The sequence below is a fragment of the Papaver somniferum genome, unplaced genomic scaffold, assembly GCF_003573695.1.
Source record: "Papaver somniferum cultivar HN1 unplaced genomic scaffold, ASM357369v1 unplaced-scaffold_133, whole genome shotgun sequence".
NCBI classification, from domain to species: Eukaryota; Viridiplantae; Streptophyta; class Magnoliopsida; order Ranunculales; family Papaveraceae; genus Papaver; species Papaver somniferum.
In genome coordinates, this window is record NW_020622492.1 from 9,988,629 (window position 1) to 10,060,717 (window position 72,089).

Genomic DNA, 72,089 nt, shown 5'->3' on the forward strand with positions numbered 1-72,089 from the left:
TAGGCATCGTGAAGTCTAATCTCAACTACACAAACTATGTCCTAGTCCGAGACATCTATAAATAGGCTATCAAGACTTAGTTTTGATCACTTACATTGACAAACATGCTTGAGATAGCAACGCATGTGAGTTCGACCGAGCAGCACTCTAACAATTTGGAAATGGCTTGGTGGAATATTTTATTTTTGACATCCAAGATCTTTAGAGGAGGTTGTCATTGGCAAAGCACAGAAGTCCTGCAATCAAAGAAATGTGGAAAATTGCATCTTTTATAACAATGAAAGAGATTTGGTTCCAAATAAACAAATGTGTATATGATGAAGAGAAAGTTAATGTAAAGGTCATCCAAGATAGAATTGTGAATCTTACTGCAGAATGTGAAATCAGAATGAAGGCACACATGTGGAATACGGCATATGATTTACAAGTTTTAAATTTTTTTGGATTGAAGTGCAGACATATTAGAACATCCAAAATACAGGCAATCTTCTTCAATATCCCACAAATGGGACAAATTCTGCTCTGCTGTGATGGTGCTTCTCAAGGAAATCCAGGTGCAACTGGATATGGATTTATTTCCAGAAACAGTGAAGGAGAATGCATAGTAGCAATTGCAGGTGGATTGGGGGTAGCTACAAACTATTATGCTGAAGTTCTAGCCATTTTATGTGCTGGAGAATGGGCCATACACAGAGGATATACTAATCTGATTTTTAGATCAGATTCACAAGCAGTTATTGAAGCTTTTAAATCTCATAGAATCCCTTGGTTTGCTATTAATAGATGGAGGAGAATCTGTAGAAGTGTTGAAGATATGAAACTCTGTCACAGCTACAGAGAAATCAATTTCTCAGCTGACACTTTAGCTAAGAAAGGCTCAAGACTGGGACAATGAGAGCAAGTTTTATACAATTCAAGACCACCTTTTTTACTTCAAATAGAAAATAAGAACCAAGCCTACTACAGATTCATTTAGGACGTGAAAACATAAAAAGGGGTGTAATAGTTTTAACTCTGTTTTTTGTTTTTGTCATTTTTGGTTCCCTTTTTTGTAATTTTGAAAATATTTTGTTATTAATAAAAATTATTATTGAGAAAAAAAAAAATACCAGCGATCCCCATGAGGAACTAGCCAAGGGAGCCGAAGCGGGGGGATGATTATATCGTAGGGGGTGCAAGCTAACTCTACATTCCATGTCAATATTACGCCATCGGGGACTCGAACCTGGGACCTCCTGGAGCACGTCAAACCTTTGAGAAAATTCAGATTCTTAACTCACACGGTTATTTGGGAAAAAATACATCAGGTAGACAATTCCTTTAATGATATTACGACTATTAAGATGTTGCTAAAAATACCTGGTTTATTAAGTAGATATTTACATTTAATATTATTCATTCCATTTATGGGAAACAAAATATGGTATTTATATAGAATCACTTTCATGAATAATTTTCTTAATATGGTTTCCACTAAAGAAAAAAAAATGGTTTCTATTCTTATACTTGTGGGAAATGGTGTTAGAGCATTGCTCGGTCGAACTCACAAGTGCTGCTATCTCAAGCTTGTTGTCAAAACCATATCTTGATTTCTAGTCTACATTTAGTCAATCTCGTATTAGGATATCACTGCGTTCTACCGTTTGAAGGCGAAGATCAACAGGAGCATTGTAGAACTTCAACATCAAAAGGTAAGTGAAGACTGAACCACCTATATATCATGTTTTCACCTTTCTATCTATGAGACATTGTCTCATGACTAAATTAGACAGTACATGCATAACGTAAATTTCGAGTGAACTTTATCTTGAATATTATTCTCGAAATACGACTATTTATGCTTAAGAACATTTGTTCATACTTGATGAATTTAGTTAAGAACAATTTATTGTTCGTGACATAAATCATGATTCGGGATTTAATCATTTGAAAATAGTCTAGAACAATCACTGATGTTATTCGGGAATGTTTCGTATTGATTATTAGAGAGATACAACACTACTGTTAATCTGGATGCATGACAGTATGCATACCAGTTCACATATGGGAGAACTGTTACAAGTCCGGAGCCGCAGTACATATACCCAGTACACGTACCGATGTATCTATAGTTCGACAGCAACTTTGTGGTACGCATACCCGATATCTATACTACAAAAAGTATGTGACTCGTAAACCAGGAACGATGCGCATACCCATTATGCAAACTGTAAAAGATCTATTGGTTTTAATACCGAAAACGGTACGCATACCCGGTATGCAAACCATAAAAGATCTGTGAGTTCCTGAACTTGTTATTTGTGTTAGAGCATAGCTCGGTTGAACCCTCCAAGCGTTGGTTGTCATATTTTAGTGAGTCAAAACTCATCTAAGAGTCGTGTGATTATTTACTAGAGACAACTTCGTTTAGGTTAGACTAGAGTCTAGGAATGTTGAGACATACAAGTATTACTTGAAGACCTGAAGAATGTGAATAAGCAACGAGCTACAACGACGACATCATCCTTCCTCTTGAGGTTAGTAATATTGACTTGAACTGTTTCATTCCAAAGTATCTTTGGAGTCGTGCTATATTGAAAGCATAACTGCGAAGATGTGTATAGGTATATTTCTCTAGTAGTGAGACATGATCACATGATCATAGTATTAGGGAATTAGACTACAAAGTATAACACTTATCTTTTGAACTTCGTAGATATGACATCGACATAATCTTATGAATGATGTTATGATTATGTGTATGGGTAAAGGTGAAGATTTCATCCTAGGAAACAATGTTTTACATTTGTTTAAAGGAAGTATATACATGAACCTGTTTTATGAATGGAAAGGGAAATCACTAGGCTTATTGGTACGGCTATTGATTGCAAATCTTTGGATTACCAATATGTGTGAGATGATAGAATCGACCGTAACTTTGTTATGTATCTTGGTACAACTAATCACAATGATTGACTTATGATTTGGTATGACTAGTTTTGATTAATTAGTGTAACCAATCCTAAATAATCACCTGAGATGGTATAATTGATATTTGTAATCGGTGTGACCGATCCTAGTAATTGGTGTGACCGATCACAGAGAAGTTACGTAATCGATCCTTGTAACTGGTGTAACCGGTCCTAGTAATTGGTGTAACGGTCCTAGTAATTGGTGTAACTGATCCTGGTAATTGGTGTAACCGATCCTAGTGACTGGTGTCACCGATCACAAGCAATACCATGTGTATATGGTATCCGGTCCTGGTAATTGATGTAACCGATCCTGGTAACTGATGTAACCGGTCCTAGTAACTTGTGTGACCGATCACAAGTGTTCCATATTAGGGTATAACTGATCCCAGTGATTGGTAGAACCCATTGAACCCATGGATGTGATTTGATACTCGATCAATCACATAGTTGTCTTAGAATACAAATGAACCAATTGTAAACTTGTTTGGAAGTGTGGTATAATCGATTCCAAGATTGTAAATATGAAAGAGGATTTACAAAGAAGAGATGTTAACATTCTTTGAACACGTATAGTAACTCTTATGTTTTATTTTTCAAAGATATTCCTTAGTACTCGAGGAGATCTTGTTCCGAAATAAATTAAGAATCTTTTAATTAAGGTTATTAGTTTTATATGCTTTAACTACCAGCAATGAAATGCATATCTCTAGAGAATAAAAATTAGTAATGTGCATTTACTAATTGGAGATTTTCTATTGAGAGATTTCGGGAAATATTGGACAAAGCATTTACTGGGATTATGAAAACCGAATGGGCATTTATTGCATATCTTGAGATACTTTCGGTTTGGAAATTCCTTGGTGTCCATACATCCTTAGTATATAAACATCTAAGTTTAATTTCTACCAAAATATCCTAAGAGCCAGGCAAAATTCATCTTTTTGTTGTTTCTGGTGGAGCCGTCTAATCGGAGAGGAAAGTACCCTAATTAGGTGAAATCTCTTACGACTGCTCGTTTAAAGACTTCCGCGGGATCAAGAAGCTCTACGAGTACCGTTGGTGGGAAACTAGATAATTGCAGTGTTATTAGTTTTCGATTGATTTGATTGACTAACGGTTGTTGAAACTTTGATCGCACCTAGTTTGTTTCTTCTTGAGAATCTTCTCTCTTCTAATATAAGATTCACTATAACTAGATCGAAGTATCGACGAGATCTTTAAAACTGTTTGTAGATCTAAAGACATCTTGTGATAATCCATTGTTAACAGACTCCGTTCTGTGCGTGATTGATCACAAGAGATTCAAGTGGTGTTGTGCAGGTTTAATTGAAGATTAAAGAAGATTTAAAGACGAAGAAGATTTCTTATTGGTTTCTCATATCTCTGTGTTGCACAAACCTTGATCATCTGGGATCCAACTAGAATCGGATTTATTCGATTGATTGGTTTTGTGATATCGACGTTTATAATATATCTCTTTGAGATTTATTTGGATTGAGTGCGAACCTAAACTCTGCTACTTTGGTAGTTGCTGGATAAATTGATCTAACCATGCAAAAGAGTTTATTAGATTAAACATAAGAGCCTTTGCATATTACTTGAGATATCTTATCTTAAAGAATCAATAGAGTTGGTACCAAACAGATTTGTTGTTCCTTTATTGTTTGGAATACGATCCAAAGAAATTGTTCTAGTGCATGCACTCATCGAAGTCGGGAGCGCATGGATACTGAGGAAACTAAGTGAACTAGGGTTAGTTGCTTGGTCTCAACTATACGAAGTTGGTTTAGATTTTGTATATCGGATTAATTATGAGGGTATTCAATTCTAGACTAGGTCCCGGGGTTTTTCTGTATTTGCGGTTTCCTCGTTAACAAAATCTTGATGTGTCTTTTACTTTTCTATTTCCGCATTTATAATTGTTTATTATAATTATAGGTAAAATACACAAACATTAACTCCGCTTTACTTGATAATGATCATATAGAGTTTGGTTAAGTCCGAACTTATCATCAAGCAATCACACTTTGGTAGTCGTATTGTCTCGATCTCGTATCGACAGACAATCACACAATGTGTGAATACGGATTTGTAGTATTGTCTAGACTTTGTCCATAGACAATCACTTTCGGTAAGAGGACTTATAGGTGGATATTTTGAAGATTGTGGTGTATTTGGGTACCCTCGTCTTTTCAATTGGTGTCAGAGCAGGCAAACACGAAAAGATCTAACAATCTGTGTTTGGTGCGATCCAACCTATAAGACTGAAATCTAAAAATGGTTTTTATAGAACCTGTGAATGATTCAGTTAACATAAAGAAAGACATCAAGAGTTTTGAATTAACACTTGATGATTACATCTACGAATCAATATCTGAAGACCTTCATGAAATCATCTCAAGAGAATCTACTAGACAAGTTAATCTTTTTAATGATGTAGAAACCGATGACAACTGGAAAGTATGTGTACAAAAGGGGTTGGATGAAATTTCTGATGATGATGATTCAGATTTTGAACGAGATGTAGAAAAGCATATCTCAGAATACTCTAAACTATTGGATCCTTTGAAAAACAAAAAAACTGAGAACTTCGGATATTCTTGGTGTTATGACTCCTCTTTGTCGTGAGAACAATAAACTGAAGAAGGTTTTTAAAGGATATTATATTGGTTACCACACTAATGATTCTCTTCTTAAAGATCGTACATACGAGCTACATTATAATAAATTAGAATGTGAAAATCTTCGAAGAGATATCTTTTGATCGGAAAAGAAACTTGTTGAATCTGAAGTAAGGGTTAATTCTCAACAAAAGAGTTTAGAAGAAAAAGAAGGTGAATATCTCTCACGAGAAAAACGCCTTTAGGCTGATCTAACTAGTGCTCTTGACAAAATCAATACGTTGGAAGAAGAAAATTTGTACTTGAAAAAGTCCAATGATAGCACAAACAATTTATCCTCATTGTTAGAAGCGGGAAGATTTCATGGAGATACACGAGGATTGGGATATTGTAAGGAATCAAGTGTCTCATGTTAATACCGGAATTCTCGTTGGGTTATACCCGTCCTAATATACCAAGATGACCTCACTTTTCTTAGAATAGTATGAGAGAGAGTTCTCTTTCCATTGTACCTTGTCCTTTATTATATAGACTTTCCAAAATCCCCTTCTTTTTATGACATCTTTCCATGTGTCCTAGACCTCCTTAATTACTACTAATGCCATCCCTTCTCTAATATAACCTCTTTCTTCCAAGTTAATTCCTTCATTGTCCCTTCCACCTCATGGATATTTCTTTGGTGGACTTGGGCCTTAGTCCCCTATATTCCATGTGTGGCCTTTCCCCTCTTTGGGGCACTCTACCCTGGCTAAGGGGAATTATTTTTCATGTATCAACATTAGTACCCTGACTATAAGGTTATTCGTAAGATAATCTTATAGTCATTATCCATCTTTCCACCATTTTCATGTTAGTGGGCGACGTTATAACTTCCCCTTACATGGCCATTCTTAATTTTTGTTGATTATCGTGCTTACTGGTATAACTGCCACTTTGCGACTCCGAACTCCCTATAAATATGGGTTCTATTTTACTTCTCTCCCTTCACTTATTTTACTTCTTGCCTCTTTCTTCAGACTTCATTCGCGTCTACGTCATGTCTAACAGTTCTTCCGACGATAACTCTTCGAGCGAGTCCGACGAATCCGATGAGACAATGAGTAATGGACCGGGAGAGAATGAGTACTCAGGAGAACAAGAGATTCACCTATCTCCTCCCTCTGACGGCAAAGCTTACACATTAGAGGAATTTGCGGGGACTCCTCAACTGAAACGTGCGTTGAAGCTAAAGGAATATCGTGGGAATAGATGCGTGATACCCTTGAATGATAACCTCATCCCCCAACTCCTGAATCCTCCGGGATGGCTCATGTATCCGTATTCGGAAGATACAGCTACCTTTCTGTTAAAAAGAGTTCCTCGCATGGCTATCCATCACGGTGACTACGAGCTTCCAGACATCGACACCCTTTATGTATCAAAGACTCCTTCAATTTGGCCATATTGTGCGCTTATATCCTCTCTAATCCCGATCACGCGGACAAACTTCGCTAAGCTAAAATCAATGAGGCCATAGATTCTTCTCTTCAGCGGGAAGTGGAGAAATGTAGGCGCGACACAACGCGACTCTTCTGTCGCTGGGCTCCTCCAGTTCATACTTTCCTCACTGCCTGGGGGGAGGCCACTGTGGTTTTGGAGGACATCGTCGCGCTTACCGGCTTACCTCTTCACGGATCCCATTCTTACGATGAGCGGCCGTTTATGAAGCGCTGACTCCGGCCGACTGAAGTTTATAGGGTTATTTGTTAGATTGCAAGGACGCTTCTCGAGTCGAATTGGTGCGGAAGGGCAAAGCACAGATCCAAAAAAGGCAGGCGAAGAAAGTTGTTTCCGCAGGAGGTAGGACTATCAGTACCAGTAAAGCAGGCTCGACGACTGTTGCGGGAAAGCTGTTGAGAGCAAGAAAAGAAATACTCCCTCGGTTCCTCCCTCAGGGGAGCGTCTACTTAGCAGTTCGTTCTGTGCTTACAAGTCAATTCATGGCCCCAACACTTTAGCCGTTGCCTCTGACTCCGAGTGGATCACCAAGGATCACAAACGCGCGACCTTTCCCATCTGGCTTCGGTTCTGGGACCCCAATTAGTGTACGGAAAGGTGTTGCCCCCGGAGCGTAAAGAATCCAATCCTCGAGCGGAACTGGCCGCCTTCATTCTCCTTTGGATTTGTCGCGATGTGTTCGAATATAGCCCCCAGGATACCATAAAGAATGAATTGATCCCGATGGCGGTGTTGTTGTCCCGCTGGGTTTCCTTCCCTCTCGCTCCCATGTTCCTAGGGGGTTTGTATCGGCACTTAGAATTATTTTCCAGGATCTCCAAATGGTTGGCTCAGCGCACAAGATTGAGACTTTCATCCCTGCCAGTTTCATGCTCGCGTGGTCTTGGGAACATGTTTCTCCATATGCTCCCGATCCTCACGAGTTAGAGGTCCACCGCGAAGAAGATTTCTAGCGCGATGACGGTTCGGTGGAAAGGGTTCCGATCGTATATAGCTATCCTCATATGGATCTTTGGCGCAAGAAGGGGAAGGTACCCAAAGGTGACATAGCGTAGTTCATGGACGTGGCTAAAGAATTTAAGTCACTTCCTTACCATGATGTCCGGTCTGGTCCAGCTCACTATGATTTTACTTAACCTTTTGACGCGGACCTGAATTCGACTCAGCTTCTGTCCGAATCGGATTTTGATTCGGTGATGGCGGTGTTGCGCGACTATCTTCCTGGTTTTCATGCTGGTAAATTCATAGCCATGTCTTACAATCCCGATCGTACAGCTCGTCAAGTTGGTTTTGGTCAGAGGGTTCCTTGTAGGTTCCCACCTCCGGAGAGTACTGATACTTCAAATATCATAGCTATTTTCAACGGCTATGTCTTCAACGAGCCAGTGCGTCTGGCTGGTAGGGGGATTAACTTCTCGTTCAAAACATCCCCTTCAAGATCGACCCTCAGGAGTTACAGAGGGTGCTCATGATTTTCAACTTTTGATGCGGTGTCGGGCTTTGAACTTTCCGCTACGAGAGCCAGTTCCCTCCAAAGAGTTGTCTTACGAGGATCTTAAAGCATTGCATGCATCAGGAAGGATTAAACTTGATGATGTTGTGGCAATGGCGCATCGTCTTTCTTTAGGTACCAAGGGCCGCTCCTTGGAACCTGTCCTGACTTCTTGGGATCCTCCGGAGGGCTGTGATCCTATTCGGCCGAAGAAAGAGACGAAATTTTCGAGCCGGAAGCCTCCTCGTCTGAATGTACCCAAGCCATCTTCGAGTCCTCTGGAAACTCAGGTATTGATGGGTCGTTCCTCTCTTACTTAGCGTGTAGTTCTCTTTTTTTTTTTTTGAAACCGACTTAGACGCTGATGGGCCATCGGCTCGACCATGTTCCCAGGATGCGTCACTTTCTACTCGCGTGGGGTGGAAGGCCCCTTCATATATGATAGAAGAGTACTTGAACATGCCTGAGCATGAATGGACCGAGAAGAGTCTTGCAAAGAAGGCCAAGCTTGAAGCGGCAAATTTTTAGATCCTCCTTTGCGCCCTTGTTCTTCTGCTAACGTTTACTATGTACAATATGGGAAGCCTTTTCACAGGAGCGCGTCACAACCTCCTCAGGACATCGTTAGAAATCCCGCCCCTTCTTTTGCTAATCAATTGCAGAATTTGGGAATCAGCTTGTCCGAGGGTGGTGGATGGGTTTCGTCACGTCTTAAAGTCTTATCTGTCTACCCTCCTCGAGCGCAGACTGTTCGTGCTCGAGGTGCGATCCATGTGTCTCCTAATGATGTTTTGGAGTAAAATGAGCCCATATGGATCTAACCGGTCAGTGGTTGGTGGGTCCTCATCCCACGTGGCATTTCCTATTGGTGGTCCCCAAGGTAACCCAATTGCTCTATCCTGCGTCCATGCATGTTTCTCCCTCTTTCCTTTCTTTATTTTGCTATGAATCCTCGAGTCTTACTCATTGTGTCTCTCACTTTTGGATTTTCAGGCACATCTAGCGGTTCAAGCTCGTCATCTGGCTCTTCAGCTTCTCACGACAAAGATATTGATATTTCCCAACGTCGAGTCGCGTCCAAGGTTAGAGGAAAGGGCCAAAAAAAATTTACTTTGTTTTCCTTTTTTTTTTTTTTTATGAACCCATATGTTTATTAATAGCTGGCTTTATTATCATACTATGGGTAGTAATCGGAAAGGAGGGAGAAAACTCGAGGTCCCTGGAATTGATGTCGGCCGACGCGTAGTCGTCAGCGGTGATATTGGCTCCAAGCGCCCTCGTAAAGATGGCAGTGGATTTCAAGAAAATGTGCAGCCACCCGATTTCCAAGCGGAAGTCCCTCACGCCGATACAGGTGTGGAGCTTCAATTCCCCGAGATGGTGGAGACCGTTGCGGCTAGGGTCGACCCTACCACCCATACTCTGGTTTATGGGTTCTGGGTTCCATCCACTTTCACCGCTACGTACAAAGATATTGTCAAGCGCACTAGTGGACATATGGTCAGGGTCGGGCTATTGGATATGAGAACGTTGTGCTACATGACCAGGAATCTGTTGGAGGTTACCGACGAGCTTACTAAGATAGGGGATGGTCCCATTCCTGCCGCAACGATTAGTGGATGGGAAGCGTCCGTACGTGCATCCACCAACTTGAAGTTTCCGATAGGTTGGCTAGAGGCGTTGCTAATGCAGGTGAAGAATCGTAAAGACCCCCGTGTTCAACTTACCACTCGAGTAACCAAGCTTGAGAGAGAATTGGAGAAGTGCTCTGGGATGACTAAGCAGAGAAAGAGGCGCTGGACCAACTTCTTATCCAGGTGGGAGCGAGCGACGAGGTACTCCGTGCGGAGGATGCAGAGAAGTTACCCGCAATGCTCTTGAGCAGGCACGGCAGGAGATATCCTCCCTTCAATCAATATGATGAACTTCCTCTTCCCCTCTTTTTTTTATACACAGTTTCATATTTTCCGCCAACCCAGTTTGAGCCGAGTTGTTGTTGTATTATCCTCTCTCTTTTCTCTCTCCTTCTCTTTTTTATTGACTTATGATGTTTGTTTAAATTGATAGTGGTTGAATCATTTGATTGTGCATGCTTCCTTTCCGTTATGTTGTTTATTGTTTGGAGAATTTCGAGCCATAACTGGTTGTCTTCTGTCTATTTCTGAGTGGGTTTTTACTCGCTTGCATGGGTGTGCTTTAGCTCCTGCAGCGGTTTCCGCGTTATCCACTCTTTTGATATTCCTGGTGAATTAACGTGATTGGTTCTTCTATGTGTGTTAAACGCGCCTATTCCCTCCTATTTTTTCTTTTGGGAGAGCGAGGTTTATGTGTTGAACGCGCCTACTCCCCCCCTTTTTAACAGGGCGCTGGGAGGGCGGTGCGTGTGTATTAGGAGCGCCTATTCCCCCTTGGTTTTTCCTCAAAACAGGGGACAGGGAGGGAGAGGTGTATGTGTATTGAACGCGCATATTCCCCCTTGGTTTTTCTCCAAAAGGGACTTGGAGGACTAGGTGTATTTCTTTAACGCGCCTACTCCCCCCTTGATTTTATGGATCAGCTTGCGATGTGAGTGGGCATGGCACGATATAAATGTGCTTACTCTTTTTCCTCCTTTGTCCACTGGTCGTGTCGTTATTTTTCAGTTGAACAGGCGTGATTGGTGTCCCTACTATCTTTCATCAATCAATTGGACGCCGTTGGTGTTCCTGCAAGTTTTCAGTCAATTGGGCGCTCTTTGCCTCATGTTTTAGTAAATTTTCCAGTCGATCGGGTGCCGTTGGTGTTCCCACGACTTTGATAAATCGATCGAGCGTCATTGACGCTCTGAAATCTTTTGTTAATCACTCGGGTGCCATTGGCTTTCCCGTAACCTTTTGTCGATCGATCGGGCGTCATTAACGTTCCGCAACCTTTTGTCAGTCGATCGGGCGCCATTGGTTTTCCCGCAAACTTTTTTTAGTCGATCGGACGTCATTAACGTTCCGCGACCTTTTGTCAGTCGATCGGATGTCATTAACGTTCCGCAATCTTTTATCAGTCGATAGGACGTCATTAACGTTCTGCGACCTTTTGTCAGTCGATCGGGTGCCATTGGCTTTCCCGCAACCTTTTGTCAGTCGGTCGGGCACCATTGTCTTTCCCGCAACTTTTTTCAGTCGGTCGGACGTCGTTAACGTTCCACGACCTTTCTTTTTGTCAGCTTAGAGAGATCTCTTTTTTTTGCAATTGTTTATAAGGGAAAGACATTAAAAATTATTATATATATATTTATATTTTTACCCCTTTTTTTGCTATCGTGCTTTTACATTTAGCTCATTGGTTTCCTACATTCTTAGCGACGCGGGAAAGGGTCTTGCTCGATCGTTTGTCTTGCGGCCTCGAGCCCTCCAGATTCGCGTTTTCTTTCAAATATGCTTCTTATCGCGAGACATTCCACTGTTGGATGTCCCATCCTCCTATTATAGTGGCAATACCTTGCAGCGTCCTTGTTCATTTTATTGACATCCACCACCATCGGCGGCAACTGAACCTCACCCTCTGCTACCCATTGGTTGAGGATCCGAACAGTCTGTTCTCTTCCAAATGGTAATAGAGGAGGGGATGATCTTGAATCCCTTCTAATCCATCTGTTTTTCCTTTGGGTGAGGTCCCCTCATTGTTGTCGGTTTCCCCTTCCCTCTTTTTTATTATACTTGTATGGGATTACGGATGTGGTGCTTAAAGTGTGAGACCAGCTAACATCTGTGGGTGACTCTCTTACGCAGTCAGCGATTCTTTCAGCATCTTCCTCTAGTTCGACGAAGGTTTGAAATCTAAAGTTGATCAGACTCCCTTTGAAGGACTGACTCATTCCTCGTACACATATTTCCACAAGTGCTTCTTCACTAATGTCTTCATGACAGTCTAGTGCCATCCGTCGGAACCTTGCTATATATATCCCTATTTCTTCACATGTCCTTTGTCTGCTTTTTCTCAGGTCTATGGAAGTAACTTTCCGCTTGGATGAATAGAATTTGCCCATAAGCATCGAGTACATAATGGGCCAAGAATATACGCTTTCTTCCTTTAAGTTATCGTACCAAGTAAAGGCTGTTCCTGCCAGTGATTTGGTAAGTTCCCTCAGACACGGTTTCTCGTTGGAAGTTCTATCGTTCATGGCCGAGAGGAAGCGGCTGATATGTTCTCGCGCATTTCCTCTTCCATCGTAAGTCGTAAACTTGGGAGAAATATAGGCCTCGGGGTACTGATATTCACGGATACTTACAGGATATGGATTGTTTGTTTGCTGGTGGTTATTATGTTTCGTGATATGACACCTATGCTCCAGGTACTCCGCCATTTCCTATTGTGTGATTACTGCAGCCTTGGTATTCTGATGTTTTTCTGCTTCGGCTGCTTCCTTAGGGGCGATTTGGCCTGCAATCACATCTTGTGCTATCCATTCTTCCAATGCCTGCCTATTTTGAAATCGCTCTTCTAATTCTTTTTGAATACTTTGCATTCCCGGGGTCACAGGTTTTGATTATCGAATCATTTGTACATCTTCCTTGCGTGTATTGTGTTGGTGAACATCTTCAGATTGCTTTTCTATGCTCTGATGTGGTGTTTCCTCCTCGTTATCCTCTTCCTATATGATGACTTCGTCGAGATCGAAAGGGCGGTTAGCTGATTGATTTCCTGACGTGTCAGGATTAATGTTGTTTGGTTGCATCATGGTGGACTAGGCACGAGCCTCCGGGTGTGGTCGCCAAATGTTAATACCAGAATTCTCGTTGGGTTCTACCCGTCCTAGTATACCAAGATGACCTCACTTTTCTTAGAATGGTATGAGAGAGAGTTCTCTTTCTATTATACCTTGTCCTTTCTTATATAGACTTTCCAAAAGCCCCTTCTTTTTATGACATCTTGCCATGTATCCTAGACCTCCTTAATCTACTAATGCCATCCCTTATCTAATATAACCTCATTCTTCCTTGTTAATTCCTTCATTGTCCCTTCCACCTCATGGATACTTATTTGGTGGACTTGGTCCTTAGTCCCCAAGTCCCCATATTCCATGTGTGGCCTTTCCCATCTTTGGGGCACTCTACCCTGGCTAAGGGTAATTATTTTTCATGTATCAACATTTCCAACGATAAGAATGAGATAAAATTTGTTAAGGCTACAAATTATTCCACACCGGAGGCTTCCACTGATGCCAAATGTGCTCCTATTTCTTGTAAAGAAGAAAAGCCTGTCAAGCCTAAGAATTGTGTTCAACCGAAAGCAACAACGTTGAACAAAGATAAGAAGAAGAAGAAGAAGAATCGTCGAGCTCCAAGGCAAGAGGATCCACAAAAAGGTAACATTAAAACTCAGTATTCATATGTTACTAAGCATTTTTATTATTATGGTAATAAAGGACACTTGCAATGGGGATGCAAAGTTCGTAAGATACACTTTCTTTTGTATCAAACAAATTGGCTAAGTTTACTCCCCAAAAGAAATCAGATATTTATTGTCCTAAGTTTAGGAAAAATAATTATTACAATGATAATTCAAATTTTACCTATCGCTCGACAAGGTCATCTCATAAAAGACCCGAATATAGAAAGAGAGATGACTTTGTAAATGCGAAGACAAAAGGGCAATGACACTTTACACTCTTATCACATGTCTTTTTTTTGTTATCAGTGCTAGGATTGTGCCTTTGATAGCTAGATTGACATCTCCATTTTGCTGTGAGCTTAAACTGACTTGCACATGTCACATTTGATGGAATCTGAGCTTATATTTTGACCTAGAACTTTGTAGGTACGTTCTAAGCAAACCTTCACGAGACTTCAACTTGTCCACTAGGGACACTTAGTGGTTTAAAAGGCTTAGTGCATACGCTAAATGCATTCGAGAGACCAGCGACAGTGGTATAGGTAGGATTTCCTTAGTTTTGTTTTACTTGAGGACAAGTAAAATTCAGGTTTGGGGGTATTTGATGAGTGCCAAATATTGTATAATGGTATGAAGGAGAATGCCGCTCCTGCGAAAAACCATCTCTAAATTGGTCCCGGAGTCCTCCATAGCCAAAGAGGGACCAAAGGTTAGTCACAAGAATGACACTCAATTGATTAATATTGAGAGACTTCTTGAAAGACTAAAGAAATACATCATGTTGTCTAAAGTCTCTTGTAATAGTGAACATTGTGATAATGACACTCTTCATCACAAGTCAAAAAGGAAAAACAAGAGATGGAACAAGAGAAAACAAATCAAGGAAGAGGTCAAGAGTGGTTTTGTCTTAGTCCCTTGTGACAAAGATGATAAGGCTCAAATGAACACAACCAAGTTGTGTTGGAATGTGCATGCTCACCTTTGTGCTCAATTTTATGAAGGGTGGGGAAGCACATGAAACTGAGAACATGACTTCTCGGTTAGTATATGACTAATTAACATCTTCAGGAAGATGTTTCTCTTATATACTCATACCTTCTTTATCTATTTTTAAGCTTTTGATAGAAACGGTAATTTTGAGTTTATTATGTTGATATATACTGATCATATATGTGTAGCTCTTGTTTTTACGGTTAAAACCAACCAAAAATCACTGAATTCGGACATTGTATGCAAAAGTTATGTCTAAAACAGTTTCGTGTTGGATTCATGTTGTAACCAGTCCTGGTAACTGGTGTGACCGGTCACAAGTAATCACCATAACCGGTCCTAGTGATTGGTGTGGTTGGTCCATACGAAGGAGTGTAAAACTGTTTTTCCCATAACTTCTTCGTCTGAACTCGGAATGACCTCATTATTTTTGCGTTGGTTTCGTAATTCAATTTCCTACAAGATTGAGGTAATTGCAATACTTGATTTTTTGTTGAATATTTATGGTGTATTGCATTTGAGTTTATCAAATAAACCATTGTGTTCTAGTCTCATATATTGGCTCACTTCCTTATGGTTAGTGACTTTTGAGTATAGACGATCTTTAGATCATATCTTCGTGATTGTTATATCAAAATCATAAGAAAGCTATGATGTTGTAGCTCATATGTAAGTCACATATACTAGTGTTTTTTTATGTTCTATAAACCAAATATTTGGTATACATATGAGAACTCTGGGTTTATGGGATGTCTGATTTCGGTTTTTATTAACCTTAATATTCGATCTCATATGGTGTAACCCTTATGGTTTGTGTGACTTTTTGATTTAGCGGGATTAAGTTCTAGCCCATGTTGGTAGACTTTATCAAAGGATCATAAGGTGTTCCGATTGAAACTCATATGTGAAAAGTCACAATATCTTGAATCAATTTGTGTTTAGCATAAACATATGTGCTTCGGGTTTTCAACTTTTGCTATTGGCACACATTAGTTAAAAACCAATTTAAACTTTCTCTAGTAGAGGTTACTCTCGATGTTTTTCTTTTGTTGCGAGAGGATGACAACATACTAGGGGAGAGTTCTTATGTGAACTTGCGCTTAATGATATATCTTTCTGGGGAGAAGAAGATGTGGAACCTGAGGTAACAAATTTGTTAGTTAATTGTTTTCCTGTTTAAGAAAAGCCTGTTTATGTTGCATATATTTTGCTTTTGCTTAACAAAATTTCGGTACAATTGACATATTCCATTATGATGTGTATGGATGTGTGCGTGTGATTCAATTGTTTCTGGTTAAGAAAAACTGTGTCAATTTATTTGGCATTTTGTTTTGTATCTTCTTTATTGTTGGGTATCAAGTGTTTTTGCTTAACGAAATTTCGGTGCAATTGCGGTGCTATAATGTATATGTTTGTTTCATTTGCTTCAAGTTAAGAAAATAATTGTGCAAGTAATTTATTTTGTTTGTATGTATTGTTTATGGATTAACAAAATACAGGATCATTTCGATTCCAAATAAGAGAAACTAAGTTAGTTCTGATCTTAGTTAGACTTATCAAATTGAAGGATTCAGTTATTCAAGTCTAATTGAATGCCTTGACAAGAACAACCAGTTAACTAACCTAGTGTTTGTCTTTTCTAAAGAGAAAGCTCTAAGTTATTTTCTGAATAATTAGAACCTGATAAGAGAAATAAAGTTAATCTTGATCTTTATTTTGGTCTTATCGAAATGAGCGGTATGTGTACAATTGGTTTAACAAGGGAATTAAGTTTCTTAATCAATTTGTTAAACTGTTGGGGAAAATTGTTTCGGACAATAGTTTTCCTTCATAACATATTAAAACTAAATTACTTGTAGTTTCGGTTTTAATATTGGTTGTCTAAAATGGTATGTGAAACCTTCGTGCTTAACTCTTATAGGTTGTTTACAAGTCTTTTGGATTTGTAAGACCTTTCGGTTTGACCTGTATTTGCTCGAACCTTTGTCATTTTGTGAAAAAAAGGGGGAGAAATATATGGAGTAAACAAGTGATTTGAAATCACTAAGGAAATGACAATTTTGCTTAGACGTTATATTTCACGAAAGAGTAAAGCATTGACTAAGAGGGGGAAACGTATCATATTGTTGTGTAGTCATTCTGTACTACAAAAGTGGAATAAAAAAGATGTTCGGATTGAATATCTACTTATCTTACCTTTAGGGGGAGTACAAGATTTGTTATTCAAATGTCAACATCGGCATTTATTAATTGAATATATGCAGGTTATTGTGCAGATGAAACTTGGAATCAAGCGTATGTATAATGAATTTTTGTAATTTGTTTATCCACATGTATTAAGAGTTTTGTCACTAAAATTGACAGAGGGGAAGATTGTTAGAGCATATCTCGGTTGAACCCACCAAGCGTTGGTATGTCAAGTTTGGTTGTCATATTTTAGTGAGTCAAAACTCATCTAAGAGTCGCGTGATTATGTATTAGAGACAACTTCGTTAGGTTAGACTAGAAAGTCTAGGAATATTGAGACATACAAGTATTACTCGAAGACCTGAAGAATGTGAAGAAGCAACGAGCTACAACGACGACATCATCCTTCCTCTTGAGGTTAGTAATATTGACTTGAACTGTTTCGTTCCTAACGTATGTTTCAAGTCGTGTTATATTGAAGACATAATTGCGAAGTTGTGTATGGATATACTACTCTAGTAGTGAGACATGATCATAATATTAGAGAATTAGACTACGAAGTATAACACTTATCTTTTGAACTTCGTAGATATGACATCGACATAATCTTATGTATGTTGTTAGGATTATGTGTATGGGTAAAAGTGAAGACTTCATCATAGGAAACAATTTTTACATTTGTTTAAAGAAGTACATTCATGAACATATTTTATGAATCGAAAGGAAATCGCTAGGCTTATTGGTACGGCTATTCATTGCAAATCTTTGGATTACCCATATGTGTGAGACTTATATGGCCAGTTGCCACAATGGAAGATGCCCAGTTGCCAACTCCAATAATATACGCCCAGTTGCCAGTTCTAACAATTTATATGGCCAACTGCCAAGGTTAAAGGATGGCCAGTTTCCAGCCCACTATCTGCCAGTTGCCGATGATAAAGGACGGCCATTTGCCAACGATAAAAATTGGCCAGCTGCCGATGATAAAGGATGGCCAGTTGCCAACCCACTATCGGCCAGTTGCCAATGTCAGTGTTGCAATCATCTCGGAATATATGGTATGAACTGCAAAGCAGCAACCAACCCTTTTCAGACGATATGAACAACCTTGTGGAGTTGTGCTGAACCGCGTAACGGCTGCCTACGTACCCACCCTCTCCATTGCTCGAAGGGATCAAGCACGACCGTAGTTCGTCAATATTTGATTAGATAGTATGAATTGCGTGGCAACAACTATCTCTAACTCATGACACCTCATCAAGTCACCAACAGTATCGCAAGGAACTGAAGAATCTACAAAATGCATGCATGTATTTAAACAGCAAGAAAGTAGCTAAATCTAACTCAAAGCTCAATCAACCCACAAGAGTAATTAAGGTCCTTTTCTATCTTGTTACCAAATTCTAAACATAGTATTGAAAGTAATCATGCTGAGCCATACATCTTATGTCCATGCGCAATTGTGTTTCATTAGCACTGAATCTCAGTAGTCTAAAACGAGATACTATAAGTACGATCTGCACAATATGCATAAAAGTCTATCAAAATTGAGAAGTTCTAGTGAACAAAAACTGCAAGGAGACCCTAGAGGCAAATGGGTACCCAAAGAGAGACGGAACATAAAATGAGAATATAAAGTTGGTGGATATACAATAGCCTGCAAGACAACATGGATCACCAAAATTACAATGAATGAAACCAATGAATCCCCCAAATTTACCATTAACTATATTAATCTTGCCCAAATATCAAAATATTTACTAATTTAGGGAAAATGGTCGAGTATGTTAGGCCACTATCAAAATGGGCATCCTATTACTTTACCTAATTAATCACAGTGAGGTACAAAATAAAAGCAACTCTACAAATACTTAGCATAGCTAAAAGACTTGCTCATAATTAAAAATGAAAATGACTAGGTGCATAAGAGGGGTTCATTTTCGTGCCAAGAAATAAGACATACAACCAAGTTCACATGGTAAGTATACATTTTCAAACTAGACGAAGTTGGTCAATTCCAATAGCTTAAATGTAAAACAAGCATTCAACGACGCTCATTTTACTCCGCTCATTTTACTCTTTCAACGGCTGAAGTACAACCAAAATACAAATGGAAATTTAGATGGCCAACATACTGTAAAAGAAAAGATTAAGAATATTAATTCATACAGCTGAGGGCAATATATCAATAGAACATACTCACCCACAAATGATAGCATGATATACTTATATGCTAAGAAGGACAGATGTTAAAAAAGAAATAAAAAGAAAACAAGTCAGTAACCCAACTAGCCCTCCAAACTTCTGATTTTGGAAGTGGCAACACAAGTTACAGTCTATATTAATTTACCAACGTACAAGTCCTTATCGATAGTATGACAGTACCAATTGTTGATGAGCAAAATCATATTCTATCAAGAACATGGCACCAGTACTTGCGAGTCGCAACAACATTTCCAGTAAACGATTTCACTAAAAAAATTCTCTGGATTAGAAACACCTCCATTGGCCAATTGATCATTTCCTTATTAACTACACAAATTAGCATCCATTTATCCCAACTGAACTTGCAACTATCATCTTGTGTTAAACAAGAATATATTTTTGGTAATTCTCTAGAGTATACTAAGAAATTCAATGATTAATAATTAACTTCTCAATAATAAGTTAGGAAAGGTATGTGATCTACATGACCATACTTAGCTGACAAATGAACAACATGGAGATCTAAGTACCCTTCCCAATTTCTTAATGTTTATAAGATTCTATAATTACGATTATATGCTTTTTGTACCCACAGAGTGGTTACTGAACCATTAAACTATTCCTAACAAGTGCTAAGTCAAGGTATAAGGATTCCAAGTCAACCAGACATGAAAAAGAACTGAGACCTAAATCTCTAATATACAAATCCATCTCAATAATAAAAACTAACTCGGACAATAAACTACCATTAACAGTAAAATACGAATATCATGTGAACAAGAGCTTTGGCGTCCAAAATGAACACTAAAATCCTATTGTTATTCATAAAAGGTAAAGTGATACCAATATCTAAATTCCCATTATACATATATAAAGCTCTCTTTCTCTTCATAAAAATCTCAAGACTTGTATTGGCAGAGCGATTGGAGAAATATCAATTTGTATATATCAAAATTCTCAAAACTATCTTTCATTTTGACATTTCGTAAACCACATAGCTAACACATACCATAATGATGAAAGAATCAAAACTCACCAACATATCATCCCTACCATTACTGAAAAGAGGGAGGAAGTGATATAAACGTTTACCCGTTTTCTTTTCTTACGAGCATTTTAGCGAATAAGTTGCAGGAGCCTTGCTGTTGCTAGAGGGATAACCCTTTATTGTTGTCTCTAAGCCCTCTTATAATTTCTAGCTTCCTGCAAAGTCATATTAGGAACGTACACAAGTTTCCTATTCAATCATGAACCTTAAAGAATCAAAATTCATAGACATTTATCACATAATCTGAACAGCAACAGACCACTTCTCTTAACTAGATTCCAAGCTGATTTTTCAATTTAAATCCAAATTATCCAAATTCATACCAAATTCTAACCCAAATTCTGTGATACTGAAGTAAAACGACTAAGGACCCATGCTTTACAATCTGGTTACTCAAACATTATAAATAGATTTGAGGAAAAAGCCCCAAATTATATATGAACCCTAATTTTGTTGCATACACAACAACTTCAATTAAAAGAAAATTTTACAAGCATATCCCACAAAAACTCGCCAATCTATAAGAATCCCTCTTTAAATTGAGTAAAGATAATGATGAGTACAAAATAGTTCATAACCTAAAAATTGGGAGAAGAACCTTACTCCGCTTATGGAATCAACCAACATCCACAACATCAGCATCAGCAAGTGCACTTGTTCCTTTCTCCATAGAATTCGTTCACCGATTTCCATTTTTTTCTTTCAATTTTTCTCCTATATCCAGAGAAGAGAAAGATGAGACCTTAAAAGTTCCCTGGAGAAAAGAACGAGGTCTCTCCTCTTTTTTTGTTGTGTTCCACTTCACTAAAACACCCCCTTTTACATGTTGGACATGTGTCTAGCATTCACAAAAAAGTTATTAAAGCACCTAGAGTTTCAGTTTAAGGCAGACTTTTCTATTTAAGCATTAACATTTATTTTTGAGGCAACCTAAAAGTGTCAAAGGCACTTGAGTATTAGAGTTTTAGGCATTCTAGGTCCAGAATTTGACTAATGAGTGTCATTAAACCCGAAAAAAAAGGATATTGACTACCACACAGATTGGTTTAAAGTCTCCAATTGAGTTGAAGCAACTCTTATGCTATAAAGGAAGGGAATTATTTGCGCACAGTCCCGCTGGGATTCAAGGGGCGTAAGGAGCACGACTGTAACCGAATTATTGTGACGGTTTAATTCTGTCTCAACTATATTCCATTTCGAAGTTCTGATGGTAGGCTAGTGTCTGTAGCGGTTTAATACAGTTTGGTGTTCAAGTCTGGACTAGGTCCCGAGGTTTTTCTGCATTTGCGGTTTCCTTGTTAACAAAATTTCTGGTATTTGTGTTATTTCTTTTTTCGCATTATATTGTTTATCTTTATAATTAAAACATCACAGGTTGTAAGTAAATCAATCAAAGTAGATATATCCACCCTCGTTTATTGGATACGACTTGATTGATTCTTTGATATTGATTTTTGAGATCGTCCAAGTATTCTCACACATAATCAGGTTCATGGATTTGGTTCTGTAAAATTTCTGATTGTGAGAGAAAGAGATATAAGCTCTTTCGTATAATTCCTTGATTGAGATTCATTAAGTTGAACTCTCGAAATTGTATTTGACTTTAGTCCATACATGTTGCCTAAGAAAAAATTGGTGGTGTATTTTGGTACCCCCACGTTTTCAAGTGGGATATACTAGATATTTTGGATAATCTATTGTTAGAGCATTACTTGGTTGAACCCATAAGTTTTGCTATATCAAGCTTGTTGTCAATGTTAGGCGATCTAAACTATATATTGATTTATAGTCTACTAAGTCAAGTTTCGGATATATTAGAATTGTAGTTGAGTATCATAGATCACTCTTGAAGACTGAAGATCGACGAAGAAATTTGGAGAACTTCTGTATCAAGTATCTGAAGACTAAACCATTCTAATTTACTCACTATACCATCATTCTATCTATTGAGACTATGTCGTATGACTTATAGTATAATTACAAAGAAGAAGTTTCGAGTGAAACTTGTCTTGTGAAAAATCTCGAAATATGATTTAGCGATTGAATGTTCAAAGGTCCTTAACAATATTATTAACTATGAATTAATTTGTGAATCAACTGAAAATTTACCATGCAAATGATTATATGACTTAGGAATGTTTCAAACATCATAATGGAGAAATATGAACTTACAAATATTTCTAGTCAGGGTAGGTTGGAGAACCAGTTCGCAAACCATAAATATCTGAGATACAGAAATACATGAAGGTTGGCGAACCAGTTCGCAAACCGCAAGTTCAATTGGAAACACTTCACGAACCCGGTTGGTGAATCATGGTGAACTGAGTTTTATTAGTTGGATAAATAGGATGGCAGTTGGTGAACCCGGTTCATGAACCGTAGTCAACTGAGTTCGGTAGTCTAGTAGGGTTGGCGAACCCGGTTCACGAACCATAGCACGTTGACTCGTGAACAAGCCCTACGGTTGGAAAAGCGTTGTACCAACTTTTATGACAATGTTTAACAGATGCTTAAAGACTTATTGATTTAATATGTCTAGCGTTGCTATAACTCTCTTAAACACTTATGTGTGTGTATCATGACTAATTTCTTAGGTTTTTAACATCAAATAACTTTCAATTGTTTGGCTAAATTTCCAAACCGAATAGTCATTATACACGGTTCTGTAACCAAACCTATGTGTATAGTCTTATATTGTATTTTGAAGACCTAAAGTGTTTGCTTGATTCTCAAGTTATCTTAGCTTGCATTCTAAGCCAACCCAAGTCTTTTAACTCTATAAATAAAACATTTATGTCAACTAGGAAAATCAATCCTTGACACTTTGTGTCCTAGTTGATCTAGAATCGCCCTCTATTGACTTAGGTTTCCTCTGTGAAACGTTATTAGGTTCATTACTAAAAGACTTCTCTTTGGGGATTCGTGAAGCCAGGTCCGACTATCTTTACCCCGATAGTTCGTGAATCCTGATCTTGCTTTTTCATTATCGAGCTTTTCGTAATATCTTTTAGGAAAGATAGATAGTCATCACAAAGTTCTCTTTCGTCTCAGACTTTGTGATTCCTCAAGATAGATATCTAAAGACTGATCTTAGTTAATCTTTTGAAGAATTTTATTGAGAGGTGGTTAAGAATCTAGGCTGATCTTCGGGAGTCATAAGTTCCGTATTTGTGAGGTTTGCTAGATTTGTCAATTAGAAAAATATTTCGACACCTTGATCTTTGATCTAAACGGAAATCAAATATGCTTATCTGTTAGGGGAAGATTGGTATCAAAAGTCTTCACTTCGGATGAAGCAACTCTTAGGATGCAAAAGACGTCATCTAAGGGAATCAAGTGCATAGAACCTCGCGAGGTTCAATAGACGTAAGGATAGCGGCTTTAACTGTATCGCTTAAAGGGTGGGTTCGGTCTCAAATACATTCCATTCCGAAGTATGATAGTAGGCTAGTGTTTGTAGCGGATTAATACAATGTGTTGTTCAATCTGGACGAGGTCTCAGGGTTTTTCTGCTATTGCGGTTTCCTCGTTAACAAAATTTACGGTGTCTTGTGTTTTTCCTTTTCCGCATTATTTTGTTTATCTTTATAATTTGATTTACACTGGTAAGTACGTATTCAATTTAAGTAGGTACGTCCACTTAATTATAATCGATTAAGAGACTAATTTCTTGTAGAATTCGTATTTCGAAAGACAGGTAACAAGTTTAATCACTTGGCAGAATTCCGATTGAATCATTTGGATACGACTAGATTGACCTTGGATATTGATTTTTGAGATTGTCCAAGTACTCTGCTTAACAATCAGGTTCAAGGACCTTGTGTCTATATACATACTGATAAGTAGAGGTTGAGATATTAACTCGATATACATATCGTCATGGATCATTCAGTTGGTCTACTTGTTGTATTAAATTTTGTCTATACAGGTCGCCGAACAAAAAAGTTAGGTGCATTTGGTGTCCCCTGTGTTTTCATCTATAACTAAATGAGGATAACCAAGAATATTGTGGTCATCCAAAACTATTAAAATAGTGTAAATCTTAAGATACATTGATTGATATTCTTTCCAAAAAAAAAAATATAATTTTAGGTTTGGCGATTCTCTGTATAAAGAACCTGAGCAAATGCCTAATCCCATTGTTTGCCCATGTTCTTTTTTTTAATACCGTCGTATGTCGTTGTTTTCTTCTTTTCTGGTGTCTGATTTTTTTTTATATAAATTATTAAAAATCATGTCTTTTTTTTTGTTTGCATGTACCATTGAAAATGTAATCAGTTGACCTAGTGGCTGCGGCAATTGATAACAGGATTGTGAACTGCGAATTACATAATTTATTTTGTTGTTGCGTTTCCACTATAAACGAATGAGACGATGGGATACATGGAGCCGGATATAATTAGATATATTTATGTGTAATACAAATGTAAAACTTTCTATGGGATTCCTAAAAGAGTATCCGCATACAAATAGATCCGTTAGCAAGAAAAAATATGTTGAATTTTGGTAAAACTCTTCCATCTCTTCTCTTGGTGTCTGTTTCAATTGTATGACTGGTGATTTTGCAGCTACTTACGTATCTGTTACAGTTTATTTCATCCCTATGCCTGAGTATTTGGTTCTATATCTCTCCGTTTAGACATTTTTGGCCAGCGTGCGATAACTTTAAGGCCATGCAACGCATACAAACATGACCCTTAATTGAGTTATAATCCTAACATGCATAAGGGGTCAACTACACTGTTTGACCTTTTAATGTGTTAGAACGTGATACTTGCTTCATTTTGTTTATGTGTGTGCTCTGTCAGTTGTAAAGAATAGTGAGAGATTTGTTATTGTTGTTGTTGTTGAAGTACGTGTAGTTTCTTTTTCTAGATAAATGGTGAAGTGTAACAAAAGAAATATTAAAGGAATTGAAATTGGAGTTTTAGTTGATTTTATTGCTTTGGTTTTTGGTTTTTCATTGAATGAAATGAAAGTAATATGGTATTACTTCTACGAACGAAATAGAATATTTGAAAGACTTCGCTTTTTCGGTATCTCAAGTCTCCCTCCCTATATGATAAAAAATATTAAACTCCAAACATCTTAAGGTGTGAACCTGTTTTGATGGCATCAAAATCTCAGTTAACAAAATTATAGCATGTTTGGCGTCTCTTTTTGATCATTGTGGTGATATTTTTCTGTTTATATGATTGGGTGAATTTAGATAGATGAAAATTAAAACCAAAAAAAGAATTTCATATATATTTTTCGCATTAAATATTTCATAGTCAGGTTGTTGTTAGCCCTTACATTATAAGTTACAAGTTACCATAACTAATTAAGAAGATTCCCCATGGTATGGGTTAAACAACATTTTGGTGCTTTATTGATTAAGTTTATGTTTTGTTGTTATTTTTCATCTTTGACTATCTCTGTTATTTATTAGTTTTGTAATTGCAATATGGATTATTAGTTCCGCAACATGGGGTAATTTGTTTTATTGACTCAAAGTTCCTTGATGCATTGTGGGTGTTCTTCCTTGAGCAATGTGGGTCTTCTTTCTAGAAATATGTATGAAAATGGCTCCTTAAATTTGAGAATGATGTCCTCTCCAAGACCAAGTCCTATATTCCTTGGTGTAATTCCATAAATTCTTATAAATCGTGCATGAAGGTAGTCGAACTTCCAAGAGTTGAAGGCAATATCACTAAGAGGGTATCGACTTTACCTGGTTAAGATTATTAGGGGGGAGATAAACTTACTACACCAATGATAAAAATTATACCAAATAGGCACTTTCAAGAAAATCAATTTATTTTTTTATTTTTGTATGTAGTTGGATTAAGTTAGTATTTTTTATATTTGGTTAATTCAATCTTTCTTTATAGATTTAATTTAAGAACTTAGTTAATTCTATTCCATAATCATTTCATATCCTTATTTATTTATCTGGATAACTTTAACTTAAGATGCTTAGTTAATTTTATTCATAATCATATCATCACGGCTTTGTGAACCACGCGTATTAGAGTAAGATTTACGGTTTGTGTGTATGTCCTGCACAATGATCCTATTACCTCACAGTTTGTACATTTATGTCTTAGATTAGAAATATACCAACTTCTAAAAATATGTAGTTCGTTGATATCTCTATTGTAGCCTAAATCCTGCTTACAGTTGGTCAGTCTCCCTCTTACCCTCTTATCCATGATAGGTTGTTACTCATTTTGACATTTTATCAAATTTTGAGCGTAATCACCAGAATTTCTCAAATAAACTGACAAACCCGATCTCTGCAAAATTCTTATTCTCACATCAAAGTTATAAAATAAGCCCCATAGCAAGCGTACATGACTTATATATCCACCAACGCCAAGGGCTATTTGTATGTCTGCCGCACCCAGACGCAAGCTATACTATCGCCCAAACATCGCATGATATTTAAATCGACGCTCATCCTCAGACGTTAATTGTATTTACACTTGATTATTTTATGGTTTTCTCCTGTTGCACTTCTCGCCTGAAAAAATTCAGTTTTTTTCGTTTATAGTCTAGTATTTAGTCTTTGGTCTGCTCGATAACTGTAGACTGCAAGTGCACAGCGTCTTATTGTAGACAAGGAAAATACAGGTCGATCCTCAGGGACAAGGTGGTGTAAGTTGAAGCTATGGTCTTACTATTGTTGATGGTGGTTTTTAGCTTAGAGTTAAAATCGTAAAACCTTACATCTGACATGACGTCACTACAACCACTAGCGCATTTATTGAGTCATTCAACATACCTACGTAAGAATTACCAGGGTACCTTTTTTTTTATATACATGTGTCATGTTCCACACCAGAACCCTTAGTATTGACCGACATCATCTTCATACATACCAAACCCTAATTCTCATGCTACCGCGCCAAGGCATGCCAACCATTCCAGCCGCACCACTGTGCCAATGGCAAACCATGCCAGCCACATCTCCGCGCCAAGGCATGCCAACCATGCCAGCCGCACCACTGTGTCAATGGAAAATCATGCCAGCCACATCTCCGCGCCAAGACATGCCAACCATGCCAGCCGCACCACTGTGCCAATGGCAAACCATTCCAGCCACATCTCCGCGCCAAGGCATGCCAACCATGCAATCCGCACCACTGTGCCGATGGCAAACCATGCCAGCCACATCTCCGCGCCAAGGCATGCCAACCATGCCAGCCACGTCTACCGCGCCAAGGCATGCCAACCATGCTATCCACACCATGTGCCAATGGCATGCCAAACCCTTGGCCCCACCATGCCAAGCCAATTGTGCCTTGCCTTGGCCCCAACCATGCTAGCCGCACCATGCGCCAATGGCATGCCAAACCCTTGGCCCCACCATGCAAAGCCAACCGCACCTTGCCTTGGCCCCAACCATGCTAGCCGCACCATGCGCCAATGGCATGCCAAACCCTTGGCCCCACCATGCCAAGCCAACCACACCTTTCCTTGGTCCCAACGATGCTAGCCGCACCATGCGCCAATGGCATGCCAAACCCTTGGCCCCATCCATGCTAGCCGCACCATGCGCCAATGGCATGCCAAACCCTTGGCCCCACCATGCCAAGCCAACCGTGCCTTTCCTTGGTCCCAACCATGCTAGCCGCACAATGCGCCAATGGCATGCCAAACCCTTGGCCCCACCATGCCAAGACAACCGCGCCTTTCCTTGGTTCCAACCATGCTAGACGCACCATGCTAGACGCACCATGCGCCAATGGCATGCCAAACCCTTGGCCCCACCATGCCAAGCCAAACGCACCTTTCCTTGGCCCCACCATGCCAAGCCGTCTGTACCAAACCCTTAGCCCCACTGTGCCAAGCCATCTGCTCCATTGGCCTTGGCGCCACCATGCCGGCCTTCCCTATGCGGCTACCAAAACGAAGGTGTGCGACAATCAACGGCCACCTTTCCATCCTAGATGCAAATCCTATCCGTCCAAGGTCGCCAAACAACGCATGGTAACCTTCGGCCCAAAACCCTAGTTTTGGCCACGCCAAACCACGCCAAGGCATGCCATGCCACATGTGCCAATTGCATGCCAACCACCTTGCCGCGCCATACCATGCCGGCCTTCCCCATGCGACTACCAAAACGAAGGCGTGTGATGATCAACGACCACCCTTCTATCCTGGATGCAAATCCTAGCCGTCCAAGGTCGCCAAACAACGCATGGTAATCTTTGGCCCAAAACCTTAGTTTTGTCCACGCCAAACCGCGCCAAGGCATGCCATGCCACATGTGCCAATGGCATTCCAACCACCTTGTCGCGCCACACCATGCCGGCCTTCCCCATGCGACTACCAAAACGAAGGCGTGCGACGATCAACGGCCACCCTTCCATCCCAGATGCAAATCCTAGCCGTACAAGGTCACCAAACAACGCATGGTGACCTTTGGCCCAAAACCCTAGTTTTGGCCACGCCAAACCGCGCCAAGGCATGCTATGCCACATGTGCCAATGGCATGCCAACCACCTTGTCGCTCCATACCATACCGGCCTTCCCTATGCGGCTACCAAAACGAAGGCCTGCAACAATCAACGACCACTTTTTCATCTAAGATGCAGATCTTAGCCGTCCAAGGTTACCATCTAACGCATGGAAACCTTTGGCCCTAGTTTGGTCGCGCCTAAACAAAGCCAAAACCCCAACTTTTGGCCGCGCCTAAACTGGGACATATTAAAGCCATACTGATCATACTTTCATGCCACTGGCTACCAAATGAAAGGTTGCAATAATCAACGGCTACCTTCCTCTTAAGATGCAAAATCCCGACCGTTGAAGGTCACCACCGAGCCGGCAAGTCTCCCAAGCTCAACTTTCCAGACAATAACAACATGCTACATGTTTTCCACGAAAACACTCGAGACATCAACACATGTCACAAAATAGGGAATGTTCATTGGGTATTGGTTTGGCGGTTTACAGCGTGCGGCGTACACTATGCTCGTTATTAGAAATTATCATAAGGATGAGGCGGTTAGTAAATACAGTGAGTAATGGTGAAACGATTTCTTTTTATGGAACATCAATTCCAAGCGTTACCGGTTACCAACATAAATAGGCATTACCTATTTCCGCCGAACAACAAGTTCTGTCCAGGAGCATACAACAATCAGAAAAACGTTTGCTAGATTTCCCATCTGTTAGCTTCCCACTTTCTGATACAAGTCACAAAACAACTACTCTTCAAGAATCAACTATTCTGGTCTCAACACTCTCTTCGCTTCCCTCCCCAAAACCAACCCTTCTCCTCCACTTTGTAACCGAAGCAAGTTTGGAACGGCCATTTCTTGGTTTAGGCCGGACTTGTACAGATTGATCTCTCGAATCTAAAGTACTCCCTTGCAGTACATTGCTTAGGGTTTAGATTTGTTTCTCACCCACATCACACGAAATTACCGAAACCGGCAGAAACTGTTTTCACCCTCAAACAACTATACTGATTCGAACACGAGTAACACGAACAGGGGGTTTTGTTTGCCGAAACGTCTATATGTTGGTTATGTAACACAAAATAGAAAAGCAGATTGTAAAAAAAAGGTGTGAAAGAGCACTAGGGCAGTAGAATCCACCTCCTAATCCTATGCTAAGGCAATACTTACTCAAGTTATGTTCTTGTTCCTTTTACGCAAGAATACAATGTATGGTTTATCAACTATTCTCACTAACTCACCCCTAGTATAAGATGTCTTCTTACAATACAACCTATTACAGGATCATCCGATCAAAAAGCTAACTAATCCTTCTTATATCAATTAAGCACAGATCTTCTTCCAGAGAGGTCTCTAATGGATGATTTATTAACCAATCTTCCTAACTCACCCCTAGTATAAGTTGTCTTCTTACAATACAACATATCACAGGTTCATTTGGTCTATTAGCTAATTATCAATCCTAAATAAATTTAAGCACATCAAGAACAACAACATGAAAACTGACTATCTTAGCATACAATCAAGGGCTTCATTTAAACCCTAGTTATTGAATTAGAACATGATGAAAATACTGAAAACAAATATAAACTACAGCTTGGTTCACCGGATAATCCGGGCATGAGTTTTACATCACATTCTTATCTCTATTTATACATGAATTTCTTAATTCGACTTCAATTTGGGAATTAATGGAGACCAAACTCACCAAAACGTGTCTCCCGTCTTCAATTCATATTTGCAACTTCATTAATTTGATGTTCCCCTAATTATACAGCTAACCCTAAATCTACCTCTCTAAATCTTATCTTCTAGGGTTACTGTTCTTGATAAGAATAGAGATAAGAGAGAGAGAGATGGAAAATTAGGAGTTAATGGTGGTGTTAATGATGGTGAAATTGTGCTCAGTGTACGGAGGGGATGAAGATGGTACTGGTGGTTTTTTATAAGAGAGGAAGAATTTTGAGGTGGAGTTGAATTCTGTTCGATTAGAGAAGAGAATGGGGAGGCTAGGGTGTTGATCAGTTGCATCAAATCTTGATGTAACGAGAGGAGGTGTCGTTGGATGGTAAGAAGATGTGACAAATCTGACGGCTTGGACATGAAAACGGGTTTGGGTGTTGGATTTGGGTTTTGGATTCTCTACGAAGCCCATTGCTAGGTTTAGTTTGCAAGCGGATTGCGGATGAGTTGCAAGCGGATTGCCAATAGTGCGCAAGAGGATTGCGGCTGCTCTTTGCGTGTTGTTTCCTTTACGTTCTTCATTGCCTTTTAGCGGGAGCTTTGTTTCTCTCTTCCGTTGTCTCTGGCCACCATTTATCTGCTCTTTTGGCTTCTCAATTCATCAATGCTTTATTTAGTAACTAAAAGCACAAAATTAATTAGTACAAGAATTTATTCTTGAAAACAATGAAAGTACAAAATTTGGGATAAAATAGAGAATTAAAGCACAAAAGACGAGTTAATTGCCAATAAAAAGGTGTAGAAATATGCAATATTTGGCACTCATCAAATACCCCCAAACTTGAATTTTACTTGTCCTCAAGTGAAACAGAAATTAAGAAATCCTAACTATACCACTGTCTCTGGTCTCTCGAATGCATTTAGCGTATGCACTAAGCCTTTAAACCCCTAGGTGTCCCTAGTGGACGAGATGTAGTCGCGTGAGGGCCTACCAGATGTGTACCCACAAAACCTTCTCCAACTTCAAAGCGTAATATAGTCCCAAGCATCCAAGGAGATATGAGGACATAGAGTTTCCTCATGCTAGTAACACGAAGTTAGAAATACCAAAGAACGCATTCTCATTCTTAAGAGTTGAGCGAGAAGTAACCATACCATATGAAAGAATTCGGGTTCGAGAGTGATCACAAGCCTCGAATTCTGCCTCAACAATAAGGTTTTATGATAATTTCTCAAAAAGACCGCTTTTCTAATCTCTCATGTGTGCAGATAGGAATAAAGAGTGAAATTCTGCACACGTTGAATGGTGGGAAGGAGAACCTTCCGAGATAGTTTCTGGAGACTCCACAAAATTGTGGACAAAAAGAATCTTTTTCTGATGATCTCTAAGAAAGGAAATCAATCATTAGTAAGGATGGGAGTACTCACTTACCTTCACATTTGATCGGCAATCAACATCACTCTCACAGCACCCATAGAATCGTCTTTGTCTTCGGTCTTCAACTGTTGATGATGAACTTCTGAACTTCGTAGAACCTTGACAATTTCTGATTTTTCTCTTCAATTTCCTTGTTGTTTGGAATTTCTTCTAAAATTCTTCTTTATCATGGTGCTTATTAAACAAAACTACAAACAAACTGTAATAATAATTTATTTATTTTTCTTTTAATTTTTTTTAATTTTTTTTTATAACAAACTGAAAATAACAAAATAACAATGAAACTACTAAAGCCAAGGATGAAGGACTTTATCACTTAATTCTTCACAACTTGTATTTCCTTGATTTCATAAACTTCACTAATTCTCATCTTGTTCAGTTTCTCTTTGCTCTTTTAAAATACTTCTTCAAATGTGTATAGAATTCTGCTTTTTGTACTGTATTTTCACTTTGAAAATGAATTTCTTTTCCTTGAATTGTTGCATGTAAACATTGGAATTTCTTCAACTTTCTTCATGTATTCTGATGTCGCGCTGCTTGTTGATGATGATGTGTTTCCATGGATCTGTTGATGTTGTCGAGAGAGAGAATGGTGCTAACTGCAAATCAAACTACAAAAAGGGATTTTCATCTTTAGACGTCATCCTCATGATTGACAAAATTATCACTCCAGAGATCAAAAATAGTGCTGAAAGTGGTGCGAAGTTGGGTAGCTCACCATTCCTACCCGGAACTTACGTACGGTGACACATACTCTAAAAGGACTTTTTAGATAGTCACAAAAATTGAAGGTCGGTGCCTCGCTTGATGTAAAAATAGGTAGTCTCCACAAGGATGATCACAACTCTAATACCAAATAACTTTGTTGCACCTAATTTTCCCACAGGCATGGTTAAATCCAACTTTAACGCTCAGACAAACAAGAAACCCGATTGGGTTCTCCAGTATTTCCAAATTCAGTTATTTCGGTCAGACTCTCTATGTAAACATAGCTAGAAGCATTCTAGTGACTCTAAGATCTCTAAAAGTTTGAGGTTTTATGCAATTTTTTACAAAGATTTTTGAAATTTTTGATTTTTTTTTAATGCAAAAGACTAAAAACTCTATATGCCAAATACTCCCCCAAACCTAAATCTAACATTGTCCTCAATGTTTCAAAATAAGAGCAGAATTATAACAACATACCATGAGAACATTGTAGAGTAGAGAAAAGGTAAGAGATTACCCGATATCGGTAAAAGCAAAATAAGAGCTTCATTATTCAAGGCTAGAATCCAACATTTTTCAGCTGAGATCATGTTGGATTAGCGCAGTATATACAAGATAAAAAAAGACTCAACTGACTCAAGATAGACAACATTACCTACTGGATTATATACAGGGAGAATTCACCATAAACCAATAGCTTAACGAGTTGAGGATCAACGCAAAAGACGGAATGCAGAAATTTTAAAAGCCACACACAATTATAATAAGACAAGAATGCAAGTGAGACTGCAAAACGAAATGATCTACCCCCAAACCTGGATTTTTCAACGGATATACTTTTGGACACAAAATCTACCAGTTTCAGGGGTGCATCATGCACAAGGTCTAACTCAAAGTGGACATGTTCAGGGATGGATGGAGAGACATGAGTAAACTCCAACTGTGGCTCATCAAAGATATTATATTTAGCTGCAAAATGGTCCAAGAGAATTTGAGAAGCACAAAGTTCCAGTCCTAGATTAGGTATTCTCAGAAAAGTCGATTTAACTATTTTGTTACAAACCAAATCTAGGTTGGATGCAAGATTACTAGTTTGTGACATGGGCAGGGAAGTAGGTACGTATAAATTTTTTTCATGTGTAAGGTCACTAGTACCATCACACACTTTCCCTAAGCCAAAAACAGGTATATCATATTCATTTTCATAGAACAAATCATCAAGCCCCAGTTGATAATCATCATCCAAAACCTTTGTGACCTTTGTGTCATGCATAAGAGAATCAGAGGGAGCAACATAATGTGTTCTAGGTAGGGAATCAGATGCATTTAAGTTACATTCATTTTTAGGCTCAAAAATATCACTGTGCAGTCTATTTTTTCCCCAGTCAGAAACAAGTAGTGCTCTATCATGCTCACAATTATTGAACAAATCAGCAAACCCCAATTCAGTATCATCAGCATCATTCAAAACTTTAGTTTCATGCATAGGCAATTCAAAAGAGACATCATATTGTGACCTAGGCAGATAATCAGACACATCGATTATAGTTTCATGCATACGATCATTTGTGTCAACAAATAATTCAACCTTTCCTAAGTCACCCCCATCTTCACAGAATAATTGCACAGGCTCCAGATCAGTATCAACATCACATGTATATGGAAAACTAGAAGAAATATCATTCATGAAAGTCGAGGCAGAGAAGCCTACTGTTTCTAAACCCAAAGGTTCCACAATATTTTCAGCATAAACATGTTCTTCTAACATAACATTATAATCATCATCATCATCATAACAGAAATGTGATGCCCTATTTATGATCATAGTGTCTCTAGTCCAATCATTTACCTCTAGATTAGGTTCGTGTTCAATATCAGTTGCATAAGAAGGACTAAACATACTATTTTCAACATTTAGCTCATTAGGAATAACAAACATCTCATCATGAAACTCCTCCCTTCCCTCCTTTTGTACACGAAGCAAAATCATAATAAATATGCATTAATTTGTCCCATGGAAGGAGAGTCTTCAACAGTAGGTATAGCATATGGGTATTCATTACATGGTTGAGCATGAGGGTCGCTACAGAAAGAAGATTCAGAGGCATTTCTATATGGTTTATCATGCAATAAATTCAATTCAAACCTAGTATTATTTTGTTCGATGAGTACGAGATTTTCTTCCACAGATTGCCTACAAGAGGTCAGGGGAGTACGAAATTGTTCAACTTCCCGTTGTGTTGATTGATACATGGGTGCATGGTATTCTCTAGATTGCCTAAAATCATGCAAAGTATAGCAGTTCTCAACAGGATGGCCTAAGCTACCACAAAAGGTACAAGCATAGATTTCAGATTGCCTAGGTGAATTAGATGCGACGGATTTCTCATGTATTTGCATTTCTAAAGCTGTAGTTTGAGCTTCTAACTGATCCAAAAGTGACGAATATGGGAGTTGGGCACTGTAAATATGTTCATTTTCATGATGTGGTGGATGATACATGTGTGAATAATAACTAGGGTCTATACATTCAACCTCAGGACCCAGAAAAGGTCTGTAATATTCCCTATAATTATTAACATCATGGGTTGTGGGAGGCTCATAATGTGAAGCATGCCCATAAACAAGTTCTCTAATGGATTTATGCTCATCCCCAGTTGCAGACCGAAATCCTGTCATGAAATATTTTTGTTCTTTTTCTTACATTAATCACAAAATATCTTCCTGACAAAGCCTACCTGTCCTAAATGGTTGTTTCTATTTGATTTAGAAATGATGTTGTTGTTATCCTAACGAGTGGCCTACTCGCATTTGATAGCAAATTATGAAGATCTTTTCACTAAATCAAAATTCAAAGAAACTCAGATCATGTAGCAAGCAAAAGAGGACTCAAGCATACTGAGTATTTTTGAGAAACTTACCTCTGGAACAGTACCTAGCATAACAGACTCAGAGATTCACAAATTTAAATAGACACTAACTTAATGCAGTGAAACAACCAGTAGAGATTTTACTCTAAGTGTCACAGAATCGAGCATACATATGCTATATGTCGCAAGGTTGGATAATACTCAGCAAGGTAGCTAGCTTATCAAGCATTCATGGCATTCAGTTTAAGAACATCACTCAACATGTTATGGCTGTCGGACAAGTTGCAATGCGCAAATCTGGGAAACAGGAATTGCACAACTATTAAGAATAGCAATCAGATTCAGGGACGAAAGCACTCAGACACGAGTTCTGCTGAGATAATAGATACACAGTGATATAACAAATCATCTAGCACTAGTTCAGCAGACAAGCATTGTATAACATTCACATAATCATCAAAAACATCAAGTTTAGGAATTGATACCGTCAGTATAAAACTGGGTTTAAGCAATACCACAGATTCTGCTGCTCCTTTTTCTGCTCTTCCTAAGCTTGTGTTTCAGTTTCGCAGGCACCTCCAGTACGACACAGGGAGAGGACTAACAAACTGGTTTTGTTTCTCCTTTTCTTACCCTGGTTTGCACAGCAGAGATTTCAGGTACCTACTAGCTTCACAAAAACTTTCAGTTCCCAGAGATGGACAGTTAAAACAAAGAAACAAGAACAGTACTCATTTATCACTGCTAGTTAATAACTTAGAATGCCAGGGAAACTGATGTGAACTGTACTGAGGTTTTAACTGAAGATTTTTCAGCTCATAACAGGCAGCATTGCAAGTATAGACAAGTTCCAAAAGGGACAAGGAGAATAGATGGAATGCAAATGTGTTGGGATGGATAGTATTCAGGGAGATGAGATAGTTCAAACTGGAGGTTAACTTTCAGTACCAAAATCTGTGCTACAATCAATTACTGTAAAGCTTAACCTACATATGCAAATATTATGAGATGCAAACTAACTAGTATTTACAGGATTAACAGATAAACTGAAAGGAACTGATGATAGATAATAATAAAAATGATTCCTAGATGCAAGTCATACTACAGATGGAGTGCTCTACAGAACTACACTGTAACTACAATGGCGGTCTACAGATTATAGTGACCAAAGAATTGCGAAAAGGAATGAAAGAAACACTAGCAAATATGCAGAGGAACTGAAAACAAATTCTACAGCTAAGATGTTACAACCTTAAGATGCACACCCGGAGCTACAGCTAATGCTCATAACTGGATGCAATAATGAAATAAATGAAAAAGCTACAGCTAACAAAGTTAAATTGCAGTTTATATAGACATATGAACTGAGAAAGAAAATATAAGAAAAACTAACTAATATGCAGACAAACTGGTAAATATGCAGTTACAGAAAATACTAAAAAGTTGAAATGGAAATTATATACACATATGGTTTTAACTATGATGATGCAGATGGAAAAATCAAAACTACAACTACATATATACAAGAAATATACTAAGAATGATACGTGTCGTAACCACAACAAATTAATTAATATTTTCCACCTAATTAACAAGTAATATAGTGTAGTCAAGTTCGTTCCTACGAGGAGCAAGAGGTTTTAGTTGTTTAATTGTCACAAAAAGGGGGGTTTTGTTTTATAAAGTAAAAGAAAATAAACAAAGCAATTCAAAGATAAAGTTGAAATCAAAAAGAGAAGTTAGATCAAGGAATCCTTCTTCGTTGAAAAACAATGAGTTAATTTATGTTTTTCATCCACTTGTTATTAGTCAAAAAATATCACCAAATGGTAGGATAACAGGTTCGCTTAGCTAACCCCAAAATTCCTCGTTTCACTGAGTAACAGGTCCACTTAGTTATCAGATTCTATTCAAAATAACCACCTTGAGGTTAGCTTACAAGATGTAATTCCCCCGAATGCATTAAGATTTATGAATTTAGTTTTAGTACTAGTAGTTAGACTCGGTTCGCTTGGTCCACTTTCTAGTGTTGTTTTCACACAAAATTGCTCCACAGAATCCCTCTGCAAGGTCTCGTGTTTTCTACTTGTGTAAAGAGTCAAGAAATGATTACATATTCCCTAACTTCTACTAGCTTTAGGTTGAGTCAAAAAATCAATCCAGCATGCACTCTAAATAATCTATCAAACAACCATGAATGTATAAACATTCCTATTAGTAAAAACAAACGACAATCATGTGAAAACTTCAAAGTAGATTTAAAACAAAACTAAAAACATGTTAAGAACTAGGAATTCATCCTCAATCAATAAGAAAATTAGCTACCCATGCTAAGAAGTTCACACAAAGAATAAAGAAAAGAGAAGTGTTGTGTGTGTAGAGGTGTAGAAGTGTGTAAAGTGTGTAGAGAAAAGTAGAGAACTTCTCTATTTATAGGCTTCAATTTGCTTGCATTCTTCATAGAATTAGGATCCCTTTCCCATAATAATTCCACATTCCAAATCCTTGTCTTTATAAAATTCTTCCATCTTCTCTTTCCAAGTTCAAGCCCAACTCTTCATCCAATTCCAAATCTAGGTCTTCATACCCATGAGAGAAACTCACACAAAAAGCTGTAATTTTTGGTCGCCGGAATTGTTATTGGTACCACCGAAAATTGGCCTGAATTGGCATCGGATAGTGCTTCCAGCCACCTAAGATTTTGTTGTCGAGGGAATATTTCGTCACTGTGTCGTTAAAGTTAACAGCTGACCTATCTGTCAGTCAACTGGTCACGGGAAGGAGGAGTCAGCTTCTTCTTCTGCCTGATTTAGTAACTCCTCCTTAGCCAGTAACAACAACATCACTATATGCTCTGTAACTTCAATAACTCAAACACATCCTCCTAATTCGATCAACTGTTGGAACACATCTCCAATTCTTCTTCTCAATTATCAACAACATCAATATCTGTTTCTCAAATTCACAGCTAAACTCAAACCTTAACTGACCTGTACCCATCTTCCTTAGCTTCTGAAATCATCAAGAACACTAATGCATCACCAACATCTCTGCCTCACCTTCAATTCCATCCATAATCTGCAGTACCAATTCCATCTGCATTGCAATTATTTTATTTGAATCTCAATACTGCTCCTAACCCATTTCTGGGATCGACAGCAAGATCACCTCTTCGATTCTCTCTTTCAAATCACAACATCGGATTCTTGTCTAAACCCTTGATTCTCTAGTAACCCATTCATCCATTAACTTCAATTACAGCAGCAACTAACTCGATCCAAAACCACAAACCCATTATTCAATTTCTGCCATTAACCCATCTCTGATGTCTTGAATCTCAAGAACAGCAACAACATCTTCACGTCTCACAGATCGAACCCATTTAATTCATGACCTAAATTCCATCATCTTCATCAGATCCCCTTTCTTCCTTATCTTCCAAATCAAATTCAAACCCAGCAACATCCTCCTTCTCATCGATTCAGAAATGGCCTCGGCTGCTCATATTGTATTTAATCCACCTTCACCATCTCAATCATCTTCTTAATCCCCTGAATCTCTCAACTATCGGAGTAACCAACAGCAGCTCTGCTGCTTTTCTTTCTCAATTTCAGGTGCAAAATGATTGAGTGAATGGCGATTTAGGGTTAGGTTATAGGGCAGGATTCAGATAACAACTCCCCTTAACCTCAGCTAGTTTGTATTTAGTGCCCCTCCACGAGAATTACCCCTTAACCTTAGCTGGGATCCCAATAATGCTTGCTCGAGAAATGATAATTTTTTCCCTTTTGTTCAAATTGGGTGATTTCTTCTTCTTTTTCTCCGTATGATTCCAGAGTACCTAATAACTCAAAACCACGCGTAAAGTACATAATTTACAAGAAAACATAGCAGAGAAAGCATAAACAATAAATAGTAAATAAGGTGTATTCTACACCTATCAAATTCCCCCATACTTAGACTTTGCTAGTCCTCGAGCAAATCAAACTCAAACTTACAACTTCAAAGCTTTCCAGCGTCCCAAGCATCCAAAGAGCTATGAGGACATAGAGTTTCTGCATGCTAGTAATAAGAAGTTAGAAATACTAAAGAAAATATTCTCATTCTTAAATGTTGACTGAGAAATAACCACACCATGAGAGAACGCGTGTTTGAGAGAGATCAATAAGCATTTCGCCTCGACTTCTGCCTCACCAAAAAGGGTTTTATGAAATTGCACTCAAAAGACGTACTTTTATGGTTCTCACATGTGTGCAGGTAGGAATGAAGAGAGAAATCATGCAACACTTTGAATGGTGGGAAGGACAACTTCCGAAATATTTTAAAAACCCACATCTTTTAATATTTTGAAAAACCATTTTTATGACGATCTCTAAGAAAGGAAATCAACCACTATTATCGAGGATGAGATTACTTAATCACCTTCACATCCGATTGCAATGATGATAACACCACTCTCACAGCATCCAATAGAAACGTCTTCTGCTTCTCGTCTTTATCTTCTTAGTCTTCGTCTTCGGCTTAAACTATTGATGATAAACTCTTGAATTTCGTAGATCCTTGACAATTTATAACATTTTTCCTTAAAATCCTTTTCGCTTGAAACTTACTTATAGATTTTTCCTTCCCCACGGCTTATTAAATAAATAAAACCAAAAATAAAATTCTCTCGTCATCAATATTTTTTTTTAGACAAGAGAAATAAAATACAAAACAAAGTAAAAATAAAAACAAACCATGGCCGTGGGAAAAGTACTTTACCGCTTGATTCTTCACAACTTGTATCGTCTCGAAATCATAAACTTCAATAATTCTCACCTTTTGCTTTTCTTTGCTCTTGTAAATAAGTCTTCAACATGTATATATTATCCTCATTATATGTTTCTTTACTTGAATATGAAATTTTCCCTTTTCTTGTTCTGTTTCTTGTAAACCTTGAACGTCTTCAACTTTCCTTGTAGATTTTGATGTCGGTCCCTTGTTGATGATGATGGTGTTTCTATGGACCGTTGTTGTCGAGAGAGAGAATGGTGCTAACTGCAAATTGAAATACAAGAAGGAGGCTTTCATCTATAGACGTCACCCTCATGATTGAAAAAATTAGCACTCAAGAGATCAAAGATTAGTGCTTCTATTGGTGGGAGATTGGCTAGCTCATTATTTTACCCGAAATTAACATACGGCGACACACACTCAAAAGAAATCTTTTTTAGTCCGTTACAAAGAAAATTTGGTCGGTGCCACACATGATATAAATGCGGGTAGTCTCCACTAATGATTAATCAGCAACTCTAATAATGCATTTCTTCCTGCTCCTCATTTGCATCACCGGCATGATTAAATCCATTATTTAACACTCTAACAAGTAAGAAATACGAACGTAGTTCCCTAACACTTCCAAGTTCAGTTATGTCGGTCAGAATTCTATATATAAACATACCTAGAAGTATGCTAGTGACTCTAGAATCTCTACAAGTTGGAGGTTTTATGCAAAAAAAAATTTAAAACAAATGCTTAACCACTCCCCCACACTTAAACCTTACATTGTCCTCAATGTAATTGAATCCTCCTAGTAAAGTCAAGGTGGGAAATCCTAACATGATATGGAACAAGAAAAAATAAATAAGCAAAACAAAAAACAAAAGGATAAGAAATACAAAACCTATGGGTTGCCTCAAATTTAGCGCTTGTTTTAAAGTCGACGGCCCAACTTGCCACTTGTAAGATTCACTCCCCATATACTAACAATCGGAAAATTTGGGGATCCACCCATAGTACCTGTTTTGCAAACAATAACTCCATACAAATGTTAGCACAAGAAAATAATAGTGAAATTATCGCCCGATAGAAATTTCCCCAACACTTATTCTTGTCCACACTCGGAAGTGTATAAAGAACATAGAATTTTTGAACTTCCATGTATTCCTCTTGGAAAACATGCATAGTGTTAGCATCAAATGTTTCCAATGGTGGATATCGAGAAATAAAATCATCCAAAAATACTTTCGAAGCACATACATTCAAACTAATAAGAGGTAAAGGAGAAGAATCAATATGCAAAGGGTTAGACAAACCTTGCACAATTTCTTGTATTACGGAATCCTCTTCATCCTTAAAAAATTCAAGTGAATTACTTAACTCTTGTATATCGTGGTCCTCTATCTAACCTTGTAACCATTCTTCGTCGTTTTCTACCTTAACCAAAGTCTTGGCATCATTAAAATCTTTGGCAAGTTCAGTTGGGTCTTCCACGAATTCAATCAATTTGGTTTCATTATCGATCATTATCTCTTCAACATCTTCATCATCGGAATTGGGCCATTCACTAAAATGATTCTCGTCGGTATAAATTGTAAGTTCTTCTTGTGAAGGTTTACACCGTTTATAACAATAGGCAAGTCACACCCAATCTCCTCCTTTTGAATAGGCGAAAGATCGTTATTATGATCCGGAGTTGGAATAACTTCCTCATTGTTACGACGCTCATACACTACCGCGGACTCATTTCTGTTCCTAAGAATTTTTTAAAAGCACTAATTGCATCTTCCTCAAGCTCTACCTTTTGAATAGGTGATTGATCATTATTAAGATCAAGGCTCAAGTAAGCTACACTAGCGTCATCAAAAGTCTCCAAAGGTTGGTCCTTTTCAATACAATTATCTTCACTTTCAGAATCACCATAATAAGAATATTCATCGGTTTCATAAATTTTATCCAGACGTCGTTTAAGTTCCATATGAATGGTCCTACTAATTTCTGAGACAAGATCTTCCGAGGTTCCATCATCTTCCAACTTGTATAATTTCTGTGCAAGTTTCTTGACGTTCACACGCTTACCACCGTTGGCTACAATAGGTTCTCTTTCCCAGGGATATTCCCTTTGAATGGGTGAATGATCATAACTACGATCCGGAATCGGGTAAGAAAAAGTATTGTAGAAATTGGTTTGTGCGACGTTATTTCTATCACGGTCAAGTTGGTCTAGCATTTGTCGCATATCTTGCAATTCATTCATAATCTGTATACAACTCGAATGAAGCCAATTAGAAGTAGACTTATCCCACCTTGGTGCTTGACTTACATACCTACTACAAGGTTGTTGATATGTATGAGAATATCCATAAGGTTCTGTAGGAAATTGATCATAGCCAAAAGATTGGTTTTGATTGTATCCTAAAGATGGTTGGAAGTTGTCATAATGTTGAGGTTGAAAACCGTATTGATTGTTGTAATATGCTTGCTCTTGTCCACCATACATGGAAAACTAGTACCTGAAATAAGATTCTCAAAAACTAAAAACAACTAAAATCGTCCGCTTCTCCCCGGCAGCGGCGCCAAAAATTGATGCGTGTCGTAACCACAACAAATTAATTAATATTTTCCACCTAATTAACAAGTAATATAGTGTAATCAAGTTCGTTCCCACGAGGAGCAAGAGGTTTTAGTTGTTTAATTGTCACAAAAAGGGAGGGTTTTGTTTTATAAAGCAAAAGAAAAACAAAGCTTCAAATATAAATTTGAAATCAATAAGAGAAGTTAGATCAAGGAATCTGTCTTCGTTGCAAAACAATGAGTTAAGTTATGTTTTTCATCCACTTGTTATTAGTCACAAATTATCATCAACCGTAGGATAGCAGGTTCATATAGATAACCCCAAAATTCCTCGTTTCACTGAGTAATATGTCCGCTTAGTTATCATATTCTATTCAAAAGAACCACCTTGAGGTTCGCTTACAAGATATAATTCCCGCGAATGCATTAATATTTATGAATTTAGGTTTAGTACTAGTAGTTAGACTCAGTTCGTTGGTCCACTTTCTAGTGTTGTTTTCGCACACAATTGCTCCACAGAATCCCTCTGCAAGGTCTCGTGTTTTCTACTTGTGTAAAGAGTCAAGAAACGATTACGTATTCCCTAACTTCTACTAGCTTTAGGTTGAGTTAACACATAAATCCAGCGTGCACTCTAAATAATCTATCAAACAACGATGAATGTATAAACATTCCTATTAGTAAAAACAAACGATAATCATGTGAAAACTTCAAAGTAGATTTAAAACAAAACTCAAATCATGTTAAGAACTAGGAATTCATCCTCAATCAATAATAAAATTAGCTACTCATGCTAAGAAGTTCACACAAAGAATAAAGAAAAGAGAAGTGTTGTCTGTGTAGAGGTGTAGAAGTTTGTAAAGTGTGTATAGAAAAGTAGAGAACTTCTCTATTTATAGGCTTCAATTTTCTTGCATTCCTCTTAGAATTAGGATCCCTTTCCCATAATAATTCCACATTCCAAATCCTTGTTTATATAAAATTCTTTCATCTTCTCTTTCCAAGTTCAATCCCAACTCTTCATCCAATTCCAAATCTAGGTCTTCATACCCATGAGAGAAACTCACACAAAAAGCTGTAATTTTTGGTCGCTGGAATTGTTATTGGTACCACCGGAAATTGGCTTGATTTGGCGCCGGATAGTGCTGCCGGCCACCTGAGATTTTGTTGTCGAGGGAATATTCCGTCACTGTGACGTTAAAGTTAACAGCTGACCTATCTGTCAGTCAACTGGTCAAGGGAAGGAGGAGTCATCTTCTTCTTCTGCCTGATTTAGTAACTCCTCTTTAGCCAGTAACAACAGCATCACTATATGCTCTATAACTTCAATAACTCAAACACATCCTCCTAATTCGATAAACTACTAGAGCACATCTCCAATTCTTCTTCTCAATTATCAACAACATCAATATCTGTTTCTCAAATTCACAGCATAACTCAAACCTTAACTGACCTGTACCCATCTTCCTTAGCTTCTTAAATCATCAAGAACACTACTGCATCACCAACATCTCCTCCTCACCTTCAATTCCATCCATAATCTGCAGTACCAATTCCATCTGCGTTGCAATTGTTTTATTTGAATCTCAATACTGCTCCTAACCCATTTCTGAGATCGACAACAACATCACCTCTTCGATTATCTCTTTCAAATCACAGCATCGGATTCTTATCTCAACCCTTGATTCTCTAGTAACCCATTCACCCATTAACTTCAATTACAGCAGCAATTAACTCGATCCACAGCCACAAACTCATTATTCAATTTCTGCCATTAACCCATCTCTGATGTCTTGAATCTCAAGATCAGCAACAGCATCTTCACGTCTCACAAATCGAACCCATTTAATTCATGACCTAAATTCCATCATCTTCATCAGATCCCCTTTCTTTCTCATCTTCCAAATCAAATTCAAACCCAACAACATCCTCCTTCTCATTGATTCAGAAATGGCCTCAGCTGCTCATACTGTATTTAATCCACCTTCACCATCTCAATCATCTTCTTAATCCCCTGAATATATCAACTCTCGGAGGAACCAACAGCATCTCTGCTGCTTTTCTTTCTCAATTTCAGGTGCAAAATGATTGAGTGAATGGCGATTTAGGGTTAGGTTATAGGACAGGATTCAGACACCCAAATGTACAAGAACCACCCAGATAGCAGCTCCCCTTAACCTCAGCTAGTTTGTATTTAGTGCTCCTCCACGAGAATTACCCCTTAACCTTAGCTGGGCTCCCAATAATGCTTGTCCGGGAAATGATAATTTTTTCCCTTTTGTTCAAATTGGGTGATTTCTTCTTCTTTTTCTCTGTATGACTCAAGAGTACCTAATAACTCAAAACCACGCGTAAAGTACATAAGTTACAAGAAAACATAGCAGAGAAAGCATAAACAATAGATAGTAAATAAGGTGTATTCTACACCTATCAAAGAACAGTAAAGCAGAACCACGGAAATAACTACACCGCTACCGAGTCCCCGGCAGCGGCGCCAAAACCTTGGTAGGCTTATAAAGAGTACCTACAATAGACTGCAAGTGCACAACGTCATATTGTAGACAAGGAAAATACAGGTCGATCCTCAGGGACAAGGTGGGTGTAAGTTGAAGCTACGGTCTTACTATACTGATTCGAAACAGGAGTAACACGAATAGGGGGTTTTGTTTGCCGAAACGGCTAGATATTGGTTATGTAACACAAAATAGAAAAGCAGATTGTAAACAAAGGTGTGAAAGAGCACTAGGGCAGTTAATCCACCTCCTAATCCTATGCTAAGGAAATACTTACTCAAGTTATGTCTTTTTCCTTTTAGGGAAGAATACAACGGATGGTTTATCAACTATTCTCACTAACTCACCCCTAGTATAAGCTGTCTTCTTACAGTACAACCTATCACAGGCTCATTCGATCAAAAAGCTAACTAATCCTTCCTATATTAATTAGGCACGGATCTTCTTCCAGAGAGGTCTCTAATGGATGATTTATCAACCAATCTCCCTAACTCACCCCTAGTATAAGTTGTCTTCTTACAGTACAACCTATCACAGGTTCATTTGGTCTATTAGCTAACTATCAATCCTAAATCAATTTAAGCACATCAAGAACAACAATATGAAAACTGACTATCTTAGCATACAATCAAGGGCTTCATCTAAACCCTAGTTATTGAATTAGAACATGATGAAAATACTGAAAACAAATATAAACTACAACTTGGTGCACCGACTAATCTGGGCATGAGTTTTACATCACATTCTCATCCCTATTTATACATGAATTTCTTAATTCGACTTCAATTTGGGAATTAATGGAGACCCAACTCACCAAAACGTGTCTCCCGTCATCAATTCATCTCTGCAGCTTCATTAATTTGATGTTCCCTAATTGTACAGCTAACCCTAACTCTACCTCTCTAAATCTTATCTTCTAGGGTTTCTGTTCTTGATAAGAATATAAATAAGATAGAGAGAGATGGAAAATTAGAAGTTAATGGTGGTGTTAATGATGGTGAATCTGTGCTCAGTGTACGGAGGGGAAGGGTTAATGGAGGGTATGAAGATGGTACTGGTGGTTTTGTGTAAGAGAGGAATAATTTTAGGTGGAGTTGAATTCTGTTCGATTATAGAAGAGAATGGGGAGGATAGGGTGTTGATCATTTACATCAAATCTTGATGTAACGAGAGGAGGTGTCGTTGGATGGTAAGAAGATGTGACAAATCTGACGGCTTGGACATGAAAACGGTTTTGGGTCTTGGATTTGGGTTTTGGATTCTAAACGAAGCCAATTTCTAGGTTAGTTTGCAAGCGGCTTGCGGATGAGTTGAAAGTGGATTTCCAATAGTGCGCAAGAGGATTGCGTCTGCTCTTTGCGTGTTGTTTCCTTTACGTTCTTCATTGCCTTCTAGCGGGAGCTTTGTGTCTCTCTTCCGTTGTTTCTGGCCACCATTTATCTGCTCTTTTGGCTTCTGAATTCATCCAAGCTTTATTTAGTACTTAAAAGCACAAAATTAATTAGTACAAGAATTTATTCTTGAAAACGCAAAAGATGAGTTAATTGCCAATAAAAAGGTATACAAATATGCAATATTTGGCACTCATCACTCATGTTCATTAGTTGGTGGGATTTACTCGTAACTAATGCGTGTAATTTGTTGCAGCAACTGGAATGCATTGTCTAATTGTAATGTAACATAATGATATCAATATATTACCAAGACAAGGATATATAACAATGATAACTATACAAAACCGGACCATGATTCAAAGAGAAATCACCAGGTAAAATTGAAGCTCAAAAGTAACTATTGCTCGGTCAAGTTTTTTCTGTCGAGGTGTTATCCAGTAAAATCTTATATTCTGCAGATATTCCAATCTTCTAGTAGTTTGAAAGTTAAATTTTTGAGTGTTGGGTGAACATGCGTGTTGAAAATATTTGACTAATTAGCAATAGTTTAATATCAGTGTTGGTTAAGCTTTAGTAGTTTTCTTTTTACAGTACAAGTGTTTATAACTGTCTCCATTGTTTTCATCTTTCTTATAGTAGTGTTTCATCAAAAATCGTAATTTTGGCCTATATAATAAGTGTGATTTTCATTTAACCACAAGAAATTGGAGTCTGGAAGATCACTTGAGTTGGCTGGTTGATTCTTAACGCAAGAATATGATTTTTGAAGAAAGATATCAGCGCAGTTCCTTGATTACATCTTCTTTGACGAGAAGCACTTCATATGTTTTCCACTATTCAGAGTTGACAATCTATTTTATATCAATATCGGTTTTTTTTTTAGTATCTCCAATATTGTATATCAATACAACTCTATAGTGTGTGAATTTACATTTAACTACAAAAAATTGGGGCCTGGAAGAGCAGTTGAATTGTCCGTTTGATTCTTAACATTAACATAAGTATATGGTTTCGGAAAAAGATAAAACAATGGATTTTCTTGATTACATCTTCTTTGACCAGAAGCACTTCATATGCTTTCCACTATTTAGAGTTGACAATCTATTTTTTGTATCTCTAATACCAGATATCGATAACAACATAGTGAGTGTGATTTTTCATTTAACTTAGAGCCTAGAAGAGCAGTTGAGTTGACCGCTTGAATCTTAACGCAAATATATGATCTTTGAAGAAAGATTTATCATTGCATTTTCTTGATTACATCTTCTTAATTTGACGGGAAGCACTTCATATGCTTTGCTCTATTTAGAATTGGCAATCTATATCATTTTTTTGATCAATATCATATTTTTTTTAGTGTCTCTAATATCAGATATCGATGCAACTATATATCGAGTGTGATTTTTAATTTAACAATGTCATGAACTACTTATTAATTTCAAAGATTGGTATAATTTTTCAAAAATATTTTCTTGAAGAGAATTTCTTAATCTCCAACACTTACAGGGTGTTAGTCCTCAAAGGAGTTGGGGAGTTGGGTTTTTTCCCGTTAGTCATGCGGGAGTTCGAAGGAGTCTCTCAAAATCCCCGTTAGTCATGGGAGAGTTCAGAAGAGTTTCCTAAACTTCCTAGAAAACCCCGTTAGTCGTGGGAGAGTTTGAAAAAAACTCTTGGACTCCCTATTAGTGGTAAAACCCTAGAATGCTAGGGAGTTGATTGGTTTGGGAGTTCTGGAGAGTTGATAGTGTATTTTTTCCTGTACACAAATCTCTCAAAAGACTAGAGATTTGGGAGGGAGTTTGGTCAAAGAATAACATAGGAGAAATAAAAGGAAACGCTTCAGCTTCAGGTATGCTTTTCATCTTTTTTCTTCTTCTTTGATCGCCATGATTTGATGGGTATTTATTTTTGATTGTGATTACCATTATTCATGACTGATAACGTAAATTGGCATTCAAGAACCCTTGGTTTTCTTTCTTTTCTTATCCTCTCGGTCTTAAACCCTAAAAAATCCCCAAATTTTCTTCAAGAAGGACTTTCAGGAAATCAGTTTGTGATCATCTCCAAAATCAATGGCGGTAAGCCTCTCTCTGTCTATATTGTTGATATTGTGTTGAATACGTACAAATTTTGGGGTCAGGGGTACCTATTACAATTACTGATAGTTTTATGCATATTAGTCTTTACCAAATTTCTAGTATTTTTTAGAGGAAAAAATTATGTTGTGATGTTGTGATTCTTACTATGTTACTTATGTTGAGATTTTTCAGAGGGTAGCTGTGAATCCGAAATCTTTCTTAAACAATCTTACTGGGAAGACGGTCATGGTCAAGCTCAAATGGGGAATGGAGTACAAGGGTACTTTTTTCTTATGTTTATGTATTTGGAAGATTTTTAACAATGATGATTTGTATATCTGTTCGAAGCAATAGTAATTAATACTTACTTTCAGTAGATTCATACATGAACTTACAGGTATCACTTTTAATGATCTGTTAATTTGTTGGCATTCAATGTTTTTCTTTTTTCTTTTTCTAGATGTTTGACAGCCATACTAACTATTCTCCATCTGCATAACTCAATTGCAGCTTGCCAATACTGAAGAATACATTTATGGACAGTTTACTGGAAATCTTGGGGAGATTCTCATAAGGTAAAAGTCTACGCCATTGGAAGCAAAATTAGTTGTGTGTAAATACTTGTGTGTGTATAAGTTAGATATTCTCTCTGTACGTGTAAGTTAATTGGCAACAACAACATTGAACTATTTGGCATATGAGGGGGTTACTTAAACACCATGGTAATAATTGCTTGATAACCATAAACCAGCTAGCTTAAGTAGTAGGCGAGGTTCCTAAGTGTGTGCCCTACGTCTGTACAGTGATCTCGTCAGTATCTTGACTCTCGAGTTTTGTTTGATAATTTTGTCACTGTCACAATGACACTAGCCAGACTGCTGGGCACTAAACGTCTTTCTTTTTACACATTTTAGTTGAGATTTAGGAATGATTTTGAGTTTTGTCATACTGATTCAGTGGACCTGTTTGATGCTTTTGGCTTGATCTTTAAATCATTTCATTGTTTGAATGCCAATTTGCAGGTGCAATAATGTTTTGTATCTCAACCTCCATTTCTGTATCAAGTGCAAGTGGAGATAGTGACAGCTTGTGCAGGCTTACACAACTTCTTGCGAAAAGAATGCCGTTTAGATGAGTTTCCAATCGAGGGAGATGAAGATAGCCATCCATCCTCATCAACGCTTGAAAATGACGACGAAGTTTTGACATAAACTCAAGAACAACAACGTCAAGAAGCTAATGCATGGAGAAAGAATATAGCGGATGATATGTGGGATAATGTTCGTGATCAAAGTGAGTTAGAATTGTATTGAGACCATTAAAATGGAAGAAAAAAATTATCTCGTTGCACAACAATAACATACTATTGATACAGAGATAGGATCATTTTTATTTATTTTTTTCTTTTGATTAAAGATCATTTTTATATGCAAACGAGAATTTATTGTTTCTTCTACTTAAAGAGAATGAGTTAGGAATGAACTCTCTCAAAATCCCTCAAATTCTCCCAAACTTCCTCCACATTCCCCCAAACTCCCTTAACTCAAAAACACCAAACTCTCTAAAACTTCCTACACTCTCTGAAACTCTCTCAAAATCCTCAAGATTCAAAATACACTCAACTCCCCCCAATCACCCGAGGACTAACCCCCTGCTAAACAAAATACGCAATTGGTGAATTTGGTCTCAGCTGTAATGATAATTGGTATTTTTAGTATACGCCGCAATTACTAATTGGGTCCCCTTCTAGAACGGATGTGCCCCGCCTCACTGATGGGTACGGTGGGATACGTAAAGGATTACATACTAGTTATAATAAAACGGGCATGTTTTTTTTCTTCTTTTTCTTCATTGAGCATGTATTTCAGCGCTTGGAGTCAAGGATATCATGGAAAGATGTTAGCTATAAGAACCAAGAACCAAAACCCATTTTCCAGTAGCATCGGGTTGGGTAGGAGACAATGTTAGTTCCCAAATATAGGACATAGTTTTAACGCCGGCCCGACCAAACCTTGCACAACCCGTAGGTAAATCGAAAAGCCAATGGGGATTTTGGAGATTACCGGCTAATCCCAACTCGTCGATGGACGGAGCTTCTCGTAGATGTTAGCTATAAAACGAGAGGAAACGACAGTGGTTGAAAATTCTTATTAGATTAACCAATTCAAATCATTTGTCTTTCGTCAAATTCACACCAATCAAGACTTTTAAAATAATCAAATTTTGACATCTTCTGATTCCTTTGAATGAGAGAAAAATAAACAAAAATGAGCGCTGATGTTGCTGTTGATGATAAAGCAAACAAACATAACCAACCCGTTCCTTTGCTTTTACTCATTTTTCTTTTTGTTCTTCTGGATAATCTAATTAATCATTTCTTTCCCCTTTCAAAGGAACCTTCTCTCCCAGAACCCAGATTGAAGATGGATGGGTGCAAGTGTTTTTATTGGAATAGAGACTATGATGTATGTACTCCTGAGCTAGAACCTTTTACATTACCATCACCAATTCCAGAATGGCCTCAAGGTAATGAATTATCATTAAAAAGAATTCAATCTTTTTAAGTTCTGATTGATGTTATATTAAGGGTATTTCTTCTTTCTAATATATGGGTCATATTTTTTGTTCATATAACTTATAACATGTTAGGATGCATTCTGATAATTAGGGTTCTTATTTTGTATTCCTTCTCTTTTTTGGTCTGTGGGTGTCTCTGGTTTCATTTGTTTTAGGTTTGCATGTTTGAACTCGTTGGATTGGTATGTTTGTTTCTCAGAAATATTGATCTTAGGAATTAGTACCCTGTGCAATTAGATAGATTTAGTTTTCGATTCTAGCATTTAGTTGTTGTGGATACTTTAAACTTTTACTACTTTTTGATTAGCTGTAGACTTCTTTTGATACATTGTTAGTGAGGAAGAACACCTTCAATCGATGAAAACTAAGACACATTTTTGGATTAGAATACTATCTATTTTCTGAACTACATGGTGACATTTCTCCTTTGCAAACATAAATATTGCACTCCAAACTTACAAAATTAAACTTACAAAAGACTTACTTTTAGACTCCAAGTCTGGTAACCAAGACATCCACCCCTCACCGACAGATGATCCTAAAACCAATTTCAGAAAGAAAGTGGCAACTCTGAACCTGATTTACTTTCACCGGGATGTCATGCCAAAATCTTATGAAACAAATCGCCCAAATCGTACCCCGCCATAGTAGAATTGTGTTTATCCACTTAATCAATTAAGATGCTCTTAATATCATCCATGTTACTTAACAAGAGTTTTTCCTTCACAAGAGGTGACGACTCGAGACGTAAATCAAGGAAAGATATATCTGTGTAGAACATGTACTTCTGGTGCGACTCATGAATAAATGGGGATCAAGTTTGTGAAAGGAAATACTAGCTCATAACTGTAGAGAAATTAAGCAGCATAAAAATGTTTAAAATGAATGTGAATGGGTCTAAAAAGAAGTTTAAGGCGAAGCTAGTTTAACCAGATATAACTGGGATGGATAATCTACAGATACAGTTCAACTAACAGAATGCTGCAGAACTGAGGATCGTAGATCAAATTTTCTAGGAGAGAGAAAATGAATGAAATGGACACACATAAAAAGGAAAAGAGGGCTTACTTGTTTCCTAGTAATCTGTGGCGTTTAATGATGAAATTCTACAGTAAAATTTCCTCTTTTAAGATTGGGACGAAGATAATTAATCCATCTTATTCTGCAACTTTTACCACAACGAAGCAATCCTAGAGAGACAAAGAAGATAGGAGTAAATGCCAGCAGATTGAGGAAGAAATTTTCAACAACCTTCACCGTGAGTTTTGATGTAGTTGATAAGTTGCCTGTTAAATGATAATTCCAATCGTTCGGCTTCGGAAAGAAGCACTAGTAGAAGAACAAGAAGATATATTTGTTGTAGATGTCTCTTTTCTTTTGTTTTTTGGTCGGTCAGTAGGAATTTTAGTTCTTAGTTCTTACAAGTTTCAAATTCAGGTTGTTGGTATGGACATTTGACAACTTTACCATTCTACTAAGAGGCATCTTACTAGAGAGGCATCTGCATTTTGTCTTAAATTCCTATGCCTTACACTATCAAATAAGCCTTATATTGTGCAATCATACACTTCCAATGCAAATTTTTTGATTTGTATCTACCTGAGGTTTTATCGCTTCTTATCTTCGTTCTTATGTTGTGTTGGCACCTGCCATCCCGTGCTTTTTGAGTTTAATCTACATCGAGTTTTAGTTATCTTTATGGATTTCAATTGGGTAATTTATGGTCTGTTTTTATCTTTGCAGGCCAAGGCTTCGGTAATCGAGTGATATGTCTCGGACAGCTTGAAGTTATTCAGATCACCAAGTTTGAGAGTGTTTGGACTTGCAGTTTGTCTAAGGATAAGAAAAAATGTGCTACATTCTATAAACCTGTGGAAATACCTGATGGATTTTTCAGCCTTGGTCACTATGGCCAATCACACGATCAGCCGTTGCATGGGTTTGTTCTTGTGGCAAGAGAAGTCGGTGCACCCAAAACTGGTAAGAATTTCCACCAAGTGACTGAATCACCAGCTCTCAAAAAGCCCCTGGATTATACATTAGTTTGTAGTACAGATGAACGGGGAGATGGCAATCATGATGGTTGTGGTTACTTTTGGCTACCCCAACCAGTGGAGGGCTATAAACCTGTGGGATATTTGGTCAGTAATAGTCCAGAGAAACCCTCTCTTGAAGAAGTTAGATGTGTCCGAGAGGATCTTACAGCAAATTGTGAGACTTGTAATGTGATTTTTCAAATGGATTTAAAATCTGTTAAATTTCCTTTTAGGGTTTGGGAAACAAGACCTTGCCATCGAGGGATGATGGAGAAAAGTGTATCTGTTGGGACTTTCTTCTGCAGTAGCTGCTGGTCTTTTGGAGATGAAATGAATATTGCTTGCTTGAAGAACCTCGATCCTACTCTACATGCCATGCCGAATATAAACCAGATTCATGCACTCATAAAATATTATGGGCCAACTGTTTTCTTCCATCCAGATGAGATTTATTTGCCTTCATCTTTGTCATGGTTTTTCAAAAACGGGGCTTTGTTGTACAAGAAAGGGGATTTAGTAGGTGTGCCCATTGATTCGATGGGTTTAAACCTTCCGTGCGGTGGATCAAATGATAGAGAGTATTGGATAGATTTGCCGAAGGATAGTAACAGAAACTTTGTGAAGTGCGGGAATTTAGAGAGCGCAGAGCTATATGTTCACGTGAAACCTGCTCTTGGAGGAACCTTCACTGATATTGTGATGTGGGTATTTTGTCCCTTCAATGGGCCAGCTACTCTTAAGATTGGAGTACTGAATATTGCACTGAGTAAGGTAGGGGAACATATTTGTGATTGGGAGCATTATACACTCCGAATAAGCAACTTCACTGGAGAACTTTGGAGTATATACTTCTCACAGCACAGTGGTGGAGAATGGGTGGATGCTTGTGACTTGGAGTTTATCGAAGGAAATAAGGCGATTGTTTACTCGTCAAAAAGCGGGCATTCAAGTTTCCCACATCCCGGGAATTTTCTCCAAGGATCGCTAGGCATTGGAGTGAGAAACGATGCTGCCAAGAGCAAGTTTTATGTGGATTCAAGCCTTAAATATGAAGTAGTTGCAGCTGAATATTTAGGAGACAACACGATTGTTAGAGAACCAAATTGGTTGCAGTATATGAGAGAGTGGGGACCGAAACTTGTTTATGATGGAACGTCTGAGTTGGACAGGATAATACATCTTTTACCGATTTTCATCAGATATTCAGTGGAGAGTCTTGTGGATAAATTTCCTGTGGAGCTGTACGGCGAAGAGGGACCAACTGGACCAAAAGAGAAGAACAATTGGTTTGGGGATGAAAGATGGTAAGTTAGATATCTGCACATAGTACTGGAATAGAAATGGTTTATACTTGTTGTGAGAATATATGTACCATCATTGTTGTACTTGTATTGAGTACAGTTTCTTTGCTATTCTCTAGCAAAGTCTGTCGGAAAGTTTAGATTACCATTCCTAAATGTAAAAAGGAGTGATCGAGATATTAGACTAGGGAAAACCGTATGGTGGGGCCCACTAATAGTTTGTGAGGAGCAATTTTACCATGTTTTTTTTTGACGGTTCAAATTCAAATAGACTTTTTGAAAGGAAAATATGTATCCCCGTGTAACTTATTTAGTTCAAAAAATTCTCATTCTTGTTCCTACTGAAATCAATATATATATATAACTTAAAATGTATTCAAAAGACTAACTTAGGGAGTTGGTAACCCTTACATCAGAATTAGTAGAGCCATCGAATGTTGGGCTATCAACTTCAACCCGAACATTTGATTTATCTATTTCTAAAGCATGCAAAATACATGATGGAGGTTCATACTTCCAATTAAGTATAGTTCGGAAAGATTTAGCCTCCTTGGCTAAGATATCAGCTGCATTGTTTGTTGATCTTGGAAAATAAAAGAAACCTAAAAAGTTTTGACAGAGACTGAACTCTCTTTTTGCTTAATCCATAGTAGATTGGTTCTGCCATGTGATTTGGCTCAAATAGTCAAAACGATTCTTGCAGTCCCCCTCCATACTGAAATTTGATAGACTTTCTTCTGCTGCCCAATGTGATGCTTGTAGAAGACGTAAAGCTTCTGCTTCTTCTGGGGAAGAGGCTGTGATAGGTCTTGCTCTGTCCTGTTCAAATCTCCCTGCATCATTTCTGAAGATTAAGGAAAATCCTGCTGGTACATTTATTGAAACCCAAGCTGCATCTAGATTTATTTTATTTTGAGAAGTTTTAGGAGCTTTCCATAAAGCTCCAGCTATATCAGTTGAGTCTTTTGTAGCTTAGTATTTATCTTTATGCCAGAAATTCAAGTGTCTTTGTATTTCTAAAGCTAGTTGAGTATGGGTTTGTTGTTGTTTTTCAAAGGTTCAATTACATCTTTCCTTCCAAATAAATCAAATTTTTGTCATGATGATTTCTAAGGGAATGACTGGATTATCCTTGCCAATCCAATCTTTATAGACATCTAGAAAAGTGGTGAACCTATTAAAGTTTAATTCCACTGGAAAAGGTTCTGTAGCCCATACAGATTTAGCATAAGGACAGTGAAGAAAAAGATGTTCTATGGATTCATGTTCCATACGTCCGGTGTTATATCCTTCATGAATCTAGATAATTTAAGATTTGTAGATACAACATTTTGAAGACACTTCCAAGTAAAAATCTTGAACCTTTGAGAAAAATCTAAAGCCCATAACCCTTTCCAAAAAGAATCTGACTGACCCAAGTTAAAGTTATTAATAGTTCTTTCATTTAACTTGTTGTACATTCATTTGACAGTAAATTTTTCAGATTTAGTAAGAAGCCATCTAAGAGTATTAGGTTTAGTTTCCAGATTTCTACCTAGAGCTATTCTAATGTCACAGATTTTTCTAGCTACTATGTTAGGAAATAATTCATAAACTAAAGAAGTATTTCACTTTTTGGTGATTGAGTCAATGAGATCCTTCACAAGTGTTACATGAGAATTAGTAATGGTTTTGAAAAGATTTAGGTTTTCTTCCAAATTAGGGATCCAGCTATCCTCCCAAACATTTATGCTATTCCCATCCCCTACTTCCCAAATGCTATTTTGTTATACTAGCTTAATCCCTTTACTGATACATTTCCATATCCAAGAGCTAGAAGAAGGAGTTTTAGCCCTGAAAGCAGAAGTATTCCTGGAATATCTAGGTTTGAGCTGTTGCACCCAGAGGGACATGGGTTCAGTCAGTAATCTCCACGCCAATTTGGTTATAAGAGCTAGGTTAAATTTGTGTGCATTCCTAAACCCTAATCCTCCCTTACTAATAGGTTTACATAAACAAGAGTAAGATTTGGGGTAATATCCTTTATAGTTAGTTTCTTTATCCAATCAAAAGTCCCTTTGTAATGCATCTATTTTATTGGTAATTTTCTTGGGGAGTATAAAACAACCCATCTGATTGCCTTATTGAGAACCATTTTACTGGCTTGAGCTATGACTTTACTTATCCATCCGTGAACTTTATGCTCCATTCTTTCTATTATTCCTTCAAAAAAATTTATTTTTGCTTTATCTATACAGAGAGGAGTCCCTAAATAAGAGTCTTTTAAATATATTTTATAATCTTCAGCAACTTACTCATCATTCTGTCATGTTTTGGTTGAACTTTTTTACTGAAAAAAACCCCTAATTTGTCAAAGTTAATTAACTGCCCTGATGCTTTACTGAAAGTTTCTATGATTTGTAAGATACCATGACATTCTTTAAGGTCTACCCTAGTAAAGTGAAGACAATCATCAGCAAAGAATAAGTGGGAAATAAGACTATTTTTTGGGGTCATTTTAATACCATGGATAACTTTCTCTTCTTCGCTAGAGATAAGAAGTCTAGAAAAAATTACATACAAATTATAAACAAATAGGGAGATAAGGGGTCTCCTTGTCTAAGACCTCTAGGAGGTTTAAAACATTACCATGGGCTACCATTAAGTAAGACTGCTACGAATGTTGTTCAGATACATTGGTAGATTAGGTTACAAAAGGCTTGGTCAAATCCAAAAGCTTTCATAGAAGTAATTAAGAAATCTCAGTTAACCCTAGTCAAAAGCTTAGACATGTTTTAATTCCCGTTTCTGCATGTTTTACCTTCTTTTTCTTAAAAGAGTGTATAAGTTCTTGCGGAATAACTATATTATCATAGATTTTTCTTTTAGAAAGGAAGGTTGCCTGGAAAGGAGAAACAATGGAATCTAAAAGGGGTTTGATCCTATTAGCTAAAACTTTAGCTATAATCTTGTAAATTGTGTTACAAAGACCAATTGGTCTGAAATGACTAGGGTCTTTAGGATACCTACTCTTAGGAATAACAAAAAGAAAAGTTTTATTAAATTTTGGGTGCAATTCTCCTGTTTTGAAAAAATATTGAATATTAGTTATTACTTGTTCCCCTACTGTTTCCCAATTAAGTTTAAAAAAACTAGCTGGAAAACCATCAGGTCCAGGAGACTTGTTAGGTTTAATTTTTTTAACACAAACAAAATTTCCTCTGAGGAAGGTATATCATTTAGGATTGCATTTTCCTCCTTAGAAATACTAGGTTGAATATTTTGAAATAAGAGGGGATTAGGAGGAGGGGAGTTAGGAATAGCTCAGAAGAGATCTAAAAAAATTATGAGAGAGTGTTCTTCATTTCTAATTTATTAAAGGTAATCTCATTATTTTTCATCTTTAGACACTCTATGTTGTTCCATTTTCTTGTTTTTAGGGTTTTTGTATGAATTTTCTTTTGTATTTTTTTTTTATCCTAGTTGAACCATATTGTCTCTAGACTGTAGTTTTGCTATTGCTTCTTGAGAGTCATAGAGTTTTTCTAAATGGATTAATTTTTCTTTAATATTTTCCTCTTTCTTGTATATAAAGCTAGAATTATTTATTTTATCAATTTGGAACAGGATTTTTTAAATTTCTTTAGATGGTTGTCCAAAGACTTTTTTTTTCTTCTTCCAATAATCTAAGTTAGTTCTAAGGGATTGAAGGTTAAGAATCAGATAATTAGTTGGAGTTTCCTTTATAGTGTGAATCCATGTATCTTTTATAGTTTGAAAACATGAACCTTCCTTTTGCCAAGTATCATAAAATTTGAAGGTGTATTCAAGTTTGAAAAAACTATTATCAAGACTTAAGGAAATGAGACTATGATCAGAACCTACTGCGACTAAGTGGGAAAGTTCTGCATTAGGGAATTGAATATTCCACCCAGCATTCGGAACTGCCTTATCTAATCTTTCCTGTATATTAGCTCTATCATTCCTATGGTTATTCCAAGTGAATTCATATCTTATGAAACCTAAATCAATAAGCCCTGCACTATTTAGGATATTTTGTGAAAAAACGGGGGTCTAACAATACCACCCAATATTTCGCTTAGCAATATGTATGGACTAACTCCAATATACTTTTCTAGAGAATCAATTAGATAGTCAGACTCAATCTAGATTAAAGTATATCGAGGAGTTAATATCTCTCTATTGTTTTGATTTACTCGAGCTAACAAAAATCAGCGACTCCTTAATCAAACACAAGGAATAGCTTGGATGGTACCAAAGACTAATATCCAAGGATCAATCAATATCAATCAACAACCAAAGGTCGGATTTTCAATTGATTGATTCAAAAGCACAAGTTGTATTATTTCAATTATATAAACAAATATAATGCGGAAACAAAAATAACACAGACACCAGAAATTTTGTTAACGAGGAAACCGCAAATGCGAAAAAACCCCGGGCCCTAGTCCAGATTGAACACACACTGTATTAAGCCGCTACAGAAACTAGCCTACTCCAAGATAATTTCGGACTGGACTGTAGTTGAACCCCAATCAGTCTCCCACTGATCCAAGGTACAGTTGTGCTCCCTACGCCTCTGATCCCAGAATGATACTGTGCACTTGATTCCCTTAGCTGATCTCACCCACAACTAAGAGTTGCTACGACCCAAAGCCGAAGGATTGACAATAAAAAAATCTGTCTCACACATACAAGTCTATCAAAGGATCAATATATCTCCCACAGATAAACCCTAAAAGGTTTTGTTCCGTCTTTTGATAATAATCAAGGTGAACAGGAACTAATTGATAATCCGGTCTTATATTCCCGAAGAACATCCTAGAGTTATCAATCACCTCATAACAATCTTAATCGTATGGTAGCGAAACAAGAGGTTGCGGAATCACAAACAATGAGACGAAGATATTTGTGATTACTTTTTATATCTTGCCTATCGGAGATATCAATCTCAAGCCAATCAATCTGATTGTACTCGTACGATAGAAGATGCAAGATCAGATTACACAACTACGATAAAAGTAATATCGGCCTGGCTTCACAATCCCAATGAAGTCTTTAAGTCGTTAACCTGGTTTTAGAAGAAGAAAACCAAAGTTTAAAGGAGAACCGACTCTAGTATGCAAACTAGTATCACACGTGAGGATTAGTTTTGCACAGATACTAGAGTTCCCCTTATATAGTCTTTCAAATCAGGGTTTGCAAGTAAGTTACCTTGGTAACAAAGAAATCAATATCCACCGTTAGATGAAAACCTGATTTAGATTCAAGCTAATATTTCTCAACCGTTAGATCGAAAACTTAGCTTGTTACACACACTTGACAATGCACGCTTCTAGGTTTATTAATCGTACCCAAACGTATGCACTTGTTGGTTCAACAATTGTTAACCAAAAGGTTAGCCATATGAGCATTTCATATCAACCACGTTGTTCTTCACCATAACTAGTTCAAATGACTTCAAGATGAACTAGTTAGAGAGTTTTTCAATTGCAAGGAAATCTCATGTACTACACAAGACACAATTGAAGCAAAGATGATTTGATTCACTTGAATCGGTTCATGAACTTTTATAGCCACGGTTTGCAAACTGCATTCCTTAGTCTTTTTAAGTTTAAGTTCAGAAATTATCTTCAGATATATAACCTTCTCAAGTTCGCATACTAGGTTCGCGGACTTAAGTTACCGGGCAGAGTTTACAAACTCCAGCAGAAATTCTCGGGTATGAGAACTTCGCCGGTTCGCGGACTAAGTTCACGGACTTGGCTCACGCCATTCTTCCGGTTCTCTTGATCAACAAAGTTCGCAAACTTTGGTTCAAGGAATAGGACTTATACATAAATGTGTTTCCACAATAATGCTTATGTCCACCTTTGGTTATGTAATCTAAACTCTCATTTCAATCATTGAAATATTATTAGAGGACGTTATATAGTTGTTACACCATTTCTTGTCAAAGCAATTTTCAAGATGATTGAAACGTATCATGACTTTCGTCACATGGTAAAGATAAACTTGGTTAAAACGAAAAGCTTACCAACTCATATTTCGAGATATAGATAGGCGAGGTATACTCGGATCGAAATACCAAATGTGTATAATCAAAGTCTATATATATAGCATACGACTTCTTGTCTCAAAGATTAGGAGATAGAGTAGATAGACTTTTGAGTGATAGATAAGTTCAAGTCTTCACATACCTTTTTGTCGAGAAGTTCCACCGGTTCCTTGAGTAGTTCTTCTACTTGTATGATGAATCGCTAGGAAGTACTTGAGATCAACTACACTTTCTATCCTAGTCCGAGACTTAGCTATAATAGACTAGAAATCAAGACTTATAGTTTTGATCACTAACATTGACAAACATGCTTGAGATAGCAATGCATGCGAGTTCGACCGAGCAATGCTCTAACATTTTGGTAGTAAGCACAATCAGTTTTCTTAAAAGGAAGACCCCCTAGTTTTTCATCTTGACTAAAAATCTTATTCATGTCTCTTAATAAGATCCATGGATAGAGTGCTTATCAACATGTTCAGAGATCTCAGTAATGAAATCCCAGGCAATATTTCTAGAAGAAGGATAAGAGCTGCCATAGAAACACGTAAGAAGTCATTTCTTAGATTCAGAGTTTGTTTGGACTAAAATGTTAATCATATTAGTATTCCACTAGACAATTTCAAAAGAGAACCCATCTACCCAAGCTAAAGATAGAACTCCTGCCAAACCTATTTGGTCAACTATGTGAAAGAAACATAATCTCAGGTTTATCCACATATATAATTTTCTTTAGGTGATTTTGAGTAAAGGGATTACCACAACCCTGTACATTCCAAGCTATAATTTTCGTAGTGAATAACCAGCCTATAGAGACTCAATGTGTTCTTAATCTAAAGTTGAAAAATAAAATCAAGCAAATAAAACAGAATACTAAGTTCTAAGATGAAGGTTCACAAAGGTTTGTGACAAATGTAACTATCAGATGGTTTATCCTAGAATCAATGAAACTAATTCAAATAAGAAAGCCCTAAATATCTTCTATGGATAATCCCCTCATTTTTCCTACTACATACTTGTCAGTTAAATTATAAAGAAAATTAAGATTTATCCTAAGAAATTGGATAAATAACAAGAAATTTAAACAATTACAGAAAGAAATAGGACTAAGATTATGAGTTTCATTCTGTTGCACAGATGGAAAATTTAATGAGAAGGGTACAGGTAGATATACATCTTTCTGCCATATCTGTTCTTTTAAATTAGATCCATATTGGTCAATTTGAAGCAAATTTCCATTATCTGATGCAAGAATGCAAAGGCCCACCGAAGAGGAAGATGATGGGAAATATGGGATTGAAATCTTAAATGATGATTTTGGTTGAGTTCTAGGGGATGTTAATGATGCAAGGATGCAATAATTAGTGCAAGCAGTAATTGAAGGATTAGCTGAAGAGATAGAATCTGATGAGAAAGGAGACTCCAAACTATCCCTAACATCTTAGAAAGGAGAAGAAGAAGAGAAATATAGTCTTTTATTTACCACTAGAACCTCAGAGTTGTTTCTAGGTCGGAATGGATTTACTATAACCTGAAGCATCTCATTACCTGGTTCATTGTCTACCTCAACCGGACCAGTAGGACAGAGCAAGGAGAAACAAAGACTCAGAATAAGATGAAAAGAAAAATTCAGCAAATATATAAGCACTCAATACACCCGTGATTCTTATTTTGAAATCTCGAAAAAATAAACACTACAAGAAACTTAATATATTGCAGCACCCTATAGTTATGGCATAAACCCCTATTAGTGTCGCGATAACGTATGTAGCAAGAAGTCTCTATTGGAGCACCAATATTTATTGCTGCAACAAGAGATTATACTTTTTGCCACACTCTTTTTATATTGTTGCTACAGTTATGTGGCAAAAGTTTCATTTTGCAGCAGTAAATTATAGGTTTTAGCTGCAGCTGAAAAGTAATGTGACTAAAAATTTTCTTTTACAACATCCATATTGAAGGTGTGACAATATATGGTGTAGCAATAGCTATATTTTCTTGTAGTGAAACTTTAAACTTAAAATAACCTCGACCAATTTTGGGGATAAGTTAATAATGTTTTTTTTAGACCTATAAGAATAAAATAGCTAGAAAAAGCTAAGAAATGAGATTGTCACAGGAACTGGTCATTCATGACTGAAAGAAGTAGGAACTAGGCTCAGACGATACACTGTCCCAAAATAAAATTTAAAAAAAAAAAAAAAAGAAAAAGAGAAAGCTAAATTTTTTGTTTGACTAATTTTGAATTTCTGTCAAGAGATTAATTGAGAACAAAGAAGAACAATTCTAATCAGACTAGATGAAATGTCCAAGTCCCAGGACAGTCTATGCTATGTATATACATTGTTCCATATTGCCGCTAATCGAAAAAGTTCTGAGAATGGGGAGGATACGAGGGGATAAAACTTATGTAATTTACTAAACCAAAGCGTGTAAAAATCAAAAGGATTTAATGCTGGGGTAGATTAAAGGTTGAAATCTAGTATATAAAAGAAAACAAAAACATAGAGAGACTTCAGAAGAAAATAAAGATTTAAAAAAAAAAAAAAAAAGAGAGATGGCTTGTAATCATTTGAGAATTCCTATTGATGCTCAAATTTCTTCTATTAGGGCCATTCGTTGCCGTGAAGGGCAACTACATCGAATTCAGTATTCTAGATGTACTAATTGTCAAAGAGAAACTTTCATGTATCTAGCGCAGGCACAGAGACTAGCATTATGCAATTTGAGCGATGAAGAGAAGGCCAAGATAGGTAAGGAAAAGATCAAGGAAATTCAAGAAAGACTAATCACCGGAAAGCCTGTGAAAGCCGCAATTTTTCATGAGGAGTATCCCCGGCAAGGATTATGCATATGTTCATGAGAAGGCTGTTGTTTATCAACAAGCCCGCAATGGAGAGCCACAAGAGGAAGAAGGGCAAGAGGATGATGAATAGATAAGGATGAATCCTGACAGTGAAGAGTGATGGTTTGTTAAATTAAGTCTATCTATCTACTATTTCCATTTTAGATCGCGAGTATTTACTAAGTATTAGTATGTGTTTTACGGTCTTTACTTTGTTTTACAGTCTTTTCCTTGAGAAAAAGGAACCAACACTGAAATGTTAAGTCTTTTATTTGTGGGTTATTTGGTTTTTGGTACGTTTCTGCCAAAATCTGGGTTTGGTCTAATATTGTCTGGTCTTTGCATTGGTCGTCTAATATTTGTCCGGTCTTTGCGTTGTCTAAAGACCAACGTTGACTCGGTTATATGGTGACGTGTCTAGCTATTTGACTTGGTTTATTTTTTGTGCACCCCTTAAATTATTACGTATTCACTACCAGGGGCCCAAAAAATGATAACTCCCCCTTTTCTTCTCTTCTCCGTCTGTGTCTGCTGCTGATGCCTTATGTTCTGGTAAGAAAAACTCTGTCGCCTCATCACCACCACCTCCAACGATAAAAACCTCATCAGATTCAGCTCGATTCTCAATCACAATCTCTGTCGCCTCATCGTTACTCCTTTCCAATTCCACAAAAATCTCAGCATCAAAGTGTTGAATCCAATACTCTCATCAATCCTTGTAATAGGATTGATGATTAAGATTTCATTGCAGCATCATCAAAAGTTTGCCAGATTTCAACAGCTCTACTCAAATCCCTACTGCAGCCTCAGTATCACCTCATAGTGGAACTTGCACCTGCAATCCTAGGCATACATCTAACTTCTCAGCTCTTCAAGCATAACACTTCAAACCTAGCCATTGCACCAGCTCTTCTCTTGAATCAGTACCCTTCAAACACACACACACAAGCCTTCTGTTCACAACATTCCCTGTAATGATTTCATATTACCCGCAACAATCACCAGTACCATCTCAGCTCTACCAGAACCACCATGAGCACCTGTAACTGCACAGCATGTCCAACAACACTGTGCACACCTTCAACAACATTTATCCTCCCAGCTACAACTAACACCATGGCTCATATCATCATTTTCTCATACAAGCACCACTCCCAGTCACAATCTGAAGCTTCTAGAGGAAGACAAGAGCATCTTCAACTCATCATCATTGACAAATTTGACAGAAGATTAACAAATTGGACAGTTATGATTCGATAGTAAAATCCATCCAATGCTCTTTTATTGCTTCACCAGCACACTGCCTAGCCATCTCTTGCAATTTCCAGTAACAAGCAACCCAAAACATCGTAACCTTATTCTTCCATGTAACACAACAACTACACAATGACCACCAACACACACAACATCAACATCATCTTCTTGATTTCCTCTTCTAAACCACTACAGAGTCACCACCACCTGCAATATGCCACTGTCAACTGCAGTTCATACAAACTTATCACAGGCCCATTCATCCATTATTGTAGCTTCTGTTTTCAATTTCTTCCATGTTTTTCTCTCTAATTCAGGCCCTCGACTCCATCGACTGCAATCAAGCAGCAACAGCTCACCAACACAGATTAACCTCTAACCCTTGGCTAACAGCATCAGATCTAATCACTCTCAGCTCAAGAAACTCCACAAATTGCCCAAAATCCAAACCAATCGAGTTCTAGCCAAAACCCATTCACAGACTCTAACTAGAAAACCCGTCAATCTAAATATTCTCCTCTATCATTGAATCATTCTTCACCAGCAGCAGAATCATCTCATAATTGCATAACCCCTCTTTTTTAATCTTCACCAGCAACATCATCTTCTCGATCTCAGGCAGCATCGCGTCAATTTCATCTATGCAACTCAAGAATATAACCAATTCTAGTCTCAATGTTCAATCCAACAAAAACCCATCTTCGATTTAAACACATACCACACATATGAACCCCAATTTCTTCTCGATTCAAACATCTATACTTTGAACTCAGAAACCCTAATTTTTCATGTTCTTGAATCACAGATGTTCCCCTATCAACCTATTCTCACAGCAAATATCTTCTCTCGCTGTAATTCTGAACCACCATCGTTGCAAATAGAATGAAAAAAATGACAACAATTCTGTAACAATCTTAATTGGTGGTGCAGCAGCAGACGCAGAGAAGCAGAAAAGAAGAAAAGGGAAGTTATAATTTTTTGGGGCCCCTCGTAGTGAATACATAATAATTTAAAGGGTGCAAAAGAAATAAACCAAGTCAAATAGTTAGAGACGTCTGTAATATAACCGAGTCAACACAAGTCAATATTGGTCTTTAGACCAAACACAAAGACTGGACAAATGTTAGACATAACTCAGGTTTCGGTCAAAATCTTAATACCAAAAATCAAATAACCCTTTATTTGTTTAGATTTTTTATGTTTATTTGCCATGACTACTAAGATAAGTTATAATTATCGAGGAAAGGAAAACCAAGATGAGATAAAAAAAAATAACAATAATGAAAGAAAGCAGAACAAGGAACCAGATTTGAGAGGTAGCATAACAAGGAATCAAATTTAAGAAGAAAGCTACCCCGTTTAAAACAACCAATGACCTTATTGGATCAAACCAGACTAATGAAAAACTAGCACAATCAAATAGTATTATCAGATAAATAAAGGGCCTTTATAAACAGGAATCTCCTAACAAAGTAGGAGATAGATCTTGGGAAAGCTAAGATAGATTTTCTGCTAAAATAATCTTTGGAACAAAGTAGCTAACCTCGAAGATTGCTTCCAAATAGATTTGCAACAACCTCTAATCCAAAGGAAAATCGAAACAATACTAAAAAAAATATATACCCAAATGATATCAAAAGATATTCAAGACTATATTAAAGATACATTGAAAGATCTTGAAAACAAAAAGAAGATCATTTAAGAATGCAAAGAGAATGACTAAGATTAAAATAAGAACCAAATAAACATGTATATGAATGCAGATGATGCACTGGATGCAAATGATGCAAGATTTCAAATCCCAAGTTCCACATAAAGATGGATCAATTCAAGAAACAAAACAGGTTTAGTTCACATTATCCCTTCTCATTGTTCCCCATCTGACTAGGGATCAAAACCCAGATGGGGGAATTACTCAGAAAGCATGAAGATTAGAAGATTGATGGGGAAAAATTGAGAAAGTTTGAAGAAATAGAGCCGTTAGAGAAGGAGAGAAGAGGAGGAGAAGGAGAGATGAGGACCGTTTTTCTATGTATTAGATTACTCATTCTGAAATCAATATGTAAGAACTGAAAAAGCGGGGGTACTGCACCATACCCAATATTTCGTTTGGAAATCTGTATGGAGTAAACCTTAATAATATTCTGAGAGTAAAAACCCAATCAAAGAATAATACTAAAGAGTTTATCTCTTTTTCTCAAATCAATCAGCAAATCAAACAGATAGAAATCTATGAGCCTGATTGATGTGAGAAATACTTGGACGGTACCAAAGACCAATATCCAATATCCAAGATCAATCAAAATCATATCCAACAAACAAGGTCGGATTTATCAACGATGATTGATTAATGCACAACCTATGATATTTCAATTATAAAGATAAACAATATAATGCGGAAAAGAAATAACACAGACACCAGAAATTTTGTTAACGAGGAAACCGCAAATGCAGAGAAACCCCGGGACCTAGTACATAATAAACACACATTGGTTATAAGTTATTACACCAAATTCCTACTACCTATTCGGACTAGATGTAATACCTGCTTCAACTGTATTCAAGCACTTGTAGAACTCCTAGCAGAACACCGATTCTCTATAGAAGTTATTCTTGAAAATCTTCTGGCAGAACAAGGTTCTCTTCAGAAGCACTCACAAAAATCTTCTAGCAGAATGTTATTTCTCTTTAGAAGATGTAACAACAACATTGATACTTTTCGATCTTTTGTTTTCACAAAACACTGATTTGATTTTCCTTTAGATGTGAATCAAGGTTTTGGAAATCTTGTGTTTGTTTTGAGAAAAATAATTACTAGGTAAAAGTAATATCAAAACAAACTTGTAGAGATATCTTGTTTAACTTCTTAAGGATTTTTACGAGATATCTTGTTACTTGTAGAGATATCTTGTTTAACTTCTTAAGGATTTAGATATCTTGTTACTTGTAGAGGTAAAAGTAATAATTACTAAGTAAAAATGGAAGAGAAACCTAATTATTCTATAACAAGAACAACTAGAATAAATCTAGAGATATCTTGTTTAACTTCTTAAGGATTTTTACGAGATACCTTAATCGAAGTTTTCTTTCTAGTTTCGATTTCGACTAACAAGTGTTGGTATACGATCGAGAGTTGAAATCTATCAAAACTTAGGGTTTATGATCAACAACTCTTGAATGGTCTTTTATCAGAAGAGAAGACCTTAGAATAGACAAGGGGTGAAAAACCTAGATTACAAGTTGTAAAAACAATCACGAAGATTATTATCAACTTGGATTTGTGATCCCCAATACAAAGACTTTTATCTCACTCTTGTTCACGAAGAACATAAGACAGGAAAACAACTTGTGAAGCTTATGACAATTTTCTAAAGGGATGAAAAACATGTAGCCCTCACGAGCCCTTTATTTATAGTGAACAAGGTAGCTTGAAAGCTAAGCAAAGCTATTTTCGTTTTTCAAGACTCTCATAATTTTGGGAGTCTTTCCTAAGTTACAACTCTTGCCAAAATAATTAACTAATTAATTAATTTAGCAAATATTGTATTTATGTGAAAAAATCACAATTTATCTTAGGAAGGAATCACAAACACTTTACTATGGTAATCAAATATGTTTGGAGTAATAGCTATCTTTCCTGATAAGGAAATATCAAATATATGACTAAAAAAGGCTTCTAGTCACGTAATTGGCTCAAGTCCGTGAACCGTTACAGACAGTTCATGGATTGTTTCTTACTAACGAACTGTTACAAATACAACAACACTTATAATTGTTACTTTAATAAATCACTTATAATTTCATCGTTATAACTCAGAATTGAGTGATTCTTGGCTCGTTGAATTCGTAAGCTTATGCACTATAACATGAAAACCTTTCCAGGGATAAAGGTTATTGTCACAAAAGTCGTGGCTCAAATAACCTCGAGTATATATACATAAATGTACATTTACCGTCATAAGAATTGTTCCATAGAGTGAGCATTTGTTTGGATTATAAAGGTAGAATTGAACAAGGATCCAAAAGAAATTAATTACCGTATACCTTTTTTGATGAATTACTTATAAATGTCTTCTTGTAGTCTTCAAACTTCATCCTTCAAGGATAGCTTCGATTCTACTTCTTAGACTAAACCTAGTCCAAAAATATCTTTAGTATACTAAATCAAGAATGCATTTTTGCAACTAAAATTGACAACTAACTTGACATACCAATGATAGTGGGTTCAACCGAGCAATTATCTAACAATCTCTCCCTTTGTCAATTTTAGTGAGAAAACCTTTTTACATATGGATTGTACTTGCAAAAGCATTACCGCTCCAAAATCCGACATGCTTGATTTCCGTGGTTCTTCAACTATGCGTGTGTCCATCATGTACTTGTTGAAGATCCAACATAGTATTATTACACAACATCAAAGTTCAATTGTATCACAACTTTGACAATAATAGTACGGTGATATGTATCACTCCCCCTTAGTCAATACTTCATCTCACAATAAAAACCCTCCCCCCTTCTTACATAATGATTCGTAAACCATATGTATATGTAATATGAACTACAAAATAATTCCCCCACTTTTTGTCAATATAAATTGGCAAAGGTACGAAAATTGTGGGATCACAATGAAATTCTCAAAGAGATTATTCATGATTAAAAGAGAACATATAACATTTACTTTAGATGATATCACAGAGTCGAAACTTAGTGACTTCATCAAGGAGTTTATAAAGATACAAGAAAACTCCTACAATATTCCACAGCCGCACTCCCACAAAGATTTGGCAATTAAGCACAAGTTCAATTAAGACTCTCCCCCATAAAATGTCATTCCCAAATGAACAACAAGAGTGACCTTTCTCCAGGGAAAAGGATTTATATATTGAATTTTAGTAATCCCACAAGGAGATACGAGCTAAAGACCAATCATTGAAATTCTCTCATGAGATCTGTTACTAAAAAAAAAGAGAAATATCTCATGGTAAAAATACACAATATGTAATCATGAAGATCAAGTATTGTGATCATCTTTTATAAGATACAAACTTGTATAAACAAGAATTGATATGCTTAGAAGGAAGAATAACCTTTTCCACAAGGATTTACACCAAGAATGGTTACCAGAAGTGTATGAAAAAGTTTCTTTGACAATAAAAACCAACATCCAATGGCTTTGATTATTGCTTCTAACCTGTTATACTTAAGAATTTTAATCACAAATCAAGTTAGGTAATTAAGAATCATACATGTGGTATTTTCCATATTCATCTAACACTTCTAGATCAAATGAATATAATTGTGTTACTCATAGAGTTGTTCAATTATTTATATTCTCATAAAAATATATAAGACACAATTGAAGCAAAATCGGTTTGATTCACTCGAATCAATTCATGAACATTATAGCCACGGTTTGCAAAAGATTGCATTCCTTATTATATAAATGTATTAGTTTATGACACTACCGATTCTAGAACATAACCCACTCAAGTATGCAAACGGGTAAGCATACCTAAGTAGATGGACATGGACTGTGTTCGCCAGTATGCAAACGGGTATGCATATTATCGTACATTTACAAACTTTAGTAGAAACAATACGCGTATAGGTACGCATAATCTAGTACCCAGACTTCAACTGACTTCACCAGTACAGTACGCGTACATGTATGCATACTCTAGCTCTTGGACTTTACCTGACCAACCAGTACGTATACGGGTATGCATACTAAGTTCTGGTCTTGGATCAACACATACGAAAGTACGCATACTGTGCTTATAATCCAATCATGGATAAGTGTTCTAAACTCCCATTTCAATCCTTGAAACATTCTTGGAAGACGACAATAGCTGTTTCACACAAACTATTAGCTTCAAAGCAATTTTCAAGTGATTGATTGATCTATACAAAACATTCCGAGTCTACATCAAATGACTGTCTCATACAAATCATGTAAGATGTTACTAGGCGATTTTCACATGATCATTTTTTAACTTTCATTAAGAATATAAGATGAATCTAGTTAAAGCAAAAAGCTTCCACATATACAAAAATAAATACTCAACATAATATGTGCGCCCCAATTATTTTGCGATCCTCACCGCATTTACAAGGGATTCTTGGTGAGGATGCACTTCCAACACAATCAGGTTGTGTTGAGGTGAACAAAATCTTGCTCAACACAGGTATTCGAAAAAAAATCATGCATAGACTCTAGGAATTTAACAACTTCCTTGAAACTTTCAATAACTGTTCCATACCTTTTTAAGATGTTATCCCTTGTCGAACTCTTGTCTGGGAGATCCTTCTTAATAACACACGTTTCTTTATTGATCTTCTTTGGTACCCATTTCTAGCAGCTTTTGGAGCATCATATTTATTTTTCTCCCCAATATAATTATGAAACTTCTTCGGTGGAATACTAGAAGAACTGATATTCATCAAACTCAGCTTTTCTCCAGTTTGGAACATCAGATCTTGTCATCTTAACAGAATTAAATCTGGTTTTATCTCGTTTAAGAAATATGCAATTCCTTTGCAAGTAACCTGGTTTTCCACAATAAAAACAATGTTTAGTAGAATGGAAAAAATTATGTTTAGTGTTACCTGGATGTGTATGTGCTTGCTTTGGATCTTGATAGAATTTCGTGTTTTTGTCATCAGCAGTTGGTAGAGATACTTCACTTTTGTGAACCGTGGAAGGTTTTGGTTGAGAAGAAACTTTAGCTCTGACAAATTCTAACTCTTTGCAAATACCAGGAGCGTCTATTCCTTCATAGCCCAATCCTCATGTATCACGATTAATTTATACATGCTCCCAATATTGAGGTTAATTTATCTGAGCTGCTATTTCTAGACAAACTTGTAAGGACCCTCAAACTCGTCAACGCTATTAGACCAGTCAAGTGATGAATTAGCCGATAATAACTCAATTAGTTTAACATGAACACTAGTTAATAGAAATTAATCTAACAATGATTTAGACACGAAACTAGTACAATTGGATAGATCTTGAAAAATTATGCGAAATGGACTACTCACACGCGTCATTCGAACACGGGGTGAATAAGATTTATCAATTTGTTTACGGAGGAGTCATTTCGTTGATGGACTTTATAGCAGCCCTTGTCCAAGCTTGGGTGCATCAGTAGTTTTGGTTTGGTCTTATCGACCCCAGATCGAGAGGATAAGTAT

The 72,089-nt window shown here is 37.1% G+C and overlaps 2 protein-coding genes and 1 long non-coding RNA gene across 3 annotated transcripts; 2 read left to right on the plus strand and 1 right to left on the minus strand.

Moving 5' to 3' along the window:
* Positions 1-17,775: 17,775 nt before the first annotated feature.
* LOC113333477 lies at positions 17,776-21,134 on the minus strand. Its single transcript, XR_003352036.1, has 3 exons — positions 20,406-21,134; positions 18,550-18,625; positions 17,776-18,401 (listed from the first exon to the last, which is right to left on the minus strand). It is a non-coding gene; the product is annotated as an uncharacterized LOC113333477 (long non-coding RNA).
* A 27,606-nt stretch (positions 21,135-48,740) lies between these two features.
* Positions 48,741-50,223, plus strand: LOC113333508 (probable small nuclear ribonucleoprotein F). Its single transcript, XM_026579954.1, has 5 exons — positions 48,741-48,827; positions 49,020-49,128; positions 49,202-49,224; positions 49,338-49,402; positions 49,850-50,223. Exons 1-5 carry the CDS (start codon positions 48,822-48,824, stop codon positions 49,905-49,907), a joined length of 261 nt encoding a protein of 86 aa, XP_026435739.1. The 5' UTR covers positions 48,741-48,821; the 3' UTR covers positions 49,908-50,223.
* Positions 50,224-50,838: 615 nt separating this feature from the next.
* On the plus strand, positions 50,839-55,088 carry LOC113333730. Its single transcript, XM_026580150.1, has 2 exons — positions 50,839-51,353; positions 53,148-55,088. The coding sequence occupies exons 1-2, from the start codon at positions 51,095-51,097 to the stop codon at positions 54,746-54,748; spliced, it is 1,860 nt and encodes a 619-aa protein (XP_026435935.1). The 5' UTR covers positions 50,839-51,094; the 3' UTR covers positions 54,749-55,088.
* Positions 55,089-72,089: the final 17,001 nt, after the last annotated feature.

Excerpts from the sequence above, each read along its gene's own strand:
- LOC113333508 (XM_026579954.1), top strand. Across the intron at positions 49,129-49,201 it reads TACTTTTTTCTTATGTTTAT|TAGATTCATACATGAACTTA; the intron begins GTATTTGGAAGA and ends ACTTACTTTCAG. Across the intron at positions 49,403-49,849 it reads CTTGGGGAGATTCTCATAAG|GTGCAATAATGTTTTGTATC; the intron begins GTAAAAGTCTAC and ends GCCAATTTGCAG.
- LOC113333730 (XM_026580150.1), top strand. The coding sequence starts at position 51,095 with ATGAGCGCTGATGTTGCTGTTGATGATAAAGCAAACAAACATAACCAA. Across the intron at positions 51,354-53,147 it reads AATTCCAGAATGGCCTCAAG|GCCAAGGCTTCGGTAATCGA; the intron begins GTAATGAATTAT and ends TTATCTTTGCAG.